Below are 72,089 nucleotides of genomic sequence, written 5' to 3' on the forward strand. Positions count from 1 at the left end.
ACTAGATTTTTTTCCTATGTTATCTTTTAGGAGTTTTATAGTTTTACATTTTACATGTAAGTCTATGATTCATTTGAATTAATTCTTGTGAAGGGTATAAGATTCATTTTTTGTCTAGATTCATTTTTTGGCACATGGATGTCCAGTCGTTCTAAAACCATTTGTTGAAATGAGTATCTTTTCTCCATTGAGTTGCCTTTGCTCTTATTTCAGCCATAAATTGACTATATTCATCAATGCTCATTTCTGTGCTGTCTGTTCAGTTCCATTGATATACTTGTCTATTCTTTCACCAGTACCACCCTGTCTTGATTACTGTAGCTTTAAAGTATGTCTCAAAGATAGGGATTCTTAGTGTTATGACTTTGTTGTTCCCCTTCAATATTGCATTGAATATTCCAGTTCTTATGATTTTCCATATAAACTTTAGAATCAGGTTGTTGATATCCATAAAATGACTTCCTGGGATTTTTATTGGCATTACATGGAGTTAATAGATAAGTTTTGGAAGAACTGACATCTAGATAATAGAATCTTCCCATCCATTTTATAGAATATCTCTCCATATATTTAGATCTCCTTTGATTTCTTTCATCAAAGTTTCATAGTTTTCTTCATACAGATCTTATACAGTAAAATCTTGGATTGCAAGTAACTTGTTCTACAAGTGTTCCACAAGATGAGCAAACATTTCTAATAAATTTTAACTTGCTAAAAGAGCAATGTCTTGCAATATGAGTAGTATGTGACACTGAATGTCACATGATCACAACTGAGCCAATGGTTCTTCTCTCTCTCACTGAGGGATTGTGGAGGATCATCTCCCATGCTCAGATGCTCAGTCTCAGGTCATGATGTTTGGCAGAAATCAGTGATTTTTCAGAACATTGGAAGGTGCCTAAAACTGGCACTAGTATATTTTTTGTCACTTCAAAGCACCTATAGGCAGTCCTTTGCTTTTCCATACAAAACTAAGCTTAGGAATGCTTTGCTTCACTCTAGGTCAGGCCACCTGCAGATATAGACCCTTTCCTCTGCTGCCTTATTGCCAATTACATTAAATACAGCATATGACAATAATTTATTAATACTGTACTGTAGTCAACATCCATGTGAGCATATACATGGCCCCCATGTAGAAAAAGATTCCATTGGGCCAATAGATAGCAATGATTCCATTAGTGACAGTGAAAGATGTCCTACACAATAACCTTCCTCTCCCTTGTTTCCCTCACACCAGCCACGAAGGTTTTCAAAGGTAAGTCCTGGTTAATTTGTTTATTTTTCTTTATATTTTGCATTTTCTTTATTATTTTGTATTATGTTAAAGAATTATAATCATCTTTGTATGAATATTTTTGGATTGTGGAAAAAAAATATTCTGAGTTTCCATTATTTCTTATGGGGAAATTCGTTTTAATATACAAGTGCTTTGGATCACAAGCATGTTTCCAGAACAAATTATGCTCACAAACCAAGGCTTTACTGTACTTATTTTGTTAGATTTTTACTTAAGTATTTCATTTTTTGAGGTTCTAATGTAAATAATATTGTGCTTTTGATTTCAAATTCCAATTTTTCATTGCTGGGCTTCTGCTCTGGTAAGCTGCGACTGTCTTTATCTCTCTTTCTCTCCAGGGACATAGGTTTGCCCTATGATCTCAATTTTCTGATGGATCTCAGAGAACTAACTTTTGACATTGTTAATTTTCTCTATTGTTTGTTATATGTTTTATTGATCTGTTCTTATTTTTATTATTTCCCTAGTTTTGCTTATTTGGGGCCTACTCTTACTTCTGGTTTTTCAGATGAAACATTAGTTCATTAATCTTAGAATTATTTTCTAATATAAGCATGTAACATAAATTTCCCCCTAACCACTGTTTTTTCAGCATTCTTCAGATTTTAACAGGTTATATTTTTATTCTCATTTAATTTGAAATGTTTTCTATTTTTCTTTGTTTCCTTCTCTGACCCATGTATTTAGAATTGTGTTGCTTCATTTTCAAATACATCCTTGGTTTCATGGATGTTGTTGACTTCATTTTCAAATACATCCTTGGTTTCATGGATGTTGTTGACTCACTGTTGTTGACTTTCTAATAATCTGAGAACATAATATGTATTAGTCTTATCTTTTAAAATATATCCAGACTTATTTTACAACCTAGCATTTGATTTATTTTGGTGACTGTTACCATGTGAACTTGAAAATAATATGTATTCTGCAGTTCTTAGGTTTCATTTAGAGTTCTATACATATCAATTATTCAAGATAACTGATAGAAGAAAAAGAATGGTCAACCTAAAATTCTATATCCAACAAAAATATAATGTAGAAATGAAGGTGAAATAAATATATTTTTAGATGAATGAAAACAGGAATTCATTGCCACCAGAAATACACTACAGAGAACACTAATGGAATTCATCAAGCTAAAGGCAAATGATACCAAAAGGAAGCTTGGATCTCTGGAAATGAATGAAGAATATTGTAAGTTATAAATAGATAGGTATTTGCTTTAATTTATTTAAAATACACATGACTATTCAAAATAAAATTATAATATTGTCTTTGGGATTTAAAGTGCATAGAGATAATACATATTCATTTGCAGCTTCTGCTGCAACAGGAAAAAAATTTTTTAAAAATTACTAAACTTGGTTGTTTGGATGAACAATGAAAAATCTTTGAGGGTTCTTTAAATAATGCTAACTCATGAATTTTTACCAACTTCAGAAAAAATTATTACGTTAATAAAATAATTTCTATGGTGAATATTAACCCAAATTTATAATTTTACATAAAGATGGGGTTGGATAGGAGTTTCAAGATTGTGTGGTATTTTAGATAATAATTTTAAAGCTCTAGTGTAAGAACTTATCTTAGGTCACAGCTCAGCCTAGGAAGGATCTAGATCCCCAGCACTCTGTATCCCTTTGGTTCCTTTTATCCTTATTTGCTATTGTGCCATGGTCCATGTTACCTGTAATTCACTCTTCTAATGTTTTTCTTTTTCCACCTGCTTTCTTGGAGTTTCCTATACACAGGAATGGTGTCTTCTATTCCTTATATATCCCATCAAATGCCTACACATAATAGAGCTCTACAAATAGCAGAGGCCACAAAAATTCTCAATGAGCAAATGAACACTTATAAAAAAAAAATAAGGTTTGTGAAAGTTCAGACGGACTTAAGAGCAGTGTGTGCAATAAGACGGGGTGCTCACACTGCTTAAAGAATAAGCAGAAAAACTGAATTCAGCCACTGAAATCACTGAATTCAGTGATTTGGTCACTGCCGCTTCCTAAGACATCCCTGACCAGATTTGCTGAAACAGATAGCTCACTCCATCCACTCCAGGGTCCACATATGTTCTAGTTAGCTTATTATTTTCTTTTCAGCTTCCCTATAATTTGGCCTCTGTTTACATTTAATAAATTAAACATGTTTCTCTAGGCTGCTATTTAAACCAGAACTGAAACCATAGCTCTTTGCACAAGAAACGATGCATATGGTCATATAGCTACTTGTACCAGCTTCAAATAACACCAGCATAATTCTCAGTAAATCATTTAAACAGAAAATGCAATTTTATTTTTAAATGATCATTTAGACCGTGATTCTTTTTTTTTTTTTTTTTTCATCATAATAAGTGTCTGTGTACTGGAAGACATGAGTCCTCCAGATAAATTTAACTCTCTCAAAGGTTTATTGATTGAGAGTAGAGAATACAAAACACAGAATAAGAAGCTTGGGTCATCTGCAATCCATCCAAGTAGCTATCATGTTGAATTGTATGATTTGTAGAGTGCCTAGAAACTTTTTAGCACAATGCAGCTTATAAAAATTAAATGCCAACTTTTTTTTTAAAGAAAGTAACAATTTGAAAAATTTACTTAGCAAATCAAAGGTGTTATTTCCAAGCCATAAGCTACCTAGTTCCTTAGCATTAATTGAAGGTAGTAATTATATAATATTGGCAGAATTCTCAAGCTAAGGAAATGATTCATAACATCTCTTTTACCTATCCCTTCCTTTTCATTTCATCTGTTGGCATCTTATTCCATTCTTTCTCCTCTTGGCTCATCGATAGCTATAATTGCTACCTTGTTTGTTTCCTGGACTTAAGTCCCTCAGCCTACTTCAACCTGCTGCACTGCCAATTATTGTTTTAAGAGCATTTCTTCCTTCAAAAGCAAGTTACTTTCAAGAGCTCTTCCTTCAAGAGCAAGTTACTTCCTTGCTTAAATTATCTTAGTCACTCAGGTTATCTCCTCTATATATTCCAAATTCCTTAACCTCACATTCAATATTTAACCCCCCCTATTTAGTAACCTTTGCCGCCTCAATGCCTGTCCCTTCCACCCCAGCCAGACACGTGTATTTTCTCCCGTACTGATGCACCCCTGTGGGAAGCAGACACTGTGTGCCCTCTTCTCTACTCACTTGAACACTACAGTTCTCCATGGCACACATAATGTCTCAGGCTCAGTAATACTTTACATTAGATTTATAACTCTTGCCAAGTTTTCTTTTCAGAGTTTAAGTTATACTCAGTGGGCTCTAAAGGAAGTTGCTCTATTACCCATATCCCTGACTTTCCTTAAAAATGATGAGGAATCGGGGTGCCCGGGTGGCTGTAGTCAGTTAAGCATCAGACTTCCACTCCGGTCATGATCTCATGGTCCATGGGTTTGAGCCCCGCATTGGGCTCTGTGCTGATGGCTCAGAGCCTGGAGCCTGCTTTGGATTCTGTGTGTGTGTGTCTCTCTCTGCCCCTCCCCAGCTCACACTCTGTTTCTCTCTTTCAAAATAAAAAACATTAAAAAAAATTTTTTTAAGATGATGAGGAATCAAGGGCCATACACTTTACCCTTTCTTCTCCCTGTCCTACCCACAAAGTTATGAGCTAAAGAGGCCCAGGTCTGGCTCTAAGCAAGGCCCAATAACTTCTCTGAGGTATAGCTTCATCATATGTAATATGGAAATAGCCCCACCTCATGTAACTAATAAAGGCACCCACCTCATATAACTATTGTGAGGATCAATGAGAAATCTATAAAAGGTTTTTAAGGTATCTGCTGCTCAGTAATAGCTAATACTATTATTTTCATATTTTTATTAGTATCACTCCTTCTTCTTCTTTTATTCTGTGCAACTTTTAAAGATCTAGAGACAGTTCCCAAAAGATGTGAGGGTGACCAAGGCATGCTTGGCTGTGGACAATGGGCCCAACTCACCATCCTTTGCTCTCCACATTTCTCTGCCAATTTCTTCGAGATCATTCACATCAATAGGAGTGAAAATTTATGACACTCAGAGTTAGACTTTTGTCAGAAGTAGAAAAAAGCAGGGCTTCCCTTGCTTTAATCTGGGGCTATAGAACCAACTAAGTACTACCACAAAAGTCACTGGAGGTGGTAGTTGCAATAATTAGGTCCTGGTAGTTCATGCATGGTAAGTACTGTCAGGCTCTTGTTAACAAAGATATTAGCATAGAGAAAGCTTCCAGCAGATAAGGTCAAAAACTGAGACTGGGCTGTGCTGGTATGGAGGACGCAGCATCACTACCTGCTCAAAAGATCAGAATGACCTTTTATTTCATATGCTGTACTAAAAGCCAAGCTACTTACTATAGGAAATTATCTGCTAAGTCATTTCTATTTTACTGAAACTTGTCAGTTTTAGACTGAGCTAACTTCAGAAAAAATAGCTTTCACAGAAACTCTCTGTGGACATTTTTTTTCTTTTACTTTTTTTACCTGTTGCTTGAAGTAAAGAGATGGGACTCCATAAAAGTTGATGCCTTCCTTCTTATAAAAATATGGCTATCAACATCCCCTGGTTATTTTGTGCACAATCTGAAATCATTTACCAAGAGCAACCCTCCTACCAATTGTCTGAACTGAAGAGTACACTCTGTGCTCTGAAAACTTTCAAAGATCCTTCAGAGCCTAGAAAAAGACCACCGACCCCCCACCCAGCTGGCTTGTATTCAGAACACTCCAAAATTTTATTTCAGCCTCTCTTGAATCTTATCTCCAGAACTCCTCATGGTGCACCTCATGTTTTGGCCTATTGCATTCATTCATTCATTCATTCATTCATCTAAGACACAGCTATTAAATACACCTACTCTGAGCCAGGCTCTATTTAGTGATGACCAGGACATAATGCCTGAGCCAGTGGGACTTAGAATCTAGCATAAGAGTTATATACTAAGAAAATAAATTAATTGAAAATTTAAATACAGTTATGAGAACCACAAAACAAATATAAAGTGTTCAATGGCAATGTATAACAACAGAGCACCTTACCAAGTCTCTGGACATTAAATTTTATAAAACTTAGGTATAATCCTGACTGTAAGATTCAGTGGGTTTAGTCAGGTGAAAGCAAAATGGACCAAAGGAATGTTCCAGGATGAGAGAATGGCATGTCTAAAGGCCCTATGGTAGGAAGGTATTTGGTATAATTGAGCAAAGTATCAGCAATTAAGTGTGAAGAATTAGTCAAGGGCCAAAATCATGTAGGACTTGTGAAATAATTTAAGTATTTGACCAATTTTTTTAATATCATGAGATTTCATGATTTGGGCTTTTGCACATCCTGTTCCCTCCTCCCTCTCTATATTTCTAAATATGATTTATCCTAAAAATTAAGCTGTATATATTGTGTTCTCCATCCAGCCATCCTTGTTCCGTAAAGCTGGTCAAGGTAGAAAGGGGCTTCTCTGTCCCTCAGTCCCCAGTGGCTTCTGTTTAAATGCCTTGGCCACATTGTTCCTCAGTGCTGTTTAGCTCCTGTGTCTCAGAAATCCATAAACCCATGGAAGTCCAGCCCTCCTACACATACCATGCAGACATTTTCTCTAAGGGCTTATCAGTACCATTAGGGTATTTTAACCAAATGGTCTGGGGGTCCTTTCTCTCTGAACCCTCTTTTTCCCCAAATTTTTTATTTATATTAGCTAAATCACCCTGCCCCTCTCACTCATTCACCCCCATTTGCATTATCGTCGTGATCTCAATAAATCTAGGCTTTAAGAAAGCAAAGCTGGGAAGACACATGTTTCATAATCATCTTTTGCTTTGGGCCCGAATCATCTTTTACTTAGACACCGAAAGCTATGAAGAATAAGAAAATTGAAAACATAATATCCTGCAGTATTTTCACTCACTAATTGGATGGGACCCTGTCTGTGTTGTGCATAGAATTTTCACATCCATTGTTCCAACACACAAAATAATGATAACTGTGTGGATGATATTTTCCCCAGTTTTTCCAGGAGACAAGTTGGTGAGTCTGTGAAATGGACAATTTACTTGTCCTTCCTTGAAGAGTCTCCTGCTTTCTCAACTCTGACCACAGAATATCCCCTACATCTAGAAATCATTCTTATCCAGTGGGAATTATATCACTAAAGGCAACTACATGAAGATTCAGTTCTGGAAAATTATGAGGGCTGCCCTCCTACCCAGACTCCAGCCACAGCTTTAACTTTCTCTGGGTCATCACTTGGTAGGATGCTCAAATTAACTTGTTCAAACTCAGACCCTTTGGAGAGTGAAAGTTAGGGTTATAAATAATATGTTGGGCAACAGGCATAAACTGAGAATGTCCTGAGTAAGCTAGGACTTAGGTCACCATATTAGTCATTCCCCAACTCCGGACTCCAGCTTTCAGGCATCAACATTAGCAGACAAAGTGGGAAGGTATCTGCTATGTAAGTACTCAGGCCCTCTGCACCTGGAGTTCCACAGGCAGACTGGTGAATGTTTCATCCTCTTTCTTCCCCCTGTCTTCTCTTCTAGTTCTCGGTATTTGGTTCCAGTCTTGGTTCTTGTCTGGTCTCCCAACACACTCTAAGCATATCTTAACTCCCATGTTACTAGCAATAAGTCCTCAGTCATGGTATACCATGAAATAGCCATCTTCTCTAAGCAAAACAAAAAGATTGTTTTTCTTTTCACTTTTCTAAACTTCTGGAAGCTAGTTATCTTGGAAATACTCACATTTTAAGACTAAGAAACCATTTTCTAACTTTCCTTTTGGAGTCTTAGGTACAATTTAAAGTCCCATTCTCTCAGTCTTGAGGCACCAAATTAGTAGCTGATTAGAAGGCATGTAACTCTGGCAATAGTCCCTGGTCCTTTCTCCTATCCATTTTGCTCTCTAAAGACAATGATGAAGATTCTGACATGATTTCCAAAAAACACTATAAAGTGGCTGTTGAGGCATTTAATATTTCAGTAAGTTGTTATCAGTCTCAACTGGTAGGGCATGGGTAAGGTCACTGGAATCAACTAGTTTGTGTCATGCTCTTCCAAAACATCAAGATGAGCTGATAGCTCCAGAATGTTAAATTTGGAGTGTGATACACCCTTCAATTCTCCCAACTGTCCAATACTACCTTAAAGAGACTAAATATACACATCCAAGTCTGAAGGTTCTAGAGGTGGATCTTTCTCTAGCCAAGTCTTTAATCTTTTTTATGACAAAATATTAACTTTACTAAATGTATCAGTCAGGCTGCAATCAGGAGACAGGAACAACATAGGGAAAAGTTAATATAAAAAGTTATTAACTAGTGAGAGGTGGGTAACTACTAATGAGGTAAAAGAGACCTTTAAAGGAACACACGTGGGGAGCACTACTACATCTAGGACTGAGAGTAATGAGAAAAGAAATCACTTGGAAGAGGGCCCCCACCCAACACTGAGATTCAGACCTGAGAGAGGGTGTGAACAGAGTTCACTGAGTTGCCAAGTCTTTAATCTTAACCTGATGGATACTTAGAACACTTACATTTTCACACGACTTCAAAGCCTGTTTCAAAGTACACAAATATTCAAATACAATCTCTGAAGAATTATTGCTTTGAGGGTATGATGGTCTCCATACCTGGGCATAGACTCTGATATCCCTCCAGTGTTGCCCATTTGGACCTCAGTTCCACCTGCCATAGCTGCAGTACCTCTAAGGTATAATCCAGGATTCAAGGTTTCTTCTAAGTGACATTTTCGTGTCTAGAAATTCTGCCTCTGAAAGGTCATAATTGCCTTCTTCAGTAAGACAGCCTTCCCCACCATCTGGCCCATTGCATTAGTCTATGGCTCAAGTGGAATGTGTAGGTGTGGTGCTGTGTAAGTGTTTTTCTACTAAGGGATTCTGCAATTGTGGTTGCCAGATACCATTCTCCACCTTAGAAAATCAAAGTAAACATAAGGAATTTAAAGTTCATCTTTTATGATCCTTTTTTTTCAAATTATTATTTTGTGAATAAAAGGTACACAAATCCTATCAACAAGGCATTAGAAGGTGTATTTTCCTTCTTTTCCTTCTCCTTGCCATGAGCTTATAACTTTCAAAGGTTTTTAAAGTCATTCTCATCACAATACACCGGTTTACCCCCAAATCAGTAGCTCCTGAGAGCCCACACTCTTCCCTGAATAACAATCAAGTTTTGAGTAATGTATGAAAATATGTTGGTTCCATTCTAAGGAACCACAATCAGTCCATGGAGCAGATGTGGGCTCTGCAGGGATTGATAGTAAAGCCTAGTAAATCTCTTTGTAGCAGATATAAAATTTAGTCCACAACTCACATGAACAAAAAATAACACATTTTATTTTTTTTCCTTAAGTTCAATGATATCAGACCCTGAGACCCCAATTCTCCCAAATACTACTGGAGCTCCCCAGCCTAGGCTGTTTCAAGGATATGGGGCCAAGGAGACCCCTCCATTGATGTCACTGGTTCACACAGATTTACACTGCAATGACCATTGATCACTCCACAAAGTTACATGACTCAGGTGATTCTGCCTCTACGCCTATGTAGAATCCAGGAATCTTTAACAAAGTCAGAAGTTCAGTACCTGGGCTCCTGTCTTCTCAAGTAAATCAGATACACAGATATCCTTTTGAGACCCTACCATTCCCTAGAGGGACTCATCACATATGCCCAGCTTTCCATATTCTCTTATACTTCAACATCCAACTGTTTATTTTTATTACAAAGAAGTTACTCATTCTTTTCTCACTGACATGTACTTAGCATCATCTCTTCAACAAGCTCATACTTTAGGACAAAATAAGCCAGTAAGTCAAGTGCCCAATAGATAGCCCTACACTAGGCCTCACCGAGGCAAAGAGTCATCAAAAAACCTGGTTATCTCAGGGAACTGAAGGACAAGTATTAACACATAGTATTATTTTAATAAATTATCTGTCAAAGCTATACATGATTAATTCTTCCTTTTTATAACCATAGTATATTATCTCTTATTACTTTTGGCCTTGTGTATGAATATGTATGTATACATATTTGTCTATGAGTTAATAAGATTTATAAAGGAAGTAATATAACTCATTTTTTATAATGCCTCATAATAACTTATGTGAAGTGGCTCTGAATAAATATTTGAAAAATAGATAAAGGAATGAATGTATATAAGACAAGGATAACACTACTTCAAATTTTAAATGTAAAATGCTTTCTATGTAGAAAAAAATAAGACTAACAAAGGGGCTCCAAGCAATTTATTTTATTTTCAAAGTCATTCAACTGTACATGTTCAAAAGGCTAAATGTGGTTTAGAATATTAGATTTCTGACCGAAGTAAGGAATAGTCTAGGAATAATTATTTAGGATTAGTAGCTTGCTCTTTTAGAGGTTCTTGTCTCAAAGCTACTAAAGAAACCAGTCTACATTCTTACCTCCCAAAAGAAAATATCTTGAATTGTTTTCTCAGCTAAGTATGAACACTCAAGATCTAGGTCTACAGACCTAGACAAAGGTTATATTACAAGTTCATTCCCAAGGACAAACATTGGGTCTTGCCCACCAAATGATAATTCGATGATAATAACATATGTGTATATTATAGATGTATTGCACAGATATTCACAAAGTTGCAAATTGTATAGCTTATGGTTTTTAATGTTCAGTTCACCCTAGTGAGGCTAGCAAATACCTTGGGTTAGAGAACTGAAATCTCTCACTCAGTTTCACATTCAAATCACAGATGAGTAGCATAAGAAAATATTTCACAGAAACAAAGTTCCTTAAGGGTTAAGTGCTCTATTTTGTTGCTTATTTTATGCTCTTAAACATTAATTATTACAGGGCATTCATATACAAATACATAGGAGAACAAGACAGACTGTGTTTAGTTGTCTTAGAAATACATTTGCTTCCATTAAAAAACCACATTCATTTTCCATCTTAAACTCAATTTATCTTGTCACATTGTTAGATTAAGGCATTTCCTGAATATTTAAGTGTCAAATAAAACCACCACCCTCATTAGCTTAAGGAAATTGGAAAGATCAAATTGATGAGAAATGTCAAGAGTTCTAAGTTTTTAATTTTGATTGCGGCAAATAGCCCAGCCCCATGTTACTCACGAATAGCAAAAGCTAACCTGGAATGCACATGTCCACACACATACCATACCATACACACATGTGCACAAACATACGTGTAGGAGATTGTGGTGATGTCTTGAACTTTCCCTCAGGCACTTTGATATGCAAGCCTTCTAAATGCTTCTTAGCATTTTTTACTTGAGAAGAAATCATTTTGGGAAAGCATGAAAAACATAGCAAATGTCAGTGTAACACAAACATTCTTAATCCTTTAGCAGTGTGCTTTGGGCCTGGACACCTGCTCTCCAAAAAAGAAACTGAGATTACATTCTCCTCTGAATCCACTAAAACACAATTTTATGTCATTTACTTGGTCAAGAACTAAATACGCAAATCCCTTAGGTATTCACCTCCTCACTCCAATGCCAACAGCAATAACAACAAAATCCCTTGATCAGGCAGGACCTATTAATAAAATACTCATAGATAGTAATTACTGCTGACCACAAAATATCACTCTTAACAGCATTCTAATAAAAAAAAAGTGTTACCACGACTCTGCAAGAAGCTAAATTCTAGTCAGTAATTCATGCAAGAGAGAGATAAGATTGAATACAGAATTCTAAAAAGAATGCATGGGGCTTATATTTTAAGGAAAGACCGGGACAAAAGCATGAGGACATAAATAATAAATCACTTTGAATTTTACAACTCAAAATTTGGCTTACAAACTGTATGCTGGAATTGCATTTCCCTACTTCTTTGATGAGGACAAATCTCTTTTTAACTGCAGTGAACATTCAGCAGCTCAGTGTATGGCATGATCATTAAATCAATGAGCCAGCTTTTAGAAGCAGCCTATGATAATGAGCCACTCACAGCCATCTCTCTTAGTACTTCTCAGCCATCATTTTATTTTACTCTGCTCTTCTGACCTCAGTATCAATGCTCTATTTTACTACTACAAAGATGATATTTTGAAAGCAGATTCAACCTTTAGCTGCACATTCTCCCACTGTGATTTTGCCCTGTAATGTCAAAGAATGTTCTCAAAGAAAAAAAGCCAAAGGAATAAAAATTCTTGTTAAGTGGTCAACATTTTTCACTGACACTAGCTCCTTCATTTGCATAAGTTGTTAGATAACCAAAAAAATCAATCAACACATATTTATTATGTATCTGCTTTATTCGGGGCACTGTGTTAGCTACAGAAGGCACAACGATGAATAAATCACATTCTCACCCTCTAAGAGCTTATACTCTAATTGAAGAATGGCAAATTTGTGGCACACATGCCATCATTCTCTTCTCAAGGGAAGAATCTCAGTATCAACATCTCTAATCAATTTGAATACGAAACCTTCTCATCTCCAAGTTGACCTCAGAATCCTTCTCAGTGACTGAAACTAATATGTAAAATAAAACTTATTTGTCAATGATCATCCAAATGGAGAAATGGAATAGATATTAAAGAGAATAACCAATAGACAGAATTAGATGCACTCTAAATGAATGATACAGACATTAAGTGTCATAGAATTTCAAAGGAAGAAGAGCCCAGTGTAGATGGAAAAAGAATTATTTCTGAAGGATTTAAAACCTCAACTAGGTGGCCTCAAAAGGTAACTTAAATTTAGCTAGAGAGAATGAAGGAGAATGTTTCAGATAGTAAGAATGGCAGCAAAGACACTGAGGCAGGAATGAACAAAACAAGCCTAGGGGATGGTTGGGGCTGGACTCGCTTGATCAGAGTCAGATTCATGTGGATAACAGCAGCAAATAGGATTAGAAAGAAATGTAGGGAATCAATTGCAAAGAACCCCAAATGCTACACTTGAGTGCTGAGCTTTCATTTACTTCTCATTCAACCCTCATTTGAATTTCTAAAATCCAAAGGTAGCTATGATTGGCTTGATAGTTCAAGACACCTGAAATGGAGTTTGTACTACTAATTCTCTATTTGCCCCATCCAGCTCCAATTTCTGTCCATCCTTACTGTGCTTTCTGCCCCAGGATACTAATTTTGCCCTAGGATGCATTCCGAGGCTCTCTTGCCTTCTGACTTCTGGATGGCTCTAGCCAAGACACCGGGAGATCAGAAAGCAGGAGGAAAGAAAATGTAGGTGTTTATATCTTTCATACCCTCATTGCTAAGCTGTGATTTTAGTAGTGGCTTGGTTCCTTTACCTATAGCATGTTTCAGATGGTCCCTTTCCCACAACGATGGCTCTTACCACAGTCCAGCAACTCCATTACTCTTTTTGCACTAGTAGGCCTCAAGATTGCACCCTGTTGCTAATTGCCAGATATGTTACCATTCTTTGTTACTTAGTTGTTTTTTTTAACCTAGCTACATTTTTATTCCCTTACTCTCTCTTTAGTCAACACTTTGAATGTACCATCTCTTTCATGACAGGATTCCGACTGATACAAAGCTCAATTCATTGTTAAAGAAGCATCAACCATAAATGATGTCAGTCTTACTCCAATTTGGTGCATTAAGAATCGAATTGCCTTGTACCAAAGAATGATCTCCTTTATGAAGTTCTCCATCCCTTCCCCCATGCATGTGTAGCCTATGAACAACTTAAGACAGGATGGAAAATCAGTTCATAATATGTGCCAACTCTAGTAGGTTGGTAGCAGAAGCCATGCCAGGTTCACTAGGAAAAATTTCGTGACTGATAAATGATGTCTGTCTTGGATACAATGCCTCTTTTGTGCTCATCTGTATTGCCTCATACTACCAAACGTCCTCTATACCTATAATTTTTCAATAGTCAAAGCTTCAGTCAAGTTATTAGATATGTCATTTCAAAATCCAGTTATGTTAATGACTTCTGTGTGATCCTTAGCACACTGGAAACCAGCTAGTTAGCCATCACCTTTGGATCACCTAAAATTTTATTGACCCTGGAAACTTTATTGCTGAGCATTTGCTGACCCATGACCTTGGCTGACACCTGCTCCCCACCCCCAACATCTTTTCCAGCCTCCTCCTTCATTAGGGCTTCTCTACCTACATCACTTAAATCAGATGCTTCCCTCCAAGGTCATGGTCAATACCAGGGTCAAAATATACTGAGAAAGAATTGTCTGGATAGCCAAAACCAGTTTTAGCAATCCCAAAGTTTCCCTCATATATCTGTTACTTAATATTTTACTTTCTATGTAGAAAAAAAAATCTCTATATTAGTTGTCCCATTACTGCATCACTCTAGCCAATGTCCATGCCTGTAATGCTATATTGTCTGGGTGGACTTAGGGTCCCCATTGGGAAAATAGTCCAGTCAAATCTATGAAACATATTTATCTGTAAGTACCTTACACAGTATAGACCTGACTTGTTTGCAGTAATTTATAATTTGTCATTTCTAGATTTTAAGTTTCACTGTGTTCTAACTAGAACTATTTTTAAGGGTTTCTGTTCAGGAATTAAATTCATTTTTTTTAAGTGGACTCAATTGACCAGGACTTAACTTTCTTTGAAAAAGAACTCACAATTTTTCATTCACATTCAAGACTAACATCTTCCACCTTCTCTTAGAAGACACATTTAATACTCTCTGGTTTGTTATACCAAAATAGTGTAGCATCATCTGACTCCAAGGAAATACAATACACCCAGAAATAAAAAATATGAAAAATGCTTCCATGGTCCCTGTTTCCTTCAGTGTAATGAAGTCCTGGTGCACATTTTTGTAATTTTAGGTCTGAAAAGAGATGTGTGTCTAGTAAGTTGTGCTAGGTAGACTTGACTCATAAAAATGCTGCCAGAGGGAATAGACCTAGCATATTCCTGACTGTCCAAATATAGGAAGAATTGAGTAGATAACAAGGAAGCTTTCAACAAAGTAATTTACAAACACAAGTCTTACATCATTTGAATTGCTGATGCCTGAGAAATTCTCTCTCTATTCCCTTGGATCTCAATCCTTCTAATAAGCCAAAAAAATTTGGCTTATTGTTGTTATAAATTAAAAAGTAAGAGTACTTTATGGCAGTTTCAGAAAAGCCTAACCCAAACACACAACATTTAATTCATTACTAAATTACCTGATTGATTCTATATACAGTCACGTAATGAGACTGATTCCTGTCACTTTTGGGTTTTAGGGGAAATACTTTCAACATAGTATTTTCCACATTCTAACAATTTTTTTTCAGCCCTAACATAGGGCATGCTCAGAGCCAACAAATTCAGGATAAGAATTAAGTTACTAGAGGAATTTGCAGCTAGCACTTTTGACACATTAATGCCAAAAGCTAACAAACCATAAGTAGTGTATATCTTTACTGCTCAATCTCCAACCGCACAGCTTTTTTATAGTCTTTGTTACTCATCCAGCTGGCATACTCATCATCTAGCAATGGTATATTCCTCTTTCTAGCACAGGTACAATGCACCTATAAGAATTTTTTTTTAAAAAAAAGGAATTTGAGGTCTACTCAGATTTTATCATTCCCCTGAGAAGTCTTTTATACCATCTGACTCTAATCTCAAGTTAGTGATAACTTGCAGTGTTGGACTTACCACTTTTTGTATAAACAAGCCTCCTGGGTCTAGCATCAGTAATATCATTTATCTAAGGGTTCTGTATCAACCTGACACTTTTAGCACACCTTTGGAGCCAAAAACCCATAAATGCTTGAAAATATTCATCTATATGTATCATTCTTTGTCAAAGATGACACTACTGGGAACATCTTCAATAGAACTGAGGAAAAAAGATTAAACAGGTAGCCTGCACTATGCTGTCTCTTCTTAATTATTAATCTTCCAAATGCCAAATGTTGTCTTAAGAGGACAATTGAGAAAGCTGAGATATGGAGGAACAGAATGACCTGTGTAGAATAGATGTTCAATAAATATTTGCTGATTAAGTGAAGAGATGCTCTAAGTAAGGCAGAGAAATAAGAGGTATTAGTTTCCTAAAGCTGCCATAACAAAGTACCACAAACTATGTAGCTTAAAACAACAGAAATTTATTCTCTTACAGTTCTGGAAGCTGGAAGTTCAAAATCAAAGTGTCAGCAGGCCCATGCTTTCTCTCAGACTCTAGGTAGAATCCTTGCCCTTTATAGATTCTGCTGGTGCTCATCAAATCTTGATGTCCTTTGGCTTGCAGCTACCTCTCTCCAATCTCTACCTCTAACATCATATGGTCTAATTTCTTGTGTGCCTCTGTCTTCACATGGCTTTCTCTTCTTCTTTTAAGGATGCTAGTCATATTGGATCAGGGTCCATCCTGATGACCTCACTTTATTACTTCTGCAAAGACCCTAATACCAAGGTCATATTCACAAGTACCGGGAGTTAGGATTTCAACATTTTGTTTTAGGGGACACAATTCTCTACCCATAACACAAGAGGAGAGAAAATGAACATAGAATAGAAATGTTGCTTAGAACACTTCTGAAAAATAGTTCTGAATACTGATACACTAACTACAGTAATGCTTTCTAAACTCCCACATTTAGGTTGAGCTACTTTCTTGTCCTTTTCTCCTTACTTTCCACTTCTTGGATAATTTTTTCCACTTTATACTGACAATGTATTGTAACCATTACAACCAATGCTAATTAGTTTCACCTATTTACATTTTCTTCAGCTTTATACATCTTCTCACCACCTGTAAATGTTCTCCATAGCAAAAGGTATCAAATTGTTAGGGTACAAAATAAAGGATCACACCTGTATTTTTGTCTCCATTAAAAATTATTATCTGATCCATCATGAATGGTTTTTTACTAATCCCAGTCCTGGTGCTAATAATAAGTGCAGATTCTATATAAAAACCAATCACCTGGGTAATTATCCTTTACCTTGTCCTTTCTCCTGAATTGGGTACATACTTTTGCAACTACTTAGACATTCCAAAATGATTCCTTGAGCAAATATTAATTAAAATCCTAACATGCCCAAAGTCAGACTTGCCATCTGTACTTTAAAACTCATTTCTCATTCCCTGGGTAATAGAACTCCATTAGTGGCAAACATTTTCTTCTAAATAAAGCAGGCCAGAAAGTTCAAAGCCTTTGTTCTCAACATTCAATCTGTCTCCAAATCATGTCATTCTATCTCTAAATCTTTTTCTACCTCTTGTTCATCTACATTCTCATCGCCTGTGTCTCCTTTATAGGTTGTTACAATTGTGTATATCTTTGTTCTCCTACATTGCCATAAGCTTTTTGGTGACAGAAATCATACTGGAATCACCCATATGGAATAGACCAGGGTCATGGCATAGAGTATTAAATTAACTGAGATGCATATCATTAGGTGAAAAAAGGAAGTGAAGATACAAGCAGATGTAAGTTGTACTGAATGATTTTTAATAACAAAGTCTATTTGGAAAAGTGATGATGTGCTACTCAGCACCCTTTTCCACTACTCTTACCTCAACTATCTGTTGAATATAATAATTCTGCTCACATCATCTTTCTATTCTTCCCTAAGGTACCTCATGATCACAGAAGTGTGAGTTTTGAAATCTTGAATGGTTGAATAGACCTACTACTGTTATTCTGGACATTAAGTAATGAAAGCAGCTGCTGAAATCAACTATTTGGCTAATCAATTATTGCTCTATTAACCAGAAAACTATTATCTTCGCGAGGCTATAAGTTTGCTCAGTGGACTCAAGAAAACCATCACAAATAATATAAAAAATGTCAGAGTCTTTGACAAACTTTGAAAATGACCCACTATAAGATTGACCTTAATGTGTCACATAGACATCCAAATATGGGCAATTTGCAAGAGGAGATTTTTACATATACTTAAAATTCATTTTTACCCTTGTACCTTTGTCTTTTCAGGTGTTCTTGATATTTGTCTCTGGATATTTGACTATATTCTACACTTTAAATATTAATTGAGGACACCTGACATGTTTCAGAGATTCTGTAAGTCTCTAAGGTCTGTTTTACAACCCCTTTCTTACCAAGCAATCTAGCTGAAAATGAAGGATAGATGGAGTATTTTGTCATCAGTGTGATAACAAACAAACACCCTAGTCAGACAAATGACAGAATAAAATATTTTCATGAAACACACGGCTCATAACAGCCTATGCTGGCTTGCTTTCCTTACCATTTTAAATGTCACCTAATCTGTTTCTCTGTAAGAAACTCAGCTAATAAATTATTTAGCTCAACCCAATAATTACATTCAAATAGCAGTTTAGACCTTTGAAAGAACTTTTTCATGTTTATTTTATTTCACTGTCAAAACTATTCTATCAGTCAGAGTTAAATCAGGGTATCTGAGCTACAAGTATTACAGAAATAAGTTTTATATAGGAATGAAAGTCTACACAGAAGTGATAGAAGCTGGACAAATGAAGGTCTGGAAGTGGGAAATAAGAGGACTGAATAGAAAATAATTACTAATCATGTTAGCCAGAAGTATCAGCTCCCATAGAGGGGAGGGAACTTTAGGGAAATTCAACAATTATTCAGATTCTATGATCTACCTCTTCTGTGGAAACTTCTACTTTAGGGAAGTTTCTACATCTTGGAAATCACATCTGTGGGCCTGGAACCTAGTGCCTCACAGGTGGCCTGGGACTACTATTGATCAGCAAGGCCAGGAGCGAGGAAAATGATCTGAATGCAAAGCGAGAGGAGAATAACATCCTAGTACTCGCCAAAAAACTTTGTGTCTGTCCATCACTGTCTTTGCCTGTCTCCATCTTCTAAAATATCTCTACTTTACTTCTGCCTTCCAAATTTCATGTGAGTGTCTCTTTTGATTCACAGTAACTTAAAACCATGCAGGAGAAGTGATCCAGGTAAATATAGTTCTCTACCCCAAACAGAAGTAGAAATGCCAAGTTGATCCTATTGTGGTAAGATGTCAGAGTCAGATTATATTACCCCATTCTATAGAGAAGGAAATTGAGACTGGTGTGTGATGAGGTGCAGGTCAGGCTGCTCCAGAATGTGCCATTTGGGCATGTGGACTATTTGAGTTAAAGGTAATCAAGGCCTGACAGACTCAAGAAGAGCTTTTTAGCTCCCCCTTAACTACCTAAAAGAATGTATTTATATTTTTTTAAGTTTCAGAATTTTTTTTCAAGTTCATTTATTTTGAGAGAGATTTTTTTAATAGGGGACCCTCTCTCTATTTCACAATTTAATAATATGGAAAGAGATTCTCAAGCTGCTTTAAATATGCTGATAGGATGGTCTTTAGAAACTTGAAAAAAGTTATGGCCCACATTACATGTATGTCAGAATTGCTGTGACAGGCATTGGAGGAAGAAATCAACAGACTCAGAGAAGTAGCCATGCTCAAACAGACCTATCACATAATCAAAAATCCACCAGTTGACTATGTTCCTAGAGACAGCCAGAAAACACTCCCCTGCCAAGGCAATAAAGAATGCTCAGATGAGGGGTCACCAACATCAGTGGAAAGTTCAGTGTGGTGGTTCTCTGCAGACCAGTACTGATAGTCAAAGACACTATTGTAGAACTGGGCTTCTTACTGGCAATAGGGACAACAAGAACCCAAACTAGGAAAAGCCAAAAGGTAGCATTTAACCCTCATAGATGAGATAGACATAATTATTCAAAACGGAGAACAAATTGGAATGGCAGCCAGGAGATCCGGACCCAAAGGGGTCTACGGATATGGTTCACATACACTTCTTGCATATTTCTGGAGGCAAGCAGTTGGATAACAAACAAAAGTATTGCATACATAATCAAAACAAATCAAGAAAGGATGAGCTGAAGGCTGAGGTCTGGCCTTCATGAAAACTCACAATCCCTTGACCCATTTCTAGGCCTGCTCTCTGACCCTGAACCCCTCTACTGAAAGAGAGCCTGTTCCCCTTGAGGAAGGCCCTGTAACATTATAGCCAATATACACAGTAGTGATTCCCCCAGACTTTCCATCAAAGAGCCATCTAGCTCTTTCACATTATTTGAATAACCCCACATCAATTCTAAAGAAATTAAATTTATTTTTTAAATCCTTTCATTTACCAGTGGCTTTTATGGTGAATTCTACCAAACATTTAAAGAAGAAATGATACCAATCTTACATAAATTTTTCCAGAAAATTGAAGAGGAGATAATATTTCCCAAATATCAAAATCAAAAACTAATACCTGGTGGCTAAAAATACCATTAAGGTCCCCCTATTAGAGTGGGGGTGTATGGAAGTTGGTCAATAAACGGATTCCTGAACTAAGGTCATCCTACAGTGAGTGCACTGAGTCCACAGACATACCCAGTACTATTTTGCAAGTTCCCAAATGTATACTTAGAATGGCCATACCACACACTGACACTTCCCTAATATAGGTACCTTTGTCTATGAATAAAACCACTATACTATTGAAGGTAGTGGAAACCCTTGAAATTGAAACTCCCAATCTCAGCTGTGAAACAGTGAAACAAAAATATATTACATCCTAGGCATAATAGTACACATTAGCATCACCCTCAAAGGAGTAAGCAATGCAGAAGTGACAGTCCCATCATATTCCCATTTAATTCATCAGTCTGTCCTCTGCAAACACCACTCTGGATCATAGTACATGATAATTGACTAATGCCATCTTAAACTAAGTAGAAGCCTGTTCAAATTTCCTATTTCTTCCTGTTTCAGTTTTGGTAGTTTATATGTTTCTAGGAATTTGTCCATTTCTTCCAGATTGCCCATTTTATTGGCATATAATTGATCATAATATTCTTTTATTATTGTTTTTATTTATGCTGTGTTGGTTGTGATCTCTCCTCTTTCATTCTTGATTTTACTTATTTGGGTCCTTTCCTTTTTCTTTTTGATCAAACTAGCTAGGGGTTTATCAATTTTGTTAATTCTTTCAAAGAACCAGCTTCTGGTTTCATTGATCTGTTCTATTGCTTTGTTTTGTTTTGTTTTGTTTTGTTTTTTTGGTTTCAATAGCATTGATTTCTCTTCTAATCTTTATTATTTCCTGTCTTCTGCTGGTTTTGGGTTTTATTTGCTGTCCATTTTCTAGATCTTTAAGGTGTAAGATTAGGTTGTGTATCTGAGACCTTTCTTCCTTCTTTAGGAAGGCCTGGATTGCTATATAATATCCTCTTATGACTGCCTTTGCTGCATCCCAGAGGTTTGGGGCTGTTGTGCTGTCATTTTCACTGGCTTCCATGTACTTTTTAGTTTCCTCTTTAACTTCTTGGTTAGCCCTTCATTCTTTAGTAGGATGTTCTTTAGTCTCCAAGTATTTGTTATCTTTCCAAATTTTTTCTTGTGGTTGATTTCGAGTTTCACAGTGTTGTGGTCTAAAAACATGCACAGTATGATCTTGATCTTCTTGTACTTGTTGAGGGCTGATTTGTATCCCAGTATGTGATCTATTCTGGAGAACATTCCATGTGCACTGGAGAAGAATGTATATTCTGCTTCCTTAGCATGAAATGTTCTGAATATATCTTTTAAGTCCATCTGGTCCAATGTGTCATTCAAAGCCATTGTTTCTTTGTTGATTTTCTATTTAGATGGTCTGTCAATTGCTGTAAGTACGGTGTTGGAAGTCCCAACTATTATGGTATTATTATCAATGAGTTTCTTTATGTTTGTGATTAATTGATTTATATATTTGGGACCCATAACCAGTAAAGAAGTCAAATTAGTAATATAAAATCTCCCAAAACACAAAAGTCCAGGACCATATGGTCTTCCAGGGGAATTCTACCAAACATTTAAGTAAGAGTTAACACCTATTCTCTTGAAGCTGTTCCAAAAAACAGAAATGGAAGGAAAACTTCCAAACTCTTTCTATGAAGCCAGCATTACCTTGATGCCAAAACCAGACAGAGAACCCACTGAAAAGGAGAACTATAGACCAATTTCCCTGATGAACATGGATGCAAAAATCCTCAACACAATATTAGGCAAGTGGATACAACAATACATTAAAAAAATTATTCACCATGACCAAGCAGAATTTATACCTGGGCTCGTTCAATATCCGTAAAACAATCAATGTGATTCATTACATCAATAAAAGAAAGGACAAGAACCATATGATCCTCTCAATAGATGCAAGAAAGCATTTGACAAAATACAGCATCCTTTCTTGATAAAAACCCTCAAGAAAGTAGGGATAGAAGGATCATACCTCGAAATCATAAAAGCCATATATGAAAGACCCAATGCTAATATCACCCTAATGGGGAAAAACATATCTTTCCCCCTAAGGGCAGGAAAAAGACAGGAATGTCCACTCTCACCACTGCTATTCAACATGGTATTGGACGTTTTAGCCTCAGCAATCAGACAACACAAAGAAATAAAAGGCATCCAAATCGGCCAAAGGGAGGTCAAACTTTCACTCTTCACAAATGACATGACTCTATCTGGAAAACCCAAAAGATTCCACCAAAAAACTGCTAGAACTGATTCATGAATTCAGCAAAGTTGCAGAATATAAAATCAATGCACAGGAATCGGTTGCATTCCTATATGCCAACAATGAAGCAACAGAAAGAGAAATCAAGGAATTGATCCCATTTACAGTTCCACCAAAAAAACCATAAAACACCTAGGAATAAATCTAACCAAAGAGGTGAAAAATCTGTAAGCTGAAAACTATAGAAAGCTTATGAAAGAAATTGAAGACACAAAAAAATGGAAAAAGATTCCATGCTCCTGGATAGGAAGAACAAATATTGTTAAAATGTCGATACTACCCAAAGCAATCTACATATTCAGTGCAATCCCTATCAAAATAACACCAGCATTCTCCACAGAGCTAGAACAAACAATCCTAAAATTTGTATGGAACCAGAAATCACTCCAAATAGCCAAAGCAATCTTGAAAAAGAAAACGAAAGCCCGGACTTCAAGCTGTATTACAAAGCTGTAATTATCAAGACAGTATGGTACTGGCACAAGAACAGACACATACATCAATGGAACAGAATAGAGAACCCAGAAATGGACTCAGAAACATATGGTCAACTAATCGGTGACAAAGCAGGAAAGAATAACCAATGGAATAAAGACAGTATCTTCAGCAAGTGGTGCTAGGAAAACTGGACAGCGACATGCAGAAGAATGAACCTGGACCACTTTCTTACACCATACACAAAAATAAACTCAAAATGGATGAAAGACCTCAATGTAAGACAGGAAGCCATCAAAATCCTCAAGGAGAAAGCAGGTAAAAACCTCTCTGATCTTGGACGCAGCAACTTGTTATTCAACATGTCTCCAGAGGAAAGGGAAACAAAAGCAAAAATGAACTATTGGGACCTCATCAAAATAAAAAGCTTCTGCAAAGAAAAGGAAACAATGGATGGAATGGGAGAAAATATTTGCAAACGACATGTCAGATAAAGGGTTAGTATCCAAAATCTACAAAGAACTTATCAAACTCAACACCCAAAAAACAAATAATCCAGTGAAGAAATGGGCAAAAGACATGAATAGACACTTCTCCAAAGAAGACATCCAGATGGCCAACCAACACAGGAAAAAGTGCTCAACATCACTCATCATCAGGGAAATACAAATGAAAACCACAATGAGATATCACCTCACACCTGTCAGAATGGCTAACATTAACAACTCAGGCAACAACAGATGTCGGTGCAGTTGTGGAGAAAAAGGATCTCTTTTGCACTGCTGGTGGTAATGCAAACTGGTGCAGCCACTCTGGAAAACAGTACAGAGTTTCCTCAAAAAATTAAAAATAGAACTACCCTATGACCCAGTAATTGCACTACTAGGTATTTATCCAAGGGATACACATACGCTGTTTCAAAGCAACACATATATCCCAATGTTTATAGCAACACTATCAACAATAGCCAAAGTATGGAAAGAGCCCAAATGTCCACTGATGGATGAATGGATACAGAAGATGTGGTATATATACATACAATGGAGTATTACTCGGCAATCAAAAAGAATGAAATCGTGTCATTTGCAACTACGTGGATGGAACTAGAGGCTAATATGCTAAGCGAAATTAGTCAGAGAAAGACAAATATCATATGACTTCACTCCTATGAGGAATTTAAGATACAAAACAGATGAACATAAAGGAGGGGAAGCAAAAATAATATAAAAACAGGGAGGGGGACAAAACAAGAAACTCATAAATATGGAGAACAAACAGAGGTTACTGGAGGGGTTGTGGGAAGGGGGATGGGCTAAATGGGTAAGGGGCATTAAGGAATCTATTCCTGAAATCATTGTTGCACTAGATGCTAACTAACTTGAATGTAAATTTTTTAAAAAAGTAGAAGCCTCAACTGCAGTTAATATAACAGATGTTACGTCATTACTAGAGTAGATTTTTTTAAATGTTTATTTATTTATTTTGAGAAAGAGAGACAGAGAGAGAGAGAGAGAGAGAGAGAGAGAGAGAGAGAGAATGAAATGGGGAGAGGAACAGAAGAAGAAAGAGATAGAGAGAGAGAGACAGAATCCCAAGCAGGCTTGACACTCAGCACACAGCCCGACACGGGGTTCGATCACACATCGCAAGATCACAACCTATAATATTAAGAGTAGGAAGCTCAACGGACTGAGCCACCCAGGTGCCCATAGACTAGATTTTTAACATAGTCTCTGGTATGTCCCAATTGAGCTGGAGATACACTCTTTAATATTCCCATCAGGTAGGAGAATCAAACACAATACCTAAGAATATGTACACTGGATTAACAAAACACTATGCATTCAGCTTCATTCCTGGGCTGTTTACTCTCCTGCTTTGGGTCACAATATTCTCTTCCTTATCCTGAGCAAGAAAAGATTAAAGAAAAAAAGGAACTATGGGAACTATGGGTTACCTTATCTTTTTCTTCCTTTCTATGTCATTATATTATTATTACAGTGGTTGACTAGCACAATAAAATACCATGAGAGAGAAAGGATATGATAGGGTTCTTCAGTTGTTCATGTTTCTGAGAAAACTATTACCATCTTTCTGCACTGGAAGTAAGTTCTGGTATAAACAGAAAGCATAGCCCCTTGGAGCTGTCAGCACTTGCCCAACTACTGATGTATCACGCTTACCTTGTACCCACATTGAGTCTCACTGAACTCCCATGAGTCCCGTGTCCACCCGATCTCCATGCTCATAGAACATCACAAATACTATACACAGTGGACATGCATACTGCATGTATTTCCTCTGCTCACACACATATTCCATCGTTCCATCAGACTTCAGTTACAAAACATGACTGCAAAGATAAAATTTTCAAGAATTCCAAGATGGCAGAACATTAAATCAAATTAAGACCCTTCTGAGCACTGGAGCCTCATGCAACTGCAACATGCAACACGTCACATTCCCTAAAGCCAGCCCTGCCAGAATGATGCTTGGTGGAAATTTTAATGAATAAATGCATTAATGAATCTTACTGAAAAAGAAAAAGGAAAGAAATTCAGATAGATAGGTTGATGAGATTTTTTAATCTATCAAGTTATCAAACACATTTTTTCAATGATAACACCTACAGTTTATGTATGTGTTATATGTGTATGAACACATACACTTTATGTTTGAAGGTACATAAAGTGGGAACTATTACACCACACTGGTGGACCATTTCTATGTTTCTGCTGTAAAGATTCTTAGCAGGGTTCACATTCTTTAACAATGCAATTCTACTTATGGAAATCCAATCTAAGGAAATATTTCAAAGTTTCAAACTTGAAATGTATATTTAATCCTAAGAAGGATAAATTGGAAACAACCTTAATGCCTAAGAGTGGGAGACTAAATAGAAAAAGTTTAATATGTTTATATAAAAAATAATAGGTTATCATATAAAGCACCTGTATTAAAAATATTTGTTGCTCTGTAAATACTTCATAATATTTAATGAAAGGATAGAAAATTATATACACATTATAATTCTGTTTTAATAAATATATGTAATAAAATATAAATATATAATATATAATAAAATAAATGTAAATATATAATAGTTATTTATGATAATATTAATATGTGTTTATAAAAACAGAATTATATATTATTTATATAATATATATTATATATCACATATGTTTTTAAAATTAGGAATCCAGGAGAACACTAATACTGCTGACTATAGCGGTGGGATTACAAGTGATTTAGCTTCTTTATATGTTTCCTACTTCTTCCTTGTACCATCCTTAGCTTCTTTTGAAATTAAACACATACACACACACACACATACACACACATGTTAAATATCAGAGAATTTTAGATTCAACGCATTTTAGAACTTTATTAATAGCATAAAATGCGTGTACCTGTCTCTGGTACATTTTTCATAATTTGTGTTTCTCTCTATCCTTTCAATTTCTCTGTGAAATCAATTGCCCTTAGCTCATGCTATTAAGCCTAAAAGAGGGAGATAAAATAGTGTGAAGGTAATAATATTTATATTGTCAAAAAAAAAAAAAATCCAGACACTCAAACAGCCTGTATCTTTACTATTTTTACTTATGTACAGAACCAAAATTTCAACTGATCCTTGAGGCTTTAGCACAACACTTCTTATCCTGTCTCTCTAGGAGATGAACTCTGGCACGACTGATATAGCCAGGCACTCGAAACACTGTAAAAACAGCCTCAAGGATGCTATCGCTGCTGTTGTACGTAATTATTTCTTCTGTAATTGCCATTATACTTTCATAGAATTAAAAAAAAATTAACGCTTATTTATTTTTGAGAAACAGAGAGCTAGAGCATGAGTGGGGGAGGGGCAGAGAGAGAGGGAGACACAGAATCTGAAGCAGGTGCCAGGTTCTGAGCTATTAGCACAGAGCTAGAGGCGGGGCTCGAACTCACAGACCGTGAGATCATGACATGAGCCAAAGTCAGATACTCAACTGACTGAGCCACCCAGGCATGCCTATGTTTTCATAGAATTTTAAACAGTATTTATTCTTTTACATTTTCTAGTTTTGCTTATGTTTCATGGTTAGGAAAAGAAATAACTTATATCAGTACCATAAAGTGATCAATAGGTGAATATTCATGACAAAGATACCCACACATACATTCTTATTCATATAAGTCCAAAGGGTTGCTTTCTGTCCATGGACATCACGGAGCAAGCATCATTAAAAGTCTCCCCTTCCCTTTCTGTCATGTCTAAGTCAGAGTCTCCTAAGTCTTTTCTCCTAAGAAAAGCTGCAGAAGCTCTTCATCAGAGGTTTGAGCTTTGAAACAACTAATGAAAGTATGAGAAGCAATTCTGAGCAATGGGGAACGCTTATGGACTGTGTGGTAATGACAGATCCAAACACCAAGTGCTTCGGAGGCTTTGGGTTTGCCACGTATGCTACTGTGGAAGAGGTGGATGCAGCCGTGAATGCAAGGCCACACAAAGTGGGTGGAAGAGTTGTAGAACCAAAGAGGGCTGTCTCAAGAGAAGATTCTCAAAGACCGAGTGCCTTCTTAACTGTCAAAAAGACTTTTGTTGGTGGCATTAAGGAAGACACTGAAGAATATCATCTAAGAGATTATTTTGAACAGTATGGGAAAACTGAAGTGACTGAAATCATGGCTGACTGAGGCAGTGGCAAGAAGAGGGGCTTTGCTTTTGTAGCTTATGATGACCATGTCTCTGTAGATAAGACTGTCATTCAAAAATATCCTACTGTGAATGGCCACAACTGTGACGTAAGGAAAGCCTTATCTAAGCAAGAGATGGCTGGTGCTTCATTCCAGACAAAGAGGTTGAGGTGGTTCTGGAAACTTTGGTGGGGGTCATAGAAGTGGTTTTGGTGGGAATGACAACTTTGGTCATGGAGGAAACTTCAGTAGGAGAGGTGGCTTTGGTGACAGTAAAGGTGGTGGTGAATATGGTAGCAGTGGAGATGGCTATAATGGATTTGGTAATGATGGACGCAGTTTTGGAGGTGGTAGAAACTATAATGATTTTGGCAATTACAACAATCAATCCTCAAATTTTGGACCCATGAAAGGAGGACATTTTGGAGGCAGAAGCTCTGGCCTCTATGGTGGCGGTGGCCAATATTTTGCCAAACCATGAAACCAACACGGCTATGGTGGTTCCAGCAGCAGTACCTATGGCGGTGGCAGAAGGTTTGAATTACTGCCAGGTAACAAATCTTAGCAGGAGAGGAGAGCCAGAGAGATGACAGGGAAGCTATAGATTGCAGCAGATTTGTGAACTCAGCCAAGCACAGTGGTGGCAGGGCCTAGCTGCTACAAAAAAAAGGGGGATGTTTTAGATATTACTTGTGTGTATGGGCAAAAAAACTCAAGGACTGTATTTGTGACTAATTGCATAACAAGTTATTTTAGTTTCTGTTCTGTGGAAAGTGTAAAGCATTCCAACAAAGGGTTTTAATGTAGATTTTTTTTTGCATGCATGCTGTTGGTTGCTAAATGTATAAATGTGTCTTTAAAAAAAAAAGAAGTCCAAATGGTCATTTCTACTTTCTATTTAATTAATAGGAAAAGCAATGAATCTAAGCTCTTAACTTATTCAAGCCACTGTGAGCAACTGCCTACCGAAAAACAGTTTGTAAATTATTTTGTAATGAGCTTTAAGTTGTGTTTGAACTTTTTAGTGAACAGAGAATACATCATCTCCTTTTCCCTAAATAGATAAACATTTCAAGTGACTCAAACTGAAAATGTTTAGGTCATGATGACCTACCTTTTCCTGGACTGATTCAATTAATAGAAAGTTTATATCCTCACAGAAGAGCATCTTCCTGTGTTGCCTCTCCACACATCAAGCTTAGGAGGTTGACATCAACCTAAGATTCTCAAGGTTGAATATAATCCCAAAAGTCATTGGGTCCATCGGTTCTCAAATGGATCCACTTAAGTCGTGGCTCTAGTAGTTCTTTGTGAAACAAGTAAGATAAAGACAAAATAATGCATTTCATGAAGCTGATTTCATTTAATTCAGATTTGTGTCCTTTAATCTCAGAAAATACCCCTTCTACTTTTTTGGTATTAAAATACATTTTTTAATGAAAAGGTAATTAAAATTAAGCGGTTGTCTTTTCTTCTTTTTAATGTTCTTATTGAAAAATATATGACCCCGCATTAGTTTTCTTAGGAAATTCTGTTTCACATCTAAAGTCCAAGATCAGGCAAACAAAGAGCTTGTTTCTGCCCCAGCCTGAGGCTGCTGGTGAACAAGTACCTGTGGGATATGATGGGCAGTGAACAGCTTTGGAGGCAAAAGGAGTAAGATTTGAAGTCTGTGTAACTTTAGAGTAATGACTTAATCTAGTTGAGTAATTTCTTTGCCTGTATCAGTTGAACTAATGTTACCTTTGTCTCACATTGTTGTAAAAATTAGAAAATGAGTGGTTGGCTGGCTGATAGTTCATTGCAAATGCCACCTTTCAAACAGGACTTGCTTTCTCTACCCTATCTAATGTATACCCTCTTTGTATCTCCTCACCCAGCCATTCTCTGTCCCACACATCAGGCTACTTATCATTCTCTGGATTCACTTTCTTTTCCCAACCAGAATATAAGATTCGTAAGAGAAGGGACTGAGTCTGTCCCATCCCATTGCATTCCCAGAATTTAAAACATATGGCCAAAACATGGTAGCACTCAATAAATATTCATTGAATATTGGATGAATAGAAAGTGTCTGACACAAAAAAAGACTCAATAAATGTTAGTTCCCTAACTTTGGATTGAGGGGAAAAAAATCCACCTCCCTAATATGTTACATTGTTCTTCATCCCCTGTCAGAACCCATCCAAACACAAAAGGTATATCTCTTTCCAAACATATATTCCCAAGTGGGAAATAATTCTTTAGGTAATTGTTATTTGATAAGGTCATCTTTATTGGAACTGGCTACAATAAGAATGATTGTATGATAGTAACTTCATCATATGTTGGATGCATATTTAATTTAGTGAATAAAGAGAATGCCTAATCTTTGGGATTCACACAGATTGCCAGGGAAATGTCATTTAAAGCATTCCATTTTAAGAGCATGTATAATATCTGGTAATTGCTTGTATTAATTTGCATTTAAAATCAGTATTGAAAAGTCTCACCAGGCAGCCATCTTCAGCTAAATTGTCTTGTTCTGATAAACGCTATCATTAAAGAGTAAAATGTTTAACTTAACACAAACATGCTAAATACTAATATTAAAAGGAGAAGGAAGGAAGGAAGGAAGGAGGGAGGGAGGGAAGGAAGGAATGATGGAAGGATGGGCAGAAAGGAGAGGAAACAGGTTGCCATTAAGTAAAAACAAAACCATAAATAAGAAAATTAAAGGCTCTCTACATCTCAGCAACCAAGACCTCAGGGAAGGTCCTATATACCTGAGATGCCAGAAATGGACTTTCCTGAGGAGGCTGAGGGTCCAGCCCAACAGAAATGGGTTTTTGGCCATGATGCAAATACACACGTCTGGAACAAGGAAACAAGAAGCTAAGTGAGATAATCCCTGACTTAATCTTGGTTGTCATCCATCACTCACTGTTAGTACTAAGTTAGTACCTATATTTCAGAGTTTGTCAGTCATTAGAACACAACTTGCCAAAGCTCCAAATCTTTTCCTTTGGCAAGAAGATTGTCCTATGCAGCTGTGGGAAGTGGTGGCAAAATGGGCCAAGTAGCAATGGTGGAAACACAGCCAAGACATGGTGTGCTGATGCCTGTTTAATGCAGTGCTAGATACTGTAAAAGATATCTAGACTTCCAGTTCAGGATCCAATGTCTTGAAAGCTTGTAAATAATCAGTTTCATCCTTAGGAAAAGCTAATATTAAACTTGCTGAAAATCAGTGACTTTTCTTCAAAACATCAAAGAATGAAGATTGTAGGACAAACCACCATGCCAAAACCTGGAGAGCAAGAACTGAGATTTGCTCTTCTGGAGCAGAAGACAATGGGGCCAAAAATTGGTAGAAACATTTAAATGGAAATTTTGATGAATTTCTGGAGGCTGAGTATGGACTAGCCTGACAACAAGAACATCTTGAGGCCTGCAGGTCTCAAAGGACCGTCACACATTCATGGACTTCACCTCCAGGAACACCACCAGGTTTCCATGGTAAAGGGCCAAGAAAGATCACCTCATGGCTATGGCAAGGGGAAGACAAGAGTAACCATTGTGAAATATGCCCAGAGTGTTCTCCATAACCAAGGCCTACTCTCCAGAGCCTTATCACACACAGAGGTAGGGCATTTCTCCCACTGCAGTCTCCTCTAACCTTCCTCTCATTTAAAGGAGAGGGAAAGGAAGCTAAGAAACACATGTTAAGGTCTCAGCCCAGAGACACAAGGCCACTGAACGACTAGGATTTAATCATAAGATTGTAGAAAGCTTCCTCTTTTCCATACCTTACCATCATACCAATACTATAATAACAGTGGATTCAGGAAAAAACTGCAAGACTGAGACTCTGCTTAAGAATGCATTCTTAAGGAACCCTGGGTAGCTCAGTCAGGTGAGCATCTGACTCTTGATTTTGGCTCGAGTCATGGTCTTGTGGTTTGTGGGATTGAGCCCCATGTCAGGCTGTTGGTCTCTGTGCTGACAGTGTGGAGTCTGCTTGGGATTCTCTCTCTCCCTCTCTGTCTCTGCCCCTCCCCTGCACATGCATGCGCTCTTTCCCTCTCAAAATAAATAAATAAACTTAAAAAACAAAGAAGGAATTCTTAAGGAAACTCAAAGACAACAGAGTTAACAACACAAAGGCGAGAGAAATGGAAGCTTTTGCTACTGACAGCTTTAGCAAACATGAAGCACAGTCCAACTACTAGCCAAATTAACATAAAACCTCACACGAAAGGCCTATTTACCTTAGTTCAATATATCATGACCAGCTCTCAATAACAAAAAATAAATTACAAGGTATATTAAAGGTGAGAGAGAACACAGTCTGAACAGGCAAAGTAAGCATCAGAATCATACTCTGGTATGACACAGATGTTAGTTTTATCAGGCCTGGTCTGGAATTTCAAATAACTATGATTAATATGCTAAGGGCTCTAATGGAAAAGGTAGGCAAGAACAGGTGAGTAATATAAGCAGAGAGATGGAAATTCTAGGAAATAATCAAAAAGAAATGCTAGAAATCAAAACCACTGTAATTGAAATAAAGAATGCTTTCATTGGGCTCATTAGTAGACTCGATGTAGCTGAGGAAAGAATCAGCGAACTTAAGGATGGGTCAATGGAAACTTTTAAAACTGAGATATAAAAAGAAAAAAGAATGAAAAAGGGGGAGAGAAATATCATCCAAGGACGGTGGGATAATTTCAAAAGGTAAAATATACAAATAATTGAAATGCCAGAAGAAAAAAAAAAAAAGAAAAAAGAGAAGGAGAAATACTTGAAGTAATAATGGCTGAGAATTCCATAATTAATGATACCAAACCACAGATCCAGGAAGCTCAGAGACCATCAAGCAGGATAAATATTCAACTACATATTTATATATGCATTTATATGTATGTTATATGCATAACATATTCAACTACAAAAATTAAAGACACATAAAAAGTCTTGAAAAACGCTGGGGTGAGAGGGAAAAAAATCACCCTTACTTACAGAAGAACAAGAATAAGAATTACAGTGGGCTTCTTGTTGGAAACCATGCAAGCAAAGAGAAAGAGTGGCACAACATTAATGTTAAAAGAGGAAGCCATCAGCCTAGAACTTTACATCCAGTGAAATTATCCTTCAAAAGTAAAGGAGAAATAAAGACAGATACCGAGAAGAATGAGCATCTGCTCCTGTTATTGCAGTGGCTTTTAGCTCCACTCACCTTCAAAAGGGAACAATGAAGGAGTTGGAAGCTGATCATCTTTACTGGAAACATCAAGCAGAGGAAGTAACAGAGATCAAGACTACCATTAGGAAAGATAGTCCCTAAGACAAAAAGGTCAAAATAAGAGAATTGTTGGTAGGGGTGGAGAGTTAATGCAGTGACGGAAACCAAGTGTGCTACACTAAGTATGCAATTTACAACTGGTTCCTTCTATTGCTAGACCTCATTTTCTGCTTAAAAGTGAGAATACTTTCCAAACACCATTTGGACTTAACTCCATCCTTTAAAGAATATTAAATCTATGATATCCAGACAAATACATGAATAACAACAAAACATCATTGTAGTAGAAACTAAAATGCTAAATGGTGAGCTATAAGTAATAATCTTTCAATCAAGTCATTCAAGAAATATTTATTAAGTTTCTACTTTGTCAGGGAATTTTCATTTAAATAGTAGAAACTAAAACACAACAAATAAATAAATAAGAGAGATATAAACAACACACAAAACCTAAAACCAGCAGAAGGAGGGAAATAATAAAGATTATAGCAAAAATAAATGATATAGAAATTAAGAAAGCAATAGAACAGATCAGTGAAACCAGGAGCTGGTTCTTTTTAAAAAATCAAATTTGAGGGACACCTGGGTGGCTCGGTCAGTTGAGCGTCTGACTTTGGCTCAGATTATGATCTCACAGTTCATGAGTTCAAGCCCCACATCAGGCTCTGTGCTGACAGTGCAGAGCTTGCTTTGGATCCTCTGTACCCCTTCTCTTCCCCCTCCCAGGCTCATCCTCTGTCTGTCTGTCTCTCTCTCTCTCTCAAAAATAAATTTAAAAAACATTAAAAAAATGATAAAATAAAATTTGATAAACCTCTAGCCAGATTCATCAAGAAAAAGAGAAATAACTAAAATAAATAAAATCACAAATGAGAGAGAGGAAATAACAAACACCACAGAAATACAAACAGTTATAAGAGAATATTATGGAAAACTATATGCCAACAAACAGGACAACCTAGATGAAATGGGTAATTTCCTAGAAACATATAAATTTTAAAAAGTGAAACAGAAAGAAACAGAAAATTTGAACAGACCAATAACCAGCAAAGAAATTAAAACAGTAGTTAAAAAAAAATCCCAACAAACAAAAGTCCAGGATGAAAGGACTTCACAGGATAATTCTACTAAATATTTAAAGAGTTAATACCTATTTTTCTCAAACTATTCCAAAAAAATAGAAGGGGAAGGAAAGCTTCCAAATTCATTCTAAGAGGCCACAATTACCCTGATACCAAAACCAGATAAAGACACCACTGAAAAGGAGAACTACAGGCCAATATCTCTGATGAACATAGATGCAAAAATCTTCCACAAAATACTAGCAAACTGGATCCAACAATACATTTAAAAAAGTATTCACCATGATCAAGTGGGATTTATTTCTGGCAAAGAGATTCAATAATTGCAAATCAATCAACATGATACATCACATCAATAAGAGAAAAGATAAGAACCATATGACCATTTCAATAGATGCAGAAAAAGCATTTGACCAAGTACAACATCCATTCATGTTAAAAACAAACAAACAAAAACCTTCAATAAAGAGGATTTGGAGGGAACATACCTCAACATAATAAAGGCAATATACAAAAAACCCACAGCTAACATCATACTAAATGTTGAAAAACTAAATGTTTTGCTACTAAGGTCAGCAACAACACAAAGATGTCCGCCCTCACCACTTTCCTCAACATATTCCTGGAAGTCCTAACCATAGCAGTTAGACAGCCAAAAGAAATAAAAAGCATCCAAATTGGTAAGGAAGAAGTAAAACTTTCAGTTTGCAGATGATATGATGTTATATAAAGAAAACCCAAAGACTCCACCAGAAAACTGCTAGAACTGATGTACTAATTCAGTAAAGTCTCAAGATAAAAGATCAGTATACAGAAATCTCTTGCATTTCTATACACCAATAATGAAGCAGCAAAAAGGCAAATTAAGAAAGCAATCACTTTTATAATTGCACCAAAAATAATAATATACCTAGGAGTAAGCCTACCTAAAGAGGCAAAAGACCTATACTCTGTAAACTATAAAATACTGATGAAAAATAATTGAATATGACACAAAGAAATGGTAAAACATTCCATGCTCAAGGATTGGAAGAACAAATATTGTTAAAATGTCTAAGCTATCCAAAGCAATCTACACTCCCCATCAAAACACCAACAGTAGTTCGCCTGGGTGGCTCAGTCGGTTGAGCCTCCAACTCTTGATTTTTGCTCAGGTCATGATCCTGCAGTTCATGGGTTTGTTCCCTGCATAAGGCTCTGTGCTGATGGTATGGAGCCTTCTTGGGATTCTCTCTCTCTCTCTCTCTCTCTCTCTCTCTCTCTCTCTCTTTCTCAAAAATAAATAAATAAATATTAAAAAAAAAAACCCACCAACAACATTTTTCACAGAACAGAACTAAAACAAATAATTCTAAAATTTGTATGGAACCACAAAAGACCCCAAATAGCCAAAGTAACCTTGAAAAAGAAAAGCAAAGCTGGAGTCATCACAATTCTAGACTTCAAGTTATATTACAAAGCTGTAGTCATCAAAACAGTGTAGTACTATATTAAAAAAAAAAGTATAGTACTGGCACAAAAATAGGCACACAGATCAATGGAACGGAATAGAAAACCCAGAAATAAACCCACAACTGTATAGCCAGTTGATCTTCGACAAAGCAGGAAAGAATATCCAATGGGAAAAAGACAGTCTCTTCAACAAATGGTGTTGTGAAAACTGTACAGCAACATGTAAATGAATGAAACTGGACCCTTTCCTACACCATACACAAAAATAAATTCAAAACTGGGGAAAGACCTAAATGTGAGACCTGAAAACCTAAAAATCTTAGAAGAGAACACAGGCATCAACTTATCTGACTTCAGCCAAAGCACTTTTTTTTCAGATAGTTCTCCTGAGGCAAGGAAACAAAAGCAAAAATAAACTATTGGGTCTACAACAAAATAAAAAGCTTCTGCACAACAAAGGAAACAATCAACAAAAGTAAAAGGCAGCTTACTGAATGGGAGAAGATATTTGCAAATGACATGTTGGATAAAAGGTTAATATCCAAAATATATAAAGAACTTGCACAACTCAACACCAAAAATAAATAAATAAATAATCCAATTAAAAATGGGCAAAAGACACGAACAGACATTTCTCCAAAGAAGACATACAGATGGCCAACAGACATATGAAAAAATCCCTAGTCATCGGGGAAATGCAACTCAAAACCACAGTGAGATATCACCTCACCCCTATCAGAATGGCTAAAATCAAAAGCACAAGAAACAACAGGTGTTGGTGAGGCTGTGGAGAAAAAAGGAACCCTATGCACTGTTGGTGGAAATGCAAATTGGTGCAGCCACGGTGGAAAACTGTATGGAGGTTCTTCAAAAAGCTAAAAATAAAACTACCATTCAGCAATTGCACTACTGGGTATTTACCCAAAGAATGCAAAAATACTAATGGAAAAGGATACATGCACCTCTATGTTTATAGGAGAATTATCTATAATAGACGAGATACTGTAGCCCAAGTGTCCATCGATTGATTGATGAATGGATAAAGAAGATGTGATACACACACACACACACACACACACACACACACACACACAATGGAATATCATTCAGCCATAAAAAAGAAAAAAAATCTTGCCACTTTCAATGACATGGATGGAGCTAGCGAGTATTATGCTAAGCAAGACAAGTCACAGAAAGACATATACCATATGATTTCAATTATATGTGGAATTTAAGAAACAAAACAAGCAAAGGGGAAAAAAGAATGACAGAAACCAAGAAATGGACTCTTAATTGTAAAGAACAAACTGATGGTTACCAGAGGGCAGGTGGGTAAAGGGATGGGTTAAATAGGTGATGGGGATTAAGAAGTGCACCTGTCATGATAAGCACCAGGTGATATATAGAATTGTTGAATCACTATGTTGTATACCTGAAACTAATATTACACTGTATGTTAAGTAACTAGAATTTTTAAAAAAGAGATATTTACTGGCACAAGTTATGCAGAGAATTAAAATTAGATGATGTGATTGATAAGAGACAATAGATGACAAATGGATAAATAGATATGTAGCTGATAATGATGTACAGACACTATATAAGTTGAAACTTAAGTAACAAGAAGAAACTAGCTATGAAAAGATTGGGGATTATGTTTCAAACACAGGGAACAATTTAATTAGCGAGATGTGAAGTAGGAAATTGGATATGTAAGCCTGGATTTCAGGGCAAAGGCCACAACTGGAAATACAGATTTGTGAGGCATATGGATGGTATTTAAAGCCAAAAGACTGGTCGTGCAGAGTAATTATATAGAGTACAGGATTGAGGTCTTGCATACTCTAAGTTTTCAAGGTTAAGCAGCATAAATACCTGCAAAGACATCTGTGAAAGCATAGTAAATGAGGTAGGAGGAAACCCCATTTTAATTCTACTCAACAGAAACCTAAAGAAAATGTTTCAAGAAGAACTGAATCATTGTCACTGAAACATGAAGGAAAATGAGAACACAGAAATGACTTTTGATACTGACAACATGGTGGTTAAGATGGACCTTGACTAGGGTGGTCCTTGTAGCATAATGAGGACTAAAAGCCTGAATGGAGTCAGGTATGGAAAGAAGTGAAGTGAGGCTGCACAGATGGTACCTCAAGAAGTTTTGCTATGAGATAGAGTAGAGGGATGGGCAGTGTGGAGTAGAAAGAAAAATCTATTCAAGTTTAGAAAGCCTCATGGTCAAGACAGTGCTTGAGCCAAACCAGTTGAGGACTGTTTGAGAAAAGACAGAAGACCTATTCGAATACAGCCAGCCTCCCTCTGTCTCCTCCCTGCAGCTTCGGGCTGGAGCTTCCTTCTTCTGAGGGGGTAGTGTGGTCCTACTTATGGGAGAAGTTGTGAGCCATCATATTTGTTTCTTAATTTACATTGTGGAGAGGGCACTTTTCCTCCTAAACATTAGGATATCTAAGCAAATGTAATGTAAAATTTGTGGTAACAACTGAAGTTTCATTACTAACATCAATAAATGATTTCAATATCTGGCTTCAATTCCCATTTGGGGAAATTGGGGGAAATATGGCATCCCATCAGCAGTAGCAGAAGAATCTAAAGAAAGACCCATTTGCCTTTCTGGAAAAGCTTCCCCCAACCTCTTTCAGCCAAAGAAACATCACAGACTCTCCATATAATTCTCTGCCTAAACAGGAAAATAGCAGGTAGTAATGGGTTAGTGTCTGCCATGCCCCAAATTCTTAAACTCAGGAAAAAGATCTCTTCGGCCTCTACAAGCTGTGTCTCTCATAAAATCAGTATTAGTCAGGGTTCTCCAGAGAAGAAAAAAAACCAATAGGATGTATAGGTATATAAATGGATAGGTGGATAGGTTAGATAAATGATAGATTAGATAGATAGATAGATAGATAGATAGATAGATAGATAGATAGATGATAGATAGATGATAGATAGATAGATAGATAGATAGATAGAGATAGAGATTTATTTTAAGAAACTGGGTCACAGGATTGTGGAGGATGACAAGTTCAAAATCTGCAGAGTGGGCCTAACCCAGGGAAGAGTCAATAATACACTTGAAGCCCAAAGGCAGTCTGCTGGCAGAATTCCCTCTTTCTTCAGAGAGGTCAGTTGTGCTTCTATTGCGGTCTTCAACTGATTACATAAGTCACACTCACATTACTCAAAGCCTAGTGATTTCAATATTAAATGAAAATATGCTTTCACCCAAAAAATGCTTTTTTTTTTTCACCCAAAAAATGCTTTCATTGATACCTGAAACTAACGAACATTGTGTGCCCACTATACGCAAAAAAAAAAAAAAAAAAAAAAAACTTTAATACTTTCACTGAACCACCTAGAAACTGTTTGACTATTTAGTTACCAAGGCCTAACCAAGCTGACACATAAAATTACTACCACAAGTCCACCCCTTGTCAACTTGGCACCCAAACAGATCTTAAATCATACTTAATCTCCAAATAAAGATAATAGCAGGGTCACATTTCCACCTGTCATGATACAACTATCCTGCATACACCAGAAACACACTAACATTTTCACCCAGAAGAGGATGCAAAATCCTCGGGTGAAGTGCTCATTCTGCCAGCAGATTTCAGTTCTCAGAACAGTGCCCAGAGAGGATCCCCAATAAAAAGACTAGCAATGAACACATGGTCTCCCAAGAATGTCAATTTTATGGCTGCTATTTTAATTACTTGTCCTTTAATTACTTGTTTTCTGGGGCAATTGGTTTGCCACACAAAACTGTTTCTTTTAGCTGGTGAATTTTCTAACTTAGATTTTATTTCTGACTTTGATATAAATACTATGTAAAAGAATAAAAACAAAACTCATGAATTAGATTCAGAATTCATCTTGCATTTTCTTCCTTTTTCCATGTGATATTTTATCCCTTAGGGAGGAAGAGACAGAAATTTGTATTACACAAAAGATATTTTGTGCAAATAGCATTAAGTATTGATAACTGATTGGAGGCTTGGGAAAAAGCCAAACAGTTAAGTTGATATCAATGAATGTTCCACTTTAAAGACTCTGGTTTAACTGATAATTTAAGAACCAGTTTCTCAGAAGAAACTTACCAAAAAGAAAGGTACAGTGTTGACAATTTTGCACTTTATCGACCATAGATTTGCCTTCTGTCCTGGTTCACAAATGTTTTTTTGCCATGTAAGATTTTCAATATCCAAATCACTTGCTTGGTAAATGTAAGTTCTAATATCGGTTTTAAAAGAGTGTTTAGGGGCACTTGGGTGGTTCAGCCAATTAAGCGCCTGACTTTGGCTCAGGTCATGATCTCACAGTTCATGGGTACGGGCCCGCATAGGACTCTGCGCTGACAGCTCAGAGCCTGGAGCCTGCTTTGGATTCTGTGTCTCCCTCTCGCTCTCTGCCCCTTCCCTGCTCATGCGTGCACACTCTCTCTCAAAAATAAACATTAAAAATTTTTTTTTAAAATAAAATAAAAGAGTGTTTAGATATTCTCTATCCCTTGCAAATAGCAGGTGCAAGACATATTTATGGAATAAATATAAGAAATAAGATAATTAGAAATAACAAGCATCAGGGGCGCCTGGGTGGCTCAATGGATTAAGCTTCCAACTTCGGCTCAGGTCATGATCTCACAGTTCGTGGGTCGAGCCCCACGTCGGACTCTGTGCTGACATCTCAGACCCTGGAGCCTGCTTTGGATTCTGTGTCTCCCTCTCTCTCTCTGCCCCTCCCCTGCTCACACTCTGTCTCTCTGTCTCTCAAAATAAATAAACATTAAAAAAATTTTTTTAAATACTTTAAAAAAAAATAACAAGTGTCAATGAGGATGTGAACAAAAGGAAACTCTTGTGCACCATTGATGGGAATGTAATTTGGTGCAGCCACTACGGAAAATAGTATGGAGGTTCCTCAGAAAAGTAAAAATAGAACTAGCATATGATCTAGCAATTCTACTCCTGGGTATTTACCCAAAGAAAATGAAAACATTAACTCACAAAGAAATCTGTACCCCCATTTTCATTGCAGCATTACTGACAATAGTCAAGATACAGAAATAACCTAAGGGTCCATCAATGGATGAAAGAATAAAGAAAATGTGATATACAGAGAGACATAAAATATTATTCAGCCATAAAAAATAAAGAAATCTTGCCATTCACAACACAGATGGACCTTAAGGTCATTACGCTAAGTGAAATAAGTCAGAGAAAGACAAATACTATATCATCTCCCTTATATGTGGAATCTAAAAACATGCTTTCTTAAAAACCTCATAGATACAGAAAATAGACTGGTGGATACCAAAGACAGAAAGTGTGGGGTGTGTGAAATGGGTGAATGGAGTCAAAAAATACAAACTTCCGGTTATAAAATAAATAAGTCATGAGGATGTGATGTACACCATGGTGACTATAGTTAATAATACCTTTTGTATATTTGAAAATTGTTAACAGTAGATCCTAAAAAGTTCTCACTACAAGAAAAAAAAAACTTTGGTAACTATGTATGGTAACAAATGTTAACTAGATTTATTGTTATTATTTTGCAGCTTAAAAAAAGATTGAATCACTATGTTGTTCACCTGAAAGTAATATGTTATTCATCAACTGTACCTCGATTTAAAAAGTCATAACCACAATAAACATGTAAACATAAATATTTTTATTTTTTTAATATTTATTTATTTTCTGAGAGAGTGCAAGCAGAGGAGGGGCAGAGAGAGAGGGACAGAAGACCTGAAGCAGGCTAGGCACTGATAGGCCGACAGCAGCCAGCCCAATGCGGGGCTGGAGCTAATGAACCGCGAGATCATGACCTGAGCTAAAGTTGGATACTCAACTGACTGAGCCACCCAGGTGCCCCTAAATATTTTTATTTTTAAAAACTATATTTAAAGAAAAAGAACAACAGGGATGCCTGATATTCAGTTGGTTGAGCGTCTGGCTCTTGAGTTCAGCTCAGGTCACGAACTCAAGGTTTGTGGGATCAAGCCGTGTCTGGCTCTGCACTGACAGAGTAGAGCTTGCTTGGGATTCTCTCTCTCCCACTCTCTCTCTCTGCCCCTCCCCCACTCATGCTCGCACTCTCTCTCAAAATAAATAAATAAACTTAAAAAGATAGAAAGAACTATAGATTCTTCTTTCTTAACCCACAATCACTCACAGAATGTGCTTATCAAGTGTAATGGCAGGTAACTTGCCCAATTTCTCCTGTTGCCATACCTCATTGAATGTGGAGACATTCACTGTAATACATGTAATTTTATTTACTATTAGGAAATTTTAAATGCTGTCAATTAATCTATGTCCTGTCATCAGTTGTAAGAAGAATCCCAGTTTTAGAAATATTAAAATCTGTCTCTCAGAAACAGTGGTACCACATTGACATTAATAAATCCAACTGCAAGATCCTCAAAAGCAAGGAAATTCATGTTGTGTGCCCTGCAGAGCCTTGTATATAGCAGACAATAATCAGGAAGGAAGGAAGGAAGGAAGGAAGGAAGGAAGGAAGGAAGGAAGGAAGGAAGGAAGAAATTAAATTTGTAAATTACAACCTCATACCAAAAGTAAAACTAGAGACTAAAAAAGGAACTCAAAGTTGCTTCATCCCAGAACTAGAGTGGTAGAGTGAAGTAGATTCAGGTCTAAGGCTGGAGGAGAGATGAACTGAAGGCTTGTTAGGTTCTCCAAACCTATAGCAGCTGCAACGTCACAAGGAACTCCCATTCTTCACCCAGTCCAGTGAGGGACCGCAAACTGTTAATAGTGACATGCCGGTCCAGAAAGCAGTCTGCAGAAGTGGTGTTTTTAACACGTAAAGCTTGTTGGTTCTGTGCTGGAAGCTATCAAACCAGCCTGAGGGCAGGGCCTGGGCGGTGGACGGATTGGGACTGCGTGGCGGCCCACCGAAAGTGAAGCCGCATAATCATGCATCCCTACATCCAGCCCTTGCCACCCCCTATAAAGACTCCTCTACCTAAAGGAAGGATAGCCCCATATATTTCCCAGCCAAGGAGAGGGACAAATGGGTTCGAAATCCCCACTCCGGCAACAAAGGAATGTATCTATGGATACAAGTTACTCCAACCCCTAGGCCCACTTGGCCCCCAGGAGGCATTCCAGATGATAACTGGACCTAGTGGGTTAAGGTACAGAATGGTTCATTAGTTCCTAGGTATACATTGTCTCTTGGGATCACATAAGGTGTGAGTTCCCAGGGCCTTCTTGGCTCCCTCCCGGCACCCCAGACCAAAGCAAATACTTTTGTTCTTTGTACCGCAAATGGTTCAAAGGGACAATTAAGAAGTCACGTCCCTGTAAATGTTCCACTTCAGGTGTTGAGAGCTAGATGACCTTGAAAGGGCATGAGGGAACGTTACAAGAAAATAACTATGTTGTCCCTTAATGGGTGATTACATAAAGGAACATTTTTAGAATTAGGTAATGCCAGAAAACATAGATGATGCACGGTATAAGGAATTTACTAACAAATATAATGCCACGCTTGCCACAATAAAGTGGCCAGTCTAACACACTGCTGTTGTCTTGTGTCCATTTGTTACTTTCACCAATGCCGTTCATCCTTCGGGAACCCCTGGACCTGCTAGACCTGGACTCTGGCAGTTCTGGCCCTTATTAGTGTTTGTACTGGGGTGAATTGTGTTCACCCATAATTCAACTCATTCCAGAACCTCAGAATATGACCCTATTTGGAAACAGGGTCTTTGCAGACATAATTAGTTATGTTAAGATAAGGTCATGTGGGATTGGAGTGGACCCTACATCCAATGACTGGTGTCCTTATAAGAAGGATATGTAAAGATATAGAGAAGAACAGAGGAAAAGGTCATGTGAAACTGGAGGCAGAGATTGGAGTGATGTATCTACAGCCAAGGAATCCAAGGATTACTAATAGGTACTAAAAGAGGCAAAGAAGGATTGTTTCTTAGAACCTTTGGACGAAACAGGGCTGTACCTCCATTTCAGACTTCTAACCTCCAGAACTATGAAAGAATAAACTTGTTTTATTAAACCACCCAGTTTGTGGTAATTTGCCATAGTAGTCCCAGGAAATTAATACAGTGTTTTTTAAAATAATAATAATTAACAATCAGAGTCTATAATTTTATTGTTTTATAACTATTTACTAGGTTTTTTATTTATAATAGTAATACAGACTCAATCTAACAGATTAAAATATAGAGATTTATAAAGTTAAAAGCAGAAGCCTTACCTTTTTACCCTATATCCAGCCCCTGTGTAATTACACATTTTACCTTTTCCATGAATATACACATAAGCACTATTTTCTTTACAATAAATGGGATCATCCTACGCATGGTGCTTTTCAGCTTGTTTTATTTTCAGTAACTATATTATGAAACACATGGGCATATTTACACATCACTATGTAGAGATCAATATCATTCCTTTAAGAGGCTGTATAATATTCCATTAAGGGCACCATCTCATAATTCACAACAACCTATCAATACATATTTAGTGTCAGCTCTGAGCTAGGCATGGAATCCCTGCCTTCAAGGAGTAGAAGAGATAAATAAGTAAAAAGGAAATTATATTATAGTGTGATAAATGCTTCATGGGCACAAGCAAAGAGGACTGTGAGGGGCATGGAAAGGTGCTCTAGGCAGGAGGGGCAGAGTGTACAAATGACAGGAGATAAAAAAGAATGATCTCTGGGGGTAAAAGAATAATTTTTGGGGCAAAACAAGAAGCATCTCATCATTCTCACAAGTAATTGCAAAGAAAGAACCATCCACACAAGAGCTCTGGAAGGTTAAACCTAGTCAATTTTCCAGGTTTTAGATAGACTCATTTCAAGAAGAGAATGCAAAATTATTTAATGATCAGTTGGCTTAACACAATGCACTATGTGGCCTGAGTACTTTATCAGCGTAAGCAAGTATGATTTGTTCTACTGGTGCTTTAAAAGATGTGTACTTCATTATCATATGGGTCTTGGCTGCCGGCACATGGACCCTAATGAATCATCGCTTAAATTTCTAGGAAGCTTTTTCAAGGATGTGGCTCTGAGATGAGGCTCCAGACAGGTACCATCTTAGCAAATGAGGCCAAAGAGCACAGCTAAAGTGATCTTAATAGTGTTGAAGAATTCTAAAGGCAAAATCCTCAAGCTCAATCTAAATGAACCCCATAGAAGCATGATTTATTACAAAAGGACAGAGGAAAATGATGAGCCTTAATGAAGCACCTCGTAGTTTATGCAAATTGGATCTGATTCACCACTGATCTTGGACTCAAAATTCCCAGTGACTTCAAGCTAATCAACTTTAATCACTGGCATGCCTAATGGGTCTTTTGTCTGAGGTCTTGATGTACTGCCTGGCTTTATTATTAGCTGATGGGGTGGGAGGGCATATGCCTACAATCAGGAATGAAGCGGGGCAGACTAGATGCCAGGTCACTTCCGTTTGGAAATACCCGAAAGCTTCCTTCCACTTCATCCTTCTGAGTCCCATCTACTTCAGGGGGAAACAGATCTAAATTCTCTACCTCCGCTAATGAAAAAGGGCTCAATTGCATCAGGAAAGATTAGGACAGATCCCCCCAAATCAGTCCTAGAATGTAAAAGCTACTTGATAATCTAAGGGTTAATACAAATAGAATACCGAGTTCTTCATTTTACAGATCTTTGGAGTAAAACTGGCATTATTAGAGACTCAGGCTAGCATAGGAAGGAAAAGGAAGAACCTGGAAAGTACCTTTCAGAAAATTTTAGCTCACCTGATTTTTGTTTTTTAATCTGAGATAAATATGTAATGGGAGGAGTAACTGTGTTATGACGTATAAATTATCATCGGATTATTCCCTCAGAAACTGTTTGGGAAATGCTTGCAATAAGGGTGTGTGCGTGAGTCCTGGCTGAATGCTATCTGCTCACCCACATGGCAGTCAGTGAAAGTGTCTGCAGCAATGGAGTCCTGACTAGGACCAACATTTCGTCCAGTTCCCAAAGCAGTTTATCAGCTGCAGGCACAGAAAAACTTCCTCAGCTAGTTGAGAGTTGCCTTACAATCTCTCGTTCCTAGTCTTAGAATGTTTTCCATTTAGCAGATTCTGCTTCCGGGCTTTATTGCTGAATCAGGGAATAAGAACTAATTTCATGTCTCCTTTGAATCCTGTCAATCTGACTTATTTTGAAGAAGAGAAAATGGGAGCGTCAGTCAAAGCAGCACATTTCACAGTCCCTTAGACAGCTTAGCAGGAGGAATTCAACTAAATTACATTCCATTCACTGGGATGGATATTTAATTCAGTGCAGCAGCCAGGGGACCTGGGTCATGAAGAGGAGCTGGCCAAGCACATGCCCAAGGATTTCCCACACTGCAGGTTAAACCTGGCTTTAGGTGCAGTTCTGCCATGGTTGTCTCTGACCTCAGGCTTTGGATTCTATGAACAATTAAAAATTTATTAATTTTTAAAAGCTTATTTATTTTGAGAGAGAGAGAGAGAGAGAGTGCTCAAGCAGAGGAAAGGGCAGAGAAAGAGGAGAGAGAATATCCCAGGCAGGCTTCACATTGTCAGCACAGAGCCAGACATGGGATTCGATCCCATGAACCATGAGATCATGACCTGAGCCCAAATCAAGAGTCAGATGCTTAACTAAGCCACCTAGGCATTTATTTTTTGTTTGTTTGTTTGTTTGTTATTTGTTTGGAACAAATAAAAATAATTCAAATGCCAATTTATATTTACCATTTTTTAAAATTTGGCCTGGTTTTAGCAAATTAAAGAAAATCACCTGGGGGCGCCTGGGTGGCTCAGTCGGTTGAGTGTCCGACTTCAGCTCAGGTCATGATCTCACACTCCGTGAGTTCGAGCCCCGCGTCGGGCTCTGTGCTGACAGCTCGGAGCCTGGAGCCTGTTTCAGATTCTGTGTCTCCCTCTCTCTCTGACCCTCCCCTGTTCATGCTCCCTCTCTGTCTCAAAAATAAATAAATGTTAAAAAAAAAAAATTAAAAAAAAAAAAAAAAAAAAAAGAAAATCACCTGCCATCTACTATGGCTATCATTTCAGAAAAGGACATTTTTTTAAATAATCAAACAAGAAGTTCTTAACTAAGAATTTTTCAAATTGAAGCAGAAAACTAACATTATGAAAAACTCACTACGTTGTCTTTATTTTTTCCATTTTTCTTCAAATGGGTGGAAAATTTCTCACACTAAAGTACCCTAGGGGACAAGACTAAATGTTTTCCTCCTGACTCAAAGAAGACAAATAAGGAGGGAAATGCAACAAATGAATCAGTTTGTAAGTTTGTACACCAGCCTGTCTGAGTCCTTCTCCAGCAAATGCTCCCAGGCATAACCTGATAACTTTTCTGTCCTATGACCAGGCATTATGTCCCAACCCCCACCTCAGGACCCCTTCCAAATGTCCATAAAACCCCACACTCCACACTGTCTTTTTAATAAGTATCATTTATGATATTCAAAACAGAAAACAAATTTTGAGAGAAAAATTCTATTTGTAAACCAATGTATACAAGACACAGAAAGAAACCTTAATCTGCTTCTAGTTCAAGAAATTCACACTCCATAATACCTGTTTTCTCTCAAATTAATGTAAAGTTTTCTTTAAAGATTTGACCACTTCTGGGGGAAGATGGGAAAGTAGGAGGATTCTAAACTTACCTGGTCAGTCACACAGATACAACCAATTAATACCCACGTGGGAAAAATGACACGAAGACTGGCAGAACAGACTCTCCACAGCAAAATGTAGAGAAGAGACCACACTGAAAAGGGTAGGAAGGGCAGAGACTCGGTGGAGAGTCAAATTGACCCACAGGACTGTTCACAGAAGAGAGGGGACTTCGCAGGCACAGAAAAGGGAAAGGAACAGACCCATACCGGGTACTCCAGACAGAGGGGACACTCATTGGGAAGACAAATCCTTATAACATTTGGTTTTGAGAACCAGAGAAACCTAACCACAAATTCTTATGATCAGTAGGGCTTAACACGTGGAACTTTAAAAATCGGTGGACTCAGCTCTGGGAGAGCCAGTCGGGCAATAGGGAACTGAGTTCGCTATTAAAACTTAGAGACCACCTTAAAGAGACAGCACAACAGCCCCACAGAGATATAGCACAGAGGCAGCAGTTTTAAAAACACCTGCGGTATATGGCAAGATTTATTTACTAACCTCAGAGTGTGTGCTGGAGGGGCAGGGATCTTTGACAGACTTCTTCAACAGAAGGGTTGATGGGCATGATTTCCCTCCCCTGCCCCCAGCCTAGATACATGGAGACCCGCAGCAACCAGCACAGCAGGAACACTCTTTACTTAGCTTGCTAACAGCCTGCCCCACCCCTGTACACTTGTACCAACTGGCATTCCCCAGCCAGGCCTCTATTCCAGGTCTCCTCCCACAGCAGACCCTTGAAAACCTTGCTAATACCATGTGTCCTGACTCTGTGTTCTTCTGCAAACTTGTCCCATCCAGCCAAGCTAAGATAGTTTTCTAAAGTGGCTACAGGTCCCTTCGTACAGCACACTAAAGCAGACCATACTGGCACCAGGCGACCTGCCCCCACCTTCTGTGGAGCCACCCTCAGCATTTTTCCAAGCTACAGGTCCCTTCCCACGATGGACTGGTACACATATTGTTAACACTGCACACCCCACCCTTGGGTTCTCCTGCAGACCTGCCTTCAACAGGAGTCCATCCAAAGCTGTGCCAAGCCCAGCAGTGAACAAGCAGCACTGACAGAGGCCAGCACCACTCGAAAGTGACACCTGTCCTAGGGACAGAGGAAAATAACAACACACACCAGTCTGACTGTGGCCCCAATAGTGGGCTGAGGGCAGACATGTGGTCTGACTGCAAGCCCCGTGCACCAGTGAAAGCTTCTCAGGGTGGGGAGAGCACCTTGCAGTTCAGTGTTACTACAGCTCTGGCAAATACCTGGTCTGACTCAACTGAAGGCCAAGGAGGCCCCAGACTGGCAACAAGCAAAGAGAGCCATTACAGATAATAGTACTGAAGGCAAATATGGCTCCGCCACAATAGGACACAAACAACACACACAGGAGATACCCATGAAGCACCAGGTTCTGATGAATAGGGGACATTGCACCTAATGGTACTAAAGGGAATGGCCCCCTAAGGCCATTATGTTCAAGAGTAGGAGATATAGCTGACTTTCCTAACACATAGGCAAAGGCACAGAGTTAGATAAAATGAGGAAACAGAGGAATATGTCCCAAATGAAAGAATAAGACAAAATCACAGCAAGAAAGCTAAATGAAACAGCAGTAAGGAATATGCCTGATAGAAAATTTAAAGTAATGGTCACATAGATACTGGCCTTGAAAAAAGAGTAAAGGACTTCAGGGAGACTCTAAACAGAGATTGAAAGCACAAAAGAGAACCAATCATACATGGAGCACTCAACTGAAATTAAAAATACACTAGAGGGAAGGAGTAGTAGACTAGAAGAATCAGAAGAATGGATTAGTAACCCAGACGACAGAGTGATGGAAAGCAACCAAGCTAAACAGGAGAGAAAAAAAAAAAAAAAAAAAAAAAGACTAACACAAAATGAAAACAGATTAAGAGAATTCAACAACACAATCAAGCATAATAACATTCACATTATAGAGACCCCAGAAGAAGAAAGAAGGGGTAAAAAATTTATTTGAAGAAATAATAGCTAAAAACGTCCTGAATTTGAGGAAGGAGACATAAATCCAAATCCAGGAGGCACAAAAGCACCCAACAAATCAACCCAAGGAGTTCCACACCAAGACACATAGAAATTAAAATGGCAAAAAGTAGTGGTGGAGGTTTTTAAAAACAGCAATAGAAAACAGTTACATACAAGGGAAACCCCATAGGGTTATCAGCTGATTTTTCATCAGAAACGTTGCAGGCCAGAAGGAAGTGGCATGAGAGGTGCTGGGGTGCCTCAATTGGTTAAGTGTCCGACTCTTGGTTTCAGCTCAGGTCATGATCTCACAGTTTGTGAGTTTGAGCCCCACATCGGGCTTTGCACTGACAGCACAGAGCCTGCTTGCAATTCTCTCTCTCCCTCTCTATCTGCTCCTCCCACACTTACATGTGTGCACTCCCTCTCTCTTTCTCTCTCTCACTGTCTCTCAAAAATAAATAAATATTTTTTTTAATTAAAAAAAGGAAATAAGGAGTGGCATGAAACTGTCACCAAAGTGCTAAAAGAAAAAAAAAACCTGCACCAAGAATACTCTATGCAGCAAGGCTATCATTCAGAATAGAAGGAGAGATAGAGTTTTCAAGATAAACAAAGGAATTCATGACCACTAAATCAGCCCTACAAGAAATGTTAAAGGGTACACTATGAGTGGAAAGAAAAGACTGTAAGTAGGAATAAGAAAAGTAGAAAGCAAGCACAAAAGCAGTAAAATTAAGTATATCTATAAAATTAGTCAAGGGATTCACAAAACAAAAGGATATAAAGTATTACACCATACACCAAAAATGTGGGGTGGAGAGAAGTAAAGAATGCGTTCAAATTTAAGTGACCATTGGGCACCTGGGTGGCTCAGTCGGTTGAGCGTCCTACTTCAGTTCAGGTCATGATCTCGCGATTCATGGATTTGAGCCCTGCGTAGGGTTCTGTGCTGACAGCTCAGAGCCTGGAGCTTGCTTCAGATTCTGTGGCTCCCTGTCTCTCTGCATTTGACAAAGTACAACATCCATTCATGATTAAACAAAAAACAACACTTCAGCAAAGTAGGCTTAGTGGGAACATACCTCAACATAATAAAGGTAATATATGAAAAACCCAAAACTAACATCATACTAATGTTGAAAAACTAAATGCTTTGCTGCTAAGGTCAGCAACAAGACAAAGATGTCCACCCTCACAACTTTTATTCAATATAGTTTTTGGAAGTCCTAGCCAGAGCAGTTAGACAGCAAAAAGAAATAAAAGGTATCCAAATTAGTAAGGAAGTAGTAAAACTTTCACTATTTGAAGATGATATAATGCTATATATGGAAAATCTAAAAGACTCCATGAGAAAACGGCTAGAACTGATATACAAATTCAGTGAAGTCACAGGATACAAAATCAATATGCAGAAATCTGCTGCATTTCTATACAGCAAAAATGAATCAGCAGAACAGAAATTAAGCAAACAATCCCATTTACAATTGCACTAAAAATAATACCTAGGAATAAACTTAATTAAAGAGGTGAAAGACCTGCACTCTGAAAACTATAAAACACTGATGAAAGAAATTGAAGATGACACAAATGGAAAATATTCCATGCTCATGGATTGGGAAACAAATATGGTTAAAGTGTCCATACTACCCAAAGCAATCTACAGATTTGATGCAATCTCTATGAAAATACCAACAGCATTTTTCACAGAACTAGAAAAAAAAATCCTAAAATTTCCACGGAACCACAGAATATCCCAAATAGCCAAAGCAATCTTGAAAAAGAAAAACAAAATTAGATGTATCACAATCCCAGATTTCAAGAGATAACACAAAGCTGTAGTAATAAAAACAGTGTGGTAATGGCACAACCATAGACACATATATCAGTGGAACAGAATAGAGAACCCAGAAATAAAACCACAATTACATGGTCAATTAATCTTCAACAAAGAAGGAAAGAATATCCAATGGGAAAAAGAAAGTCTCTTCAACAAATCTTGCTGGCAAAAACTGGACAGCTACATGCAAAAGAATGAAACTGGGCCACTTTCTTAAAGTACACACAAAATAAACTCAAAATGGATTGAGACCTAAATGTGAGACCTGGAAATATAAAAATCCCTGAAAAGAACATAGATAGTAGTTTCCCTGACATCAGCCATAGCAACATTTTTCTAGATATATGTTCTGAGGTAAGGGAAACAAAAGCAAAAATAAACTTGGGTCTATATCAAAATAAAAAGTTTCTGCACAGGAAAGGAAACAATCAACAAAACTAAAATACAATCTACTGAATGGGAGAAGATACTTGCAAATGACATTTCTGATAAAGGGTTAGTATCTAAAATATATAAAGAACCTATACAACTCAACAAAAGAACCCCCAAATAATCCAATTAAAAATGAGCAGAAGAGATGAACAGACATTTCTCCAAAGAAGACATACAGATGGCCAACAGACACACAAAAACATCACTAATCATCAGGGAAATGCAAGTCAAAACCACAATGAGATATCACCTCATACCTATCAGAATGGCCAAAATCAAAAGTACAAGAAACAACAGGTATGGTGAGGATGGGGAGAAAAAGGAACCCCATGCAATGTTGGTGGGAATGCAAACTGGAGCAGCCACTGTGAAAAACAGTACAGAAGGGCCTCAAAAGTTGAAAATACCTCGGCAGCAGCAACTTCTTACTAGACATATCTCAGAAGGCAAAGGAAACAAAAGCAAAAATGAACTATTGGGGCCTCATCAAGATAAAAAGCCCTGCACAATGAAGGAAACAATCAACAAAATTAAAAGGCAACAGACAGAATGAAAGAAGATAATTTGCAAATGACATATCAGATAAAGGGTTAGATAAAAGTTAGAATCTATAAGAACTTATCAAACTCAATACCCCAAAAAACAAGTAATCCAGTGGGCAAGAGACATGAACAGACCCTTCAAAAGAAGACATCCAGATGGCTTACAGACACATGAAAAGATGCTCAACATCATTCATCATCAGGGAAATACAAATCAAACCACAATGAGATACCACCTCACACCTGTCAGAACGACTCAAATTAACAACTCAGGAAATGACATATGCTGGCGAGGATGCAGAGAAAGGGGATCACTTTTGCATTGCTGGTGGGAATGTGAACTGGTACAGCCACTCTGGAAAACAGTATGGAGATTCCTCAAAATATTAAAAATAGAGCTACCCTACGACCCAGCAATTGCACTACTAGGTATTTATCCAAAGAATACCAAAATGCTGATTCAAAGGGCACATGCACCGTAATGTTTATAGCAGCACTATCAACAATAGCCAAATTATGGAAAGAGCCCAAATATCCATCAACTGATGAATGGATAAAGAACATGTGGTGTGTGTGTGTGTATATATATGTGTATATATATATATACACATATATATACATACATATATATACATACATATATATATACACATATATATATACATATATATATATACACACATGCACACACACACATACATACCTGCATACACACACACTACAGAATATTACTTGGCAATAAAAAAGAATGAAATCTTGCCATTTGCAACAACATGGATGGAACTGGAAAGTATTATGCTAAGCTAAATAAGTCAGTCAGAAAAGATAAATATCATATGTTTTCACTCAAATGTGGAACTTAAGAAACAAAACACATAAACCTAGGGGAAGGGAAGGAAAAATAAGACAGAAACAGAGAGGCAAACCATAAGAGACTCTTAAATACAGAAAACAAACTGAGGGTTGCTCGAGGGGTATTAGGTAGTGGGATAGGCTAAATCAGTGATGGACATTAAGGAGGGCATTTGTTGGGATGAGCACTGGGTGTTATATGTAAGTGATGAATCACTAAATTCAACTTCTGAAACCATTATTACACTATTTGTTAACCAACTTGGATTTAAATTAAATTTTTTAAAAAATTAAAAATAGAATTACCATATGATCGAGTAATTCCATTACTGGGTATTTACCCAAAGGATATGAAAACACTAATTCAAAAAGATATATGCACCCCCTATGCTTACTACAGAATTATTTACGATGGCCAAATTATGGAAGCAACCCAAGTGTCCACTGATAGATAAATGGATAAAGAAGAGGTGATATATATATATACACATATACATACATACATATATACATATACATATATATATACATCTACATATACATACATATACATACATACATATATATGTGTATAGATAGATAGATACACACACACATACCGCGGATACTAGTCAGCCATTGAAGAGAATTAAATCTTGTCATTTGCAACAACATAGATCTAGAAGATATAATGCTAAGTGAAATAAGTCAGTAAGAGAAAGACAAATACCATATGATTTCATGCAAATGTGGACTTTAAGAAACAAAACAAAGGAACAAAAGAAAAAGAGACAAACCAAGAAACAGACTCAACTACAGAGAACAAACTGATGGTTACCAGAAGACAGGTAGGTGGGTGGATGGGTGAAAATAGGTGAAAGGGATTAAAGAGTACACTTAATCATAGTGAGCACTAAGTAATGTATAGAATTGTTTAATTCTGTATTGTACACCAGAAACTAATATAACACTGTATGTTAAATGTGCTGGGATTAAAATTTAAAACCAATAAAATAAAATAATAAAAAATTAAAATGAAATAAAGAAGCTTTGACCATCCATTGCTGATATTCATCACAGACAACTCTGTCACAAAGCCACCTGATGTGGTTCATCAACATGTTGTGCTACCACCACATGAGTTATTTCAATCATTTCCCACATTAGGCTCTGTGGGGTGTGAAAGAAGATTCCCAAGTGAGGTAAGCATTGTTAAGAGAGGTGTTCAAAATAGGATTGGGAGGATACTGAGGAAGCACAGCCTATACAAGTCTTTTGTTTCAAATTTTGGAACACCAGGGACTTCTTATTTTTGTCAATTGCAATTTGTCAGTCAATTGCACCTGAATTGTCCTCTGGAACACATTCTTCTACTTTGGATTGAAATAGAGATAATGTAACATCTATTAACTAAATAGCCTATAGCACATTATACAGTTTAACTCTGTCAGCACCAATCAGATTTCTTTCAAAACAAGTCATATAACTGTAGTTTTTGTGTTTATAAGCCTGCACTGCCCACTTGCAATTTGGAGCACACTTTCCATTTCTGTCCACTCTGTGTCTTTGAGATTGCAATCTCTAAGACTCCAAATAAGTGCTTTTGGTTGCTTTACAGCCCCTTCTTCCCTGTCGACAGCAGTTAGGAGAGTAAAACATCATAAGCTCCATGAGTTCATCCTTTGGATGTTACTAAATGTTCTGAGACTTTTTGATCTGTAATGTGGAGATCCAAACCTTCTCAACTCAGAGCATTATCGTAAAGATTAGATAAGACCAGTAAAAATACTGTGAAAACTGTAAAATTATCTACTCATACGAGGTATTATTGATGCTGCTTTTTAATGGAAAGAAGCAATAAAAAACAGCAATGATATTTCCAAAATAACCTCCAGAGTAATGATGATAATGTTGACGATGATGGCAACAAAAAGTTAACAATAAGAAAACAAAAATATTTCTCTAGGGCTTTTTTTGTGCCAGGTTTTATACTAAGAACTTTTCATGTTCTTTTTTTATGTAATCCTCACAACAATCACATGAGGTAAACACTGATGTTATCACAACTTAAAAATGAGAAAACTAAATTCTAAAGAATTAGGTAGCCTTGCCAATTTCACACAACTAACATAAAGTAGAACTGAGATCGAAGCTCTTGGTTCTGTCTGATTCTATACACTCTATGGGTGAGGCTTAGCAAAAAATTCTAAAGCCACCAAAAATACCTTAAAAAAATAAACATGAAAAACCTAGACTTAGGACAAAGAGAAAAAAATAAGCAGAGCTTGGCCTAAATCTTAAAGCAGATGGTATAACATTAACTCATGGCAGAAAAAGAATAGAAATATTCAACTATCTCCCTACACATGCCATCAAGAAGACTAATTGTCAAACTGGAAAAAGAAGAATAAGTATTATCCTTAATAAGTATCATTTAGAAAACCAAAACTAAAATAGAATTGAAACTGGAAGGAGCCTCAAAAAAAAAAAATGAAAGAAAGAAAAGAAAAGAAAACATACAGCCCAATGTTTTTGGTTTACAGATAAAAAAGCCAATGGGATTAAGTGTCTTGCTCAAAGCCACACGTAAGTCCAAGGCAATGTTTGGATACAAGTGTCTTCCTGGCTCCGGTTTCAGTGCTCTTCCCACCTCCTGCATTTGAGGGATAATAATGAAGTGCAAGTCCCTGCATTTAAATGAATCAAATCACACAGGGTACTGAAAAACAGAATTACACAATATCTGACGGTAATTTTTGAAATCATGGGAAATGAGAAATGTATTAGAAGGTAGTATTGTGCTTAAACTGTATAGTGACAAAAATAAGCACTATTAATTCAATAAAAGGTACTGTTTACCTGGTTTGGTCACTGCACCAAAATGTTTTCTTGAGCAGTAAGGAGAGTTTAAAGTTCATTTAGCTATGTATCAGTACCTAGAGAGTTCCTTAAATTTAAGACGCTATAAAAGTGAATTGAAAATGGGTACTCCTTTACTAAAGTTAAGAACTGTATGCATCTTATTATAGATATACTTAGCTATATCACGGGCCATGATTAAAAGAATCATCAACAACTTTTAAATAGAGTTTAGCAGAAATAATTAAAAATTAATGTTGATATTTTAGTAATTCCCTATAATTGTAATAACTATATTATGGTCAAAATAATTTCCAATTTTGTAGTAAATTATTCAGCCACCACATTTTTTGATGTCCAGGGTACAAATGAATAAATCCATATTACTGCCTCATCCTGGAAACATACATAAAGCTGCCCCTGTAAGAGGTCGTTCAGTGTAAGCATCTGCCTTTTTGACTTCCTAATAGTCATAACTAAGCGGATTCTCTCTAGAATCTGCAGATATTTGCAAGAAAAGATGTTCAATGGAATTGATGTTCTCCAAAGCCAAGCTATCACCAAAACTTATTGAAATGCAGAGGGCTATACCACTGTTGGTCTTTTTTAATTGTCTAGATTCTAGATGTTATACTCTTAATGATTTCTTTAATCTGTTGATGTCTCCATGTATTGTATTCCAATGTGATTTTAGCAGTGGAACAATATGTCCATTTAGGCCCAGTTTTACATTTCAAACCTTATCAGTGGGGGGAAAAGCCCAGAAACAAAATAAGATAATTGATGTGAGGTTCACTATTTGTTTTCTTAGTCAATAGCTTTCAGTAGATATACTGTGTCGTTATCAACAGGCAGCCAAACGTACCTGTAGATGGACTTTATTATACTTGCCTATGGAAAAGGAAAGCTATGCTTCTCTTAATTTTTAGTATGTTCAGTTGCAGGTTTCTCCCCCCAATTTCTCCCAAAAGTGAATTCTGGAATGCTATTTGGCCTCTTTTAAGTCAAACAACTGCAGTATTTACAATGGTTATTGTATGGTTATCCTCCATATTTGGTGAAAAGCCATCCAACTTTTTTGGTATTCTGTGGAAACAGACAATTTTATTTCAGACTGCAAAGCATATGATTAGAGTTCTAGTATAAATATACAATTCTTCATCCTGAGGAAAGGAAAAAATTTTATCTACTTTTTTAGATTCTTCTGGCTGTCCAATAATTAAATTGATAGGAGACCAATTAACAGGAGACAACCTAATTATGCACATATGTGCATGAGAAAATGAAATGCACAGTCAGGCAATTAAGGCTTATATGCCATTCTGAGCTAAGAAAAGGGGTGTGGGGGACCAGGACTTCAAAGGGAAGAAAGACAATTCATAGAAAGATGGGAAGAGCAAATGTTTGGGAAACTAATGTTTGTGGTGCCATGAAAAGACAATAGGACGCAGAGAGGACTTTGAACAAACAGGCCTTGCTGAGTTCCCCCCAGTCTTCTACTCCTAGCCCATATTCTTTATAGTTACCTCTGGTGATAGCTCTCTTCCTGGACCAGGCCATCTACCTAAATTCTTTTAGGCAGTTAAGGGGAATGTAAAAGCTCTTCTTAGTCTTTTGGGCTTTGATTGTTTTCAGCTTAAAATACTCTGCATGTCAAAGTGGTACATTCTAGGGATACTCATTCTGAATCCCATTAGGTCCTTCCTCTAAAACTTCCCTGGAGGGTTCCTATATTTTAAAAGCTGTGCTGGTTGCAGTGGAGAGAATTGGGTTAGTAGTCAAGAGGTAATAGATCTGCAAAGGGAGAAGTAAACATAGAGTAGAATGAGGATAAACAAACAGAAAAGAGCAAATTGAAGCACATTTCCCTACACACTATTAAACTAGCCTCCTGATCCTAGGAATAGATCAGTCCAAAAATGTGTCTGTGCTTCATTTTTCTCATGGAAAGTATTAACATTCTCTTTTAATACATGTAAGTTAGACACTATTTGTTCTGTTTGATTTAAATAGAAGCAGCATTTTTCAGCAATAATTGCACAAGCTCCTCCTTGCTGGGCAGTTGGGGTATCTAGAGCATGACAATTTTGGAGTACAACAGAGGCTAAACTGTTAACTTCTGACTGGAGTAGTTCCAAAGTTTGCATAGTGCTGTTGAACTCATGTTTTATTACCATGGAAAAAGATTGCCTTTTCCAATTCATAATTTCCAAATTTTTGGAATAATGTCCTCAATGCTGAAAAGAACTTGGAGTGGTGATACACAATTAGATTTTCTATGGTTTCTCACCAAACACATTTATATGAAACAATTTTTTTTAAGTTTATTTATTTATTTTGAGAAGGAGCACCAGCAGAGTGAGAGGAAGAGAGAAACAATCCTAAGCAGACTCTCTGCTGTCAGCATGGAGCCCAACAAAGGGCTAAAACCCACGAACCATGAGATCATGACCTGAGCCAAACAAAGAGTGAGATGCTCAACCAACTGAGCCACCCAGGTGGCACAATTTTTTTTAAGTAGCCTAAGTTTGTAATTTAGCTTGCATTTAAGATAAAGTATCTTGTGACAGAAAGAGCCAGGCACCCGTCAACATCATTCTGATCACTTATGTGGGGACTTTTAATATACCTTATCACCACATAAGACAAGTGTGTTTCAAAGATAGGGTCAGAGTGGAATCTATAATTTCCCAGATCTGGGACATTCCATAACATTTGCTACTGTAACTGTTAGCATCCATACATCTATATTTTTCATGCAGTCCTGTCACTTTGAAAGAGAAAAAAAAGTTGCAAAGCATCTGATACAGGAGGCCTGCAGTCTGGCATTGGCAGCTGTAAAGCTCAGTTTTGTCACCTGGCTAAGTTAGTCCAGATTTTATGCCAACACATACATACTTGGGGTACCTGTCAGTGTAACTGAGATACCCCAAGTCATAACAGTGATGGCCTGTGAACCATCCAAAATAGGTGGTGATTTGGCAAACATCTGCACTGTTTAAGGTAGTGCTAGAGTCATTTTTAATTTTGACAACTTCAAAGATGCCGTTTATAGAATCAAAACACAGAGTTTGATCGCAATATTGTCTGGTATATAAACCAGGAAAAGTCTAATGGCATGTCTGTTTTCAATACAAAAAGAAAATTTTTCATCTATTGTCTTTATCTGGGCAAGAAACAGTCCTTGGGCTCCTACAGACGTTTTCCTGGGCCCACATATCTTAGAGGAAGAGGTAGAGTGATGTTTTTCTATTCATGGATACCATACCCTGTTTTTCATCCATCTTCCATACTTAGTCTACCAGGTATTCATATCAGAAGGAACAAAGACTAGTTCAGATTCTTTTGTACAATCTAGATGTTGACATAACCAACATTAAGACTGATTAGTTAATGTGGACAGGGTTTGGTAAAGTGGCACAAGGGGGGTTTAATCTGTGCTGAAAAAGTAACGGTTGTTATTTTTTAAGTTTATTTATGTATTTTGAGAGAGAGAGAGAGAGAGAGAGAGAGAGAGAGAGAGAGAACAAGTGGAGGAGGGGCAGAGAGAAAGGGAGAGAGAGAATCCTAAGCAGGCTCCTCATTATCAGTGCAGAGCCCCATGTGGGATCTGAATTCACAAACCATGAATCATGACCTGAGCTGAAATCAAGAGTTGGACACTTAACTGATGGAGCCACCCAGTCACCCCAAAAGCAATGGTTATTAAGAGCAAGACTCAGTTGAAAAAGATCCAGTAGTGGAAACCTAAAGAAAGGAAGTAGGTAAAATACAGACAAGAACTCTCTGGTCAGCCTTCTAATAAATGATTAATAAATGTGGGGAAAATGTTCATTAATAAGAGAAGGTAGATTTCTGCTTTTTTGTTTCTGGCTTTTGGGATTTTTTTTAGTGTATATACAGGGAGTCTTTTAAAAGGGCAGAAATAGGTGGAAAGCAAAGTTTCCTAATCCATGCCCTTGGGTAAAGCTTTTTACTTTTAGATGCTGGCTGCTTCTGGGTCCTGGGAATTGGCCCTGGAAATCCTTTATTTAAGGTCACTTGTAGGGATTGTCTCCCAGTTATCTTGAGAGTGATGTTCTGGGTCTATTTTGACATGGCTTGTGTGAATCCAAGAGGGCTTTTATTTTGATGGTAGTATATGTGGTTAGCAGTACTTCGTAAGTTCCTTCCCACTGAGGTGACAATGAGTACTTTCTTCTAAAGATCTTGATGTATACCAAGTCTCACTGAAAGACATGGCAAGACTTATCAGTCAATGGGGGCCATGCCTCTTTCATCTGATGGTGATATACTAGTTAATTCCTGTATATTGTCAGTCATAGTATCAAACAGCTCTCATGATGCTCACATAACCCATGAACAGGTTTAGATATGCCAGTAGGCATTAGATGATCAAACTTTATTTCAAAAAGGGTCAATCCTTGTCTCTTATTTGAAGTATCCCAGATCTTTCTAAAGAGTAGGGGTAATGCTTCTGACCACTTAAGTCCAGTTTCTTGACAGAGCCTTCCTAAAGTCCTTTTTATGTCTAAAAATTTTATATTTCACTTGCCCTAATGATTGAGGATGATATGGGGTATGAAATTTTAATGAGTACCCCAGAGTTTTTGCAAGCAAGTGGTTTATCTCTGCTATAAAATGAGTTCCTTGGTCTTATTCAATCCATAAAAGAATGCCAAAATGAGGAATTATCTCAGTTATTAATTTCCTTACCACTGCTGTAGCACTGGCCTGTCTGGTCAGAGAGCATTCAGTCCATTCACTAACATGCAGACAAAAACTAAATAATGATAATAGCCTAAAGCTCAGGGCAAATCTATAAAATCCATTTGGAGTACTGCCAAGGACAGTGTGGGCCTAGGAGAACTTCCTGATGCATACTTATTTCTTCCAAAAAGTTGGTGAGATTTATAAGTAGTGCACTGAGAAATAATTTGATTAGAAATTTTGTGGATGTCAGGACAAAATAAACTGTCTTTTAGTTCCTTAACTATATACCCCATCTGGATCTATGTCCCTTTTGATGGGAGGTAAGTACGCATCAAAGAGTACGCATCAATAGAAAAGGGGCTACAGGAGTCTGTTTGGCCCAACATATAATTCATTTGATAGTTGTTTGGCACACTTTTGTATCCATTTGTCTCTTTCAGATTGTGAGGCAACTGCCTGATAGTTAATGATAATCAGTCTGGGATAAAGGCAGGTTTAGAAACTGGGCAGAGAAAGGATAGGGTGGTTCATTTTGGGCTGCTTATGTAGCAGCCTTGTCAGCCCTATCATTTCCTAAAGATACCATATCAGCCTTAGTATTGGATGAACGGTGAAGAATAGCAATTTTGTGGGCACCTGGGTGGTTTAGTTAGTTAAGCATCTGGCTTTGGCTCTGGTCATGATCTCACAGTTTGTGAGTTCAAGTCCCGAACTGGGTAAGCTCAAGCCCCACTTTGGGTGAACTTGAGCCCCACTTTAGGTAAAAAAAGAAAACACGAGCCCCGCTTCTCTCTCTCTTTCTCTCTCTCTCTCTCCCTCTCCCTCTCTCTCTCTGCCCCTCGTTCGCTTGCACCCTCCCTCTCTTTCTCTCTCTCTCTCTCTCAAAAAAAAAAAATAATAATTTTAGAAAGGAGCAGAATATCTTGCAATGGGGCAGCAATTATATGTCAATTAGTGATAGGAGTTCCCATGGAAGTTAAGCATTCACAGGATTTCCTAATTGTGCCCAAAGCATGACAGACTCCAAAAGCATATGTGGAGCCTATGTAAATAGTGGCAGTCTTCCCTTTTGCCAACATGCAAGCTCTAGTAAGAACTATTTGTTCAGAAGCTAGGGCTGATTTTACAGTGAGCAAAGAATATGTTTCAAGTGTTTCAAGTGGGGAAACTACAGCATAACCAGTTATTACGTTTCCCTGGAAATTTCTTTTACAGGAGCCATGGCAAAATAGAAGTAAATCTGGGTTGTCCAAAGGGGTGTCTAAGAGATCCTCTTGTGGCTTTGAGACCATTTCTATAATTGCTAGGCAATCATGTGGAATGGAGTGCGGCTCTCCAGCATCAGGAAGGGGTAGTAAAGTAGTTGGATTTGAAGTGTTACAATGATGTGAAATAATGGAAGGGTTAGTCAAAAGAGCCTGTTCGAAAGTGATCTGTTGCCACATAGAGAGGTGCTATCTTACGAACGTGGAAGAGAGCAAACACAGCATGGGAAACACAGAGGTGAATGCGGGCGCCTGACACAAGATCAGTGGCCTTGTCAATTAAGGTGACAGCTGTGGCTACTACACACAGCATGGGGGCATACCTGAGGCCACAGGGCCTAATCAGCATGAGAAATATGCTAGACAATGTATTTGAGAGGCAAAAGTCTCTCCTAGAACACCTGTAGCAGTCTCAGTATTTTCATGGTAGTATAGATAAAAAGATTGTCAAAATTAGGTAAGAATTGGGAGTGTTGACAATGTTAATTTCGAGGCTTGAAAGGAGGTTGATGCTTCTAAAGGCCAGATAATGGGCCCTGGGATATTACCTAGGAGGAGAGGATGCAGAGGTTTAGCAAGGTCCCTAGAAATTTATATAAATGTTTTTTCATTTGGGGAAGAGGGACTGACAGAGTTGACTCAAGACATTTTGAGGTGAGCTTTTGAGTGCCCTGAGATACCTCATGTCCTAAGTATGTACCAGGGCATTGCATCCAGTGAAATTTAGATTAGGAGGCTTTAGTGGCCTTGTTTAGTGCCTTTATGAGAATGAGGGGGTCTGTAAGAGCTCCCTGTTTAATTTGATTACAGAGCAAAAATTCATTAATATACCGAACAAAAGTGGAGCCTTGGTAAAGGCTACAGAATCCAAATCAGCTTGAAAGACTTGGAAAAAGATTGAAGAAGACTCACAATATCCGTGAAGTATGCGAGTCCACGTTAACTGTCTTCTAAATATAAATGCAAAAAGACAGTGAGAATCAGGATGCAATGGGATGAAAAAGAAAGCTGAGCAGAGGTCAATTACTGTAAACCTGGCTTCTTCAGCAGGAACTTGAGGTAAGACTAGTAGCTGAATTAGGGACTGGGGGGGCAAGGAATCGGAAGCGTTTATGGCCCTTAGGTCTTACACAGATCAAGAGATTTCATTCCCATCTGAATCAAATTTATCTTCTTTCTTTATTGGCAATATTGGAAAAGTTAGAGGGTGAGGAAGAAAAGAAAAGTACACCCTACTGCAAAAGAGTCTATTAGAAGTTCAACTCTTCAAGAGCCAAAGCATGAGAGACTCTTAAAAACTGAGAACAAACTGAGGGTTGATGGGGGGGTGGGAGGGAGGAGAGGGTGGGGGATGGGTATTGAGGAGGGCACCTTTTGGGATGAGCACTGGGTGTTGTATGGAAACCAATTTGACAATAAACTTCATATATTGAAAAAAAAAAAAAAAGTTCAACTCTTCATTCCACATCTCTGGAGAGAGGGTATGGGACCACTGATGGTAATAGTTTATTCTTTTTCCAAGCAAGGCACACAGACTCTGCGCTCAGTAACAATCCAACATTATTTGCATGTGTAGCCCAGAGACTAATTGGGACATCTTTTAAAGAGTCGGCCTCTTCAGAGGAATTTAAATCAAGATGAGTTTCCAATAAGGAAAGTAGAAATTTAAAGTTTGGTCTCAGGACAGCAAAATAAAAATACCTTATTCATTGCAGGTTATAGTGGCATTAAATTTACATTAAAACATCTCTACAGGGGCGCCTGGGTGGATCAGTCGGTTAAGCGGCCGACTTAGGCTCAGGTCATGATCTCGCGGTCCGTGAGTTCGAGGCCCGCGTCGGGCTCTGTACTGACCGCTCAGAGCCTGGGGCCTGTTTCAGATTCTGTGTCTTCCTCTCTCTGACCCTCCCCTATTCATGCTCTGTCTCTCCCTGTCTCAAAAATAAATAAAACATTAAAAACAAAATTAAAAAAAAATCAAAACAAAAAAATAAATAAAACATCTCTACCAAAAAAGTTGCTGGCCAGGAGTTGGACAGTAGAAAGCCATGATGGGTGTTAAGAGGGCCTAAGGATATTGGGGTTGGCTGAGATATGGTCGGTGAAATGGGTTGCTCAGACATTCCAATAACTTGAATAGAATCAGAGGTGACAAGTAAACATAAATCCTGAACAGATGGTAGAGAAAGTCACACCAGTGTCAATTAAGAAATCCAGTTCCCAATGCTCTATGTTAAGTTTAATGGTGAGCTCCAGGGTGCTACGGAGGGTCAGTTAACCATGTCATTTGTGGGGGAACTGTCCCACAGGAGAACGACAAACCTGCTGGGGGTGATGGAGTCTAGGGGGATTTTTCCTTAAACTTGCCTTTCTCTTAAGTGCAGGACAATCTTTCTTCCAATGTCCTGATTTTTTACAATATCTGCAATTGTCTGCATAGAGGGAGGGATCTGAGTGGGCCTTAAGTTGCTCTCAGAGTCATGCTTTTGCCTTTCTAAAGAATCAAGCTGCAAAGCAAGAAGTCTTGCTTTTAACTTTTTATTCCTGCATTCCTATAATTTTCAACAATTGAGTCTCTGCCTCTATTAGGGCACTGGTGGTTAGGGCTGGACCACCCAAACATGGTATTTTGAATTTGTATACATCAGGGAGAAAATTTCCCACAAGAGCAGAAATTAAAAGGTTTCTATGTTCTGGAGCTTCCAGGCTCAATGCAGTATACCTTTAAAAAGTCTGTATAAAGTGCTCAAAGACTTTCAGATGTTATCTTTCTTTCTAAGTGCAAAATTCAACCTTAGACCAATTTACTTTCAGGAGGAAAGCCTCTACTATTGCTCCTATCAAACCCTGAATACCCGCCTGCAACTGAGCTATTTCCTGGTCATTTGTTGGAGGACCTGGGAGAAATTCTAGCCATCTGTTTTCTCTGTGAAGGCGTTTTTTCCCCATGGGGCCATCTGACTTGTCTGATAACCACAGTATAACCACGGACAGGAAGAATACCTTGTAGCAGCCAGTCTAGATCCCTATGAGTGCAGTTGTGAATGGCCACTAATCTTTCTAACCCTTCTCTAAATTTGGTAGGATCTTCTGAAAGTAGAGGTAAAGGGTTTTATAATTTAAAAGATCTGCTGCTGTCCAGGGGATGTGAATTCTTTGTGGTGGAGGTCCAGGATATACCCACAAAGGACATTTCATAGGAATGCCTGAAGCTGGTAAAGGCTGATTTCGGAGCCCTGGAAAGTAAAAGGAATTGTAAGAGACAGCAATGCAAGCCCTACTGCCTGCCTTGGGTACTTTTGCTGAATTCACTTCCTGGCTTGTAGTAGGTACATGAGTAACCTGTATACCTCAAGCCTGGAGATCATGTCTGAGCACCATCAGTGAATCTTGTTTACAAAAAGGGAAGTCAAAACAGGCAGCTGGGTGTTTAAGGGATTTTCTGGGGAAATTGGAAGAGTTCTAGAATCTAAGGAAATTGGTTGAGAAGATGGAGCTGGGTTTTGAGAGGGGGTTTTAGTCCAGGGGCCCAGAGATCCAAAAGATCTTCTGCAAGGTCAAGGACAGACAGTTGGGAATAATGGGCATATAACAGGGAGGAGAAAGGAATTTATGTTAGATGTGGCTTTAGTTTTTTGTTCTGAGTCTAATTTCTTCTGTTCTTTCATCTTACTGAGAGCATCCCTAAGGTTAGCCATTATGTTTCTAGTATCTTTTCTTCAATTCGATCTTCCCATAGGTACCAATAGGATAGGTATTTAGGATGAGAGCTCTTCAAACATTTTTTCAAATATGGAAGTTTTTCCAATTCAAAAGCTCAATCCTTTGGCTATTGACAAGTAAGATCTTCAATGGTATATTTATTCCAATAGCAACTCCATTTAATAAGCCTTTTCATTGAAAGACCCAGAGGTAACTTTCCAGGCTTATAATAAATCTTTACTAAGGATGCAAGAGGCATCCCTGGAATGGGTGCAGAGGATGCTGCTCCCATGATCCAAAAAGTTCACTCCCAAAGATAGTCCAAGAGAGTAAAAGTCCTCCATTGCTACAGGTGGTAAGAATGGGGTAGTAAAAACAGTACCTCTGGTTTGCCATGAGAACACGAGACACCTCCAGTTTCAAACTTACTATTCTGTACCAGCAGGCAAGGTCTGTTGGAATGGGATTTCTTCCAGTACTAATAAAGCAATGAAGGTTAAGACAACAAAGCCCCTCGTGGACTGGGATCCCTTAAGACAAACTCCCCTGAGAGCTGGCACAGTTGGACAAAGAGATTGCAGCTTGTGACTTCACATTTCAGAACCCCAGTCTCTTCAACCGGCCATCAGGACACATGCTGGTACATGCACCTTCCAGCTGGTGGAGACCAAAAAGAATGTTCTCCCTGGTCACAAAGCCAAGCTCTCAGGACATGTAACAAGAAACAGGAAAACCTCATGTAGTTTTTCTTATATGCACCTTAACAGCTTTATCTAAGCCTTGGGTCTCTCAGAGCCAAACTAATACTCAAGAAGAATGTGCTTCGGGGTTGGGAATTGTGTGCTATATTAATAATATGCCTCACTGCACAAAAATTTTCTTAAGGTTGGCAGATGACCTAGTGTCAGTCTAACCCAATTTCTGACCAACTTACCCTAACACGAGAGTCTTTGGGTTAGGAAACAAGCACTTAAGTGCTTAACCTGTGTGCTCATCAATTTTGCCACTTTGGCTTCAAGATGTCCCTTAGCAATAGCCTTTACCTCATGGGCACATTAACCCACAGCAAAGTTTGTTTAAATAGATACTGGTCTGATGAGAACCATGAACTTATGTGAGGCCAGCTCAAATAGCAAGCTTGTAGTACGGATGCCTGAGTTTTGCATATGATTTCCCTCCCTATGACAACGCAACAAATAAAGAGAAAGAAAAACAGTGACCATCCCTGAAGAGAAAAGGATCAATAAAAATCAAGAGTACTCATAACAAATCTTTACTGAAGTCACTACACCCAAGGAACCAGTTCCACAAATAATTTTTCCTGCTAATTTAAATTTAGAAAAGAAAAAAAGTGACTCTCGACACTCTTGCTTCCACTGGACCCTGCAGGCAGAGATCCAGGAGACTGTTATGGTGAGAATTTTTACCTTCTGCCAGCTTTTTGCTAGAGTTCCCCAGATCTCTCAGCTACAGCAGCCAGTAAGGTTGATCCTGCTGACTAGGCCGACTGGAGGAGAGGAAAATTTTTCCTCTAACCTTCTTGGGTTTTCTGGCTGGCCTAATAATTAAGTTGATGTGAGACAGATTAACAGGAGAAGATAAATTTAATTATGTATGTACAGGGCCCCATAAGAATATAAGGCCTGTTGGTAGTCAGACGATTGAGACTTATATGCCATTACGAGTTAAGAAGGAGAGGATAAGGGTCTGGGACTTCAGTCTATAGGAAGATGGGAAAAGCAAATGTTTGCGGTGCCATGCAGAAAAAAAGGACACAAAGAGGACTTTGAACAAACAGGCCTTGCTGAGTTCCCCCAAGTTTATCACTCCTAGCCCATATCCTTTATAGTTATCTTTGGTGAGAGCTCTCTTCCTGAACCAGGGCATCTACCTAAATTCCTTTAGACAGTTAAGAGGAAGCTAAAAACCCTTTCTGAGTCTTGTGGGCTTTCATTGTCTTCAGCTCAAAATAGCCTGCATGCCAAAGTGGCGCGTTCTGGGGAGACTTGCTCTGAGCCCTGTCACTCCAAAAGGAAGTAGTGATAATCTTTAGTAATCTGACTTTTGTGGTTTAGTTTGGATTCTTCTATTCATTAAACATGTTCTACAGATTTTTCTTCTTCATGTCCTATGCTGCTCTTTTCAAGCCATCTATCTGTCTTAGGATATTACTTTCTTAGTTTGGATGATCATTGCTTTTTAAGGAAACTCACCAATTTTGGCTTATGATCCCATCTAAGCTAATGTTTGACCAATTAATTTCTATCAGTTGATTTCAGGATATTGCTACATAAACTCCCAAAGCAACTATCCTCTTCCCAATCACACGCCTCACTCTGCTGCTGCTGAGGCCTAGGGTAGTTTTTATTTCAGGCCCAATACTGGGATTACAATCTGATTTTCAAAAAAAAGGAAACAAAATGACTTTTGAGTTTTTTTGTTATGGCTATTATACTGATTAAGCAATAATTAACCAACTAATGTAAAAATTGATCAAAAGGCATAAAAATAGTGCATCTTAATATCAACAAGGCATTTTTTAAAATTTTTACTTATTTGAGACAGAGAAAGGCGGTGGGGGGGGGGGGGGTAGGTGGGTAGACAGAGAGGAGAGAGAGAGAATCCCAAACAGCACAGCCTGATGCAGGGCTCATTCTCACGAACCATGAGATCATGACCTGAGCTAACATCAAGAGTCGGAAGCTTAATCAACTGAGCCACCCAGGCACCCCAACAAAGTATTTTTTAAAAGTCTTATATAGTAACTTTAAAAAAAAAGATAGAAACATTTGGATAATAAAGCATCTAGGTAGATTCTTGCATAGTTGAATGACTCTTCCCAAATGGTGTTGATCCATGACCTCTAAGTTCTGCCACTGACCCAACTCTACTAACATGTTTAATTAATAATAATATGTAACATATATTGAATCCTTACTCTGGGCTAGGGCTAGGGACTTTAGGCATTTTGCATATTAACTGATTTACTCCTTACACAAACCCTATGAGGTAGGTACTATTACATCCTCCATTGTAAAGATGAGGAATTAAGGGTGAGAAAGGTAAGGGCACCCTTTCAAGATACACAGCTAGTGTGTAGAGCCAGGATTTTTCCCAGACTGCCTGACTCCGGAGCCCAGGCTTATTTCCACTCAGCTTCCCTGCCTCTCTAACCAATTATCCATAGATCCAGAAGTCAGTCTTGTTAAATCTGCACATAGCATAAGACCAAGCGAACTGGCTAATTTTTTGAATGACAGAATTGAGACAAGTGAAAACTAATAAGACAAAATTCAAATAGGATGAAAATGTTAAGCCTGCATTTAGATTTAGCAAAATCAATAGCATGCATATAAAAATAAGTCCTTTTGTAATAATTTATGTAAAAAAAATACTGAGTTGTCTCAGTTGACTAAAAGCTAAATATAAATCAACCATTTTCCTATAAAGAAATTTACGCTTGATGTGTTTTCAGACCAAGGGAAATAGCACTGTACTTTTCAGTGGTCAGATCATCTCTAGAGGACCGAGTTATACTCTGATATCTCAATTTAAGAAAGATCCTTGGCCATCTGGGATGTGTTCAGAGAAGCATAACTAAGATAGTAAGAAATCTTATCAAAAGCCTGATGGTTAAATAAAATATATTATGTTTGATGACAAAAAGTTTTGAGATGGACAGGGAAGAAAGATAGATAGCATTATCCACAGAAAAGAATTTAAATATTTGCTGATTATAAGATAGTCTTATGAAAGAGAAGTTATTCTGCAATGTTCCAAAAAGACAAACTAGGGTCAATGAGCCAAATTTACATAAAGCCAGTTTTCAGCATAGTACTCAAGAAAGAAGTTTCTCATAAGTAGAGTTGTCTAAAAATTAAATGGTTGACAAGTAGTGGGTAAAAGTAGTCTTTTTGTATTGGACACACTTGCTAGAATATATATGAGCTTAATAAGTTGATGAATAGGATTTGCTTTAAAATAGTACGGCAAAGAAAATGTGGATGGGAGATAGCAGAAATAAGAACAGAAAAATATTTGTTTTGTTTGTTCATCATTGCTGAATACTCAGAGCTGACTCATACAATTCTTTCTACACTGCGTATAATTGAAATCTTTACTTATACAAAATGAACGCATTGCCTCAGTGGGTAGTGAGGTCCCATTTTTGTATATGTTCACATTAGTCTGGATGTCCACTTGAACAGGATATTGCAGAGTGTACAGAATGTTGGACTTCAGGGGTCTTTCTAAGATTCTGATTCTGGAAAGGAAGGTAGCAAAGATGTGTGAAGTAATTCAAAGAAGATAATCCCTAGCCAGCCTCTTTTATTATTGACAGATTTTTGCTGCCAGCTCATCCTGTCTCTTACATGCTACCTTATTTTGCTCTCTGGATTACCTATTGCACTTCCTGATGGTTTGGATGCTGTCAAGGCCAATTACTGCACAATAGAAATTCTCATAGTAAACCCTATAGCTAAAAGACACTAAACTGCCAAACAGCCTTCAACTGACAACTTTCTCAAACATGAAACTTTCACACACAAAAATAGATTATTCTTTGAATAGAGAATCAAAATATTTTACCTCCCTTATAACTACTCTTTGAAATCTACTACTACATAATCACAAGAGGTCTCAAAATGGAGCTCCAGTGCTATCACATGTGAATTTGAGAGGATCACATTTGATCCACATTTGAAAGGATTTCAGAGGATCTTCCAGAAGAAGATAAATGAGTACCGCATTAGCCTACTTGTGACAACCTAGATATATAAATAGGTGAAAGTGGTTAGCCAGATATTTCAGTTTCTTAGGCATTTGGCAGTATTGTACTTCCTGGTCCTCATATGGTAATGGGGTCATGTAATTCTGGCCAATAAATTGAGAGTAAAGCATTGTCAAAGCAAGACCATCCAGATCTCTCTTTTCCCACTGGCACGGCCATCAGCAATGTTCAAAAGGCAAGTGTCCCATCTGTATAGGTCCCTGAATGAAAACTATGAGCAAAGCCCCTTTGAAATCCCATGCTGGCCATATAGCTTGAGTGCAAAATAAGCCTTCATTGTTGTAAACTACTGATACTTTGGAGGTGCTTGTTACTACAAGTGGTAAGAAACTTTTAAAATGGCCCCCTGATCCCCTCCCCTTGAGTACGGGCAAGATTTGTGAATATGGTGAAATATCACCCCTATGATATGGCCAGAAGAAAGTTTGCAGATATGATTATGATCTTTAATCAGTTGACTTTGAGATAATCAAAAGGGAGCTTATCCTAGGTGAGCTTGACCTAATCAAGTGATTAGGTCCCTTAAAAGAGATAAAAAGTGCCAGACATTTCAACTGGCTTGAAATGTCATTAATTGTCTATGGACAAGAACAGATTTAGGAGTTGAGAGCAGTCCCCAAATGACGATTAGCAAGAAAATGACTTGTAGTCATGCAGCTACAAGGAAATGATCTCTAACAACCAGTGAGCTTGGAAGAGAACCTCAAGCCTCAGATGAGATTATAGCTGCCATCTTGATTTTCAGGTTGGTGAGAGTCTGAAGAGAGAACCAAACAAACCCATACCCAGACTTCTGACCCACAGGAACTGAGAGATAATAAATTTGTATTGTTTTGTGCTGCTAAACTTGTGGTAATTTGTTACCACAATAAAAACTAACATGTCACAGCATATCTGAGTCTATCCTGGCTGATAAAAGGGAGAAATTAACTACCATGTTATGATTATTATGGTACTGGAAATATTTAGGAAAACAGAAAAATCAGATTGATGAATAACACATCTGTACCATGGAATACCAGACAGCGATTAAAATGGATGATGTAGGTCTATATGTGTTGTTATCGAACAATCTTTGACATATTTGTCCAGTGAAAACTAAGGTACAGATCATGTATACAACATGATCTCATTTGTATTTTAATGGGTATATAATTGTACATCCACAGACAATTTCTGGAATAATAAATAAAGAATTATTAACAATGACTATAGGGGGGTACCTGGGTGGCTCAGTCAGTAAAGTGTCCAAATTTGGCTCAGGTCATGATCTCATGGTTTGTGAGTTCGAGCCCCACATCTGGCTCTATGCTGACAGCCCAGAGCTTGAAGCCTGCTTCAGATTCTGTGTCTTCCTCTCTCTCTTCCCCTCCCCTGCTCGCACTATGTCTGTCTGTCTGTCTCTCTCTCTCTCTCACTCTCTCTCTCTCAAAAATAAATTTAAATTTTTTTAATAATAAAAAAACAATGACTATATCAGAGAAGGGGAATTGGAAGCCCAAGGTAAAAGGAAGAATGACTTTTCACTGTATAAACATTTGCACTGCTTGAATTTTTATCATGTGCACACATTGCACTTCCAATTTTTGGAAAATGGATATAAATGAAAAACAAACTAATCAACCCACAGTTATTGAATATATACTGAATGCAAACCACTTTCCTAGG

General features: G+C 37.6%; 1 pseudogene; it reads left to right on the plus strand.

The window, feature by feature from the left end:
• Positions 1-27,481: 27,481 nt before the first annotated feature.
• On the plus strand, positions 27,482-28,473 carry LOC132668445 (heterogeneous nuclear ribonucleoprotein A1-like; annotated as a pseudogene).
• Positions 28,474-72,089: the final 43,616 nt, after the last annotated feature.

This window comes from Panthera onca, chromosome B3 (assembly GCF_046562875.1).
Source record: "Panthera onca isolate mPanOnc1 chromosome B3, mPanOnc1 haplotype 2, whole genome shotgun sequence".
Classification (NCBI taxonomy): Eukaryota; Metazoa; Chordata; class Mammalia; order Carnivora; family Felidae; genus Panthera; species Panthera onca.